Source organism: Salvelinus sp. IW2-2015, linkage group LG4q.1:29, assembly GCF_002910315.2.
Source record: "Salvelinus sp. IW2-2015 linkage group LG4q.1:29, ASM291031v2, whole genome shotgun sequence".
Lineage (NCBI taxonomy): Eukaryota > Metazoa > Chordata > Actinopteri > Salmoniformes > Salmonidae > Salvelinus > Salvelinus sp. IW2-2015.
In genome coordinates, this window is record NC_036842.1 from 72,705,817 (window position 1) to 72,777,905 (window position 72,089).

The window sequence follows — 72,089 nt, forward strand, 5'->3', positions numbered from 1 at the left end:
TTAGGCTATCAAATTAAGCTCTGCATTGAAAACAGAATCATGACACGGGATCAACCATTCGATCCATCAAATCAGTAAATAGTTTTGAACTAAGTATTTAAAGGGTAAAAAAACAAACATAACACAAGTCCAAAGCTGTTAGGGGCCTTGTCCATTTGGGTCCAGTTTTTCCTCCTCACTCAGCCCAGTGTCCATTGTTTTCGATCCAGACCCCATGGCCTCTCCTCTCTCTGTATCGGCGGCTTTTCTCCGACGCACAACCACCACAGCTGCTATGACCACCACGACTACAAGCCCAGCCAGCACTCCACACACAGCAATTACCATTGTGTTGGAGTCATTGTCTGGTTCTGGTTCCGGTGATGTGTTGGGGTCGGTTCCTCTGCATTTGACTATGTCCTCTGGTTTCTCTCTTATCAGAGTCAGAGAGGTCACCTGTTTAGAAATGCATGTGTCTATGTTGTCCTCTAGCCAGATGATGTCCTTGTTGCCATCATCATCATTGCCCTCAGTGTATTCATCATCATCAAAACTGCCTGCGTAGTCGTAACCGTCAATATAGTCTGGGCTGCCCAGAACCACGCACCAGAATTCCCCTCTGTCCCCCTCGTTGAGGTCAGACAGTTGGAGAGAGGAATCCTGCTCAGAGAAAACCACTCTGCCCCTCAGATCAGCAGGAATGGCAATAGTTTTATCATTCGAGTCCAGAATCAGTTGTTCTTCTTCCAGTGGTCTTCTGTAATACCACTGCACACGGTGAGACTCCTCTTTGCCTTGGGAACATTGTAGAACAGCATCCCCTCCATCAGAAAACTGTCTCTCAGTGAGTTCTCCACTGGGGCAAAGAACCAAGGCATACTCAGAAACAAGTAGTGAGGCAGAGAAACATTTATATTCCCCAGAGTAGTTGGCAGAAAGTACATGAACAACCAATGAGAACTTCTCATCATCATCATCACCACTGACCAACATGTCAGACTTTACTGACTCAGAGTTAACATTGCCCATTGGTGTCTCCCATTTCTGATCATGGCTCTTCGCCTCAGAAGAACAGGTGAGAAGCACTTTCTCTCCCACAGATGTGAAGACAGTCTTGGGGTTGACATAGTCAATGTTGGGGATGTACATGTTCTGAAAGCTGAGGCATCTCTGTCTATCCATCACCAGGCAGTAAAAGTGATGACTGTCCTTCAGCATGCTACCAGAAACATTGAGAAAAACGCCTCTGTCCTTCACCTCGATGACCCCCTGTAGCTCCTCCTGTAGGGGTACCAGAGACACACTGGTGTCCAGGAAAAGGGTAGCCTTATATTTGGGGAACACCTCATGGTACCATCGAATGGTCTTCCCCTCCAGACTTGTGGCAGTGATGTTACAGTTCAGTTCTGCCCCTCCGTCTGGCCGCTCAGAAATCTCAACAGAGCTGATTTCCAGGTTACACACAGACAGCACGTGTTCATGCTTGTTGGCCAGCGCCTTGTCCTTCCAGCATTCCCTCCTGTACATGCCTGAGTCGGACTGTCTGAGCTGGCTGATCTGGAGGCCCAGCAGCTGGAGCTGGTAGGTGAGTTTGATGCGGCCCTCGAAGTCTGTGGGAGGCGAAAGGGGTGCCGTCTCATCCGAAGAATTAACCAGTAGCTGGTCTCCCTCAAGAGCTGATCTGAAAACAGTGATGTAGTCGACTCCAAAGCAGTATCCCATTTCTATGACACCTCCCTCTGTTCTGAAGATGGCCCCTGGTACCGCTGGCGCCTCACAGTAGGCTGTGTTGACTATAAAGAACAGTAGAAATTCCCTAACAGTGGTCATTCTGTTCTGTACTTTACTCCTTGTCCATGTGGTAGTCACACTCTGGGGATGTGCTCTCCAACTATGCCAACTCAGAGTAACCTTTTATGGGTTGTCAATGAGATCCTCCCCCTTAGCCCATATCTCAGCGTGCCTCATCTCCCCCCCACTCCCACCCCCACCCTCCACACCCAGTCATGCACACACACAAAGAAAACACACACACACACCACACACACACACACACACACACCACACACACACACACACACACACCCACACACACACCACACACACCACACCACACACACACACAACACACAACACCACACACACACACACACACACATACATAACCTAACACTTTCTCTTTCATTATTTTAGCTAGGGTGGACCTGAGTATGGAAAAAGTGTCAGGTGTAGGTGTAAAGTCATCAGAGTCATTATTCTTTCATTCTCTACTCTGTGAAGAGCGCTAAGAAGACAGCAATAAGTGTGTGGAAAGAAATATGAATTAAAAGTCATGTTCCCTGATGTCACTTTGCAGTGTCTATGCATGGTTGGACTGGTTTGACTCAGTCATGGGTGCAGTTTATTACCATGCCAAAGGCCTCTGAGGGTGGATCCAAGTGTGTGTGTGTGTCTCCTTGCGTGCGTGCAGGCATGAGTGCATGTATGCAAGTGCATATGTGCATTGTTATGTTCCTCGCCATTGTGCAACGAGCTGGAAGTTGCAACTTGCTCTGTATTTGGCACGATTTGATCAGTTTGTTGTTTGATGATAGTCATTTAGTGTACATGGTGTAATACAACCAACGCCAAATCCAAAGCCAAAATACTTTGGTAGGTTATGGATGGGCAGAATAGCATGCAGAAACATCATTCTGCTGCACCACATTCTACATGTGGCTACATTGTACAGTGTGGCTTTGATTTTAGGTAACCGTTTCATTTCAGACCGGGCACATTGCAAGTTGCAATTTTTTTATTTCTTCACACAATGCATTTTTTCATATCTAATTTTAATCATTTTAGTCGTGACAGGATGGCAGGAAGGGATGGCAGGAAGCTTGGCCCCAGTGATGTACTGGGCCGTACGCACTACCCTCTGTAGTGCCTTGCGGTCGTAGGCCGAGCACTTGCCATACCAGGCAGTGATGCAACCAGTCAGGATGTTCTTGATGGTGAAACTGTAGAACATTTTGAGGATCTGAGAACCCATGCCAAATCTTTTCAGTCTCCTGGATGGGAATAGGCTTTGTCATGCCCTCTTCACGACTGTCTTGGTGTGTTTGGACCATGATAATTTGTTGGTGATGTGGACACCAAGGAACTTGAAGCTCTCATCCTGCTCCACTACAGCCCCGTCGATGAGAATGTGGGAGTGCTCGGTTCTCCTTTTCCTGTAGTCCACAATCATCTCCTTTGTCTTGATCACGTTGAGGGAGAGGTTGTTATCCTGGCATCACACGGCCAGGTCTCTGACCTCCTCCCTATAGGATGTCTCATTTTTGTTGGTGATCAGGCCTACCACTGTTGTGTTGTCGGCAAACTTAATGATGGTGTTGGAGTCTTGCCTAGCCATGCAGTCATGGGTGAACAGGGAGTACAGGAGGGGACTGAGCACGCACCCCTGAGGGGCCCCCATGTTGAGGATCAGCGTGGCAGATGTGTTGTTACCCACCCTTACCACCTGGGGGCAGCCCGTCAGGAAGTCCAGGATCCAGTTGTAGAGGGAGGTGTTTAGTCCCAGGGTCCTTATCTTAGTGATGAGCTTTGAGGGCACTATGGTGTTTTTACGCTGAACGCCCTGACCAAGCCAAAATAGAGACATAAAAAGGATCTCTAAGGTCAGGGCGTGACAATATTTGTGTATTCTTATTCCATTCCGTTCCTTATTCCATTAGGTATGTGTTGTGGAATTGTTAGATATTACTTGTTAGATATTGCTGAACTGTCGGAACTGGAAACACAAGCATTTTGCTACACTCGCAATCTGCTAGCCATGTATATGTCACCAATAAAATGAAGTTGGTCTTATCGAGTGTCTGAAGTAAATCCTTTGCGTCCGACTTGTTAAAGAAAAAATCTTTGTCCAGTACGAGGTGCGTAATCGCTGTCCTGATATCCAGAAGCTTTTTTCGGTCATGAGAAATGGTGGCAGAAACATTATGTACAAAATAAGTTACAAATAACTGGAAAAAACACACACAATAGTACAGTTGGTTAAGAGCCCGTAAAACGGCAGCCATCCCTCCTGCACCATTCCTGCTTGGACTCGAGGCAGAGCCACAAATTTAATGACTTAAGACTCAACTTGATAGAAAATAAAATAAATTGAGACTTGACTTGGAGCCTCAAGACTCGGGACTCGACTTTGGCTTGAGACTGATGACTTTAACTTATCTGGACAGGTTTTGTCATGTTTTGTCACTCATTTTGTGGCACAGAGTCTACATGGATTACTCTACACGAGGCAAGAGACAGTAGCCGCAGCATRGCCCTTGGCTAGTGAAACGGAGCAGCACACTGTCAATCAACACAGGTCGTGTAAGCTAGCGAACAGATTGCTGATTTGCTGTGGTGTACAGCTTTAGGATCGGGTGCAGCACAAACGTCAAATTGTAGGAAGAGAGGATTGCCATAATAAATAAATATGCAGTTCCAAAAATGGTTTGGTGATCAAGAATATTAACTTTGCAAGCTCACTAGCAACGGAGCAAAAATTACTAGCATAGGCTTACTGGTCTTTTGTTGTGTATTAATTGCTCGAAATTGATAATTTATTTATGAAGCTTGCATTTGGAATTTGTTGTTAAAATTAATTATTACTGTGGCGAAAATGCACTATTGGCAAGGCTCTTCACTAGCTCTCTCCAAACTCCCGCCAGTGGAGAATGCTTTTTTTCTCTTGTTGAAATGTTTACTGTTGCTTTAAATACATAGGCCAGTGGCGGTCGGTGCCATTTAAGACAATAATTTTTTTTCATGAGCATGGCCTTATTTCTATTAAAGCGTATTGGATGACTGTCATTCACATTCCATTCACCCAGTTCAATGTAACAGCGATAGGTTTAAGCTACTACAGTACAAGGATTCTCAAATTTTCTCTATACCCATCATGAGGTTTCTACAACAGCCTATGAAATAAAGTTTACKACATTTGAGGTAACAGACAGTGACACATGGACAGACAGACTGACACATTCAATACTGCCTTGCAGTTGCAAACGAGAGTTTCTATTGTACAAATTCAGCTATGTTAATACCAGTTTCGTTACGTTTGCTTCCGATTAAGAAACATTTTTCAACAGAATCGGCGGAATGAATACGTGTAGACATAGTTCACTTTCATAGCAGCCACCTTGTATTCCTTCTCGAATCTATGCACTCTCCTCCTCTCACCTTTTCCCTTCGCTTATGGACTTCAATGCTCAACCCATCAGCTGTATGTGACCAGGCGAAAAAACCTTTCCAAGACAAACCATATAATAACTGCTACACACAGCCTACATCGTTGTCATAATATTATCTAAAGTAACGTAATAGTAAACATAGCTATTAGAACTAATGCATTAGTAAACCCGCTACAATCATGCAGTAACGTTAAAGTGTACCGTCAGTAAGCAGTTTATCACTTATACCGGCAGGCCCCGGTGGCAAAATTTGTAAAACCAAAAGCTTACCTTGACTTGGAAGAGTTCCAGTGTTGTGTTGGATAGTCATAGCCAGCTAGCTAACATAGCAACCCTCTTTTTGAGCAGGGTGTTTGAGTAGGCTAAATTAGCTAGCTGCATTTGCTAGCTAAGTAAGTCAAACTGAAAGTGAATAAAAATGAAGAAATCTCTCTCTCTCTTGCTTCTCCTTCATTTTGGAAGAAATTAATTTACTACTCACCACATTTTATGCACTGCAGTGCTAGCTAGCTGTAGCTTATGCTTTCAGTACCACATTTATTCTCTGATCAGCTGGGCTAGACAATCTGGACCCTCTCTTCCTAAAATTCCTAAAATCCGCTGCCATTGTTGCAACCCCTATTACTAGTCTGTTCAACCTCTCTTTCGTATCATCTAAGATTCCTAAAGATTGGAAAGCGGCCGTGGTCATCCCCCTCTTCAAAGGGGGAGAAACTCGAGAACCAAACTGTTACAGACCTATATCCATCCTGCCCTGCCATTCTAAAGTCTTCGAAAGCCAAGTGAACAAGCAGATCACCAACCATTTCGGATCCCACCGTACCTTCTCCGCTATGCAATCTAGTTTCCGAGTTGGTCACGGGTGCACCTCAGCCACGCTCAAGGTTCTAAATGATATCCTAACCACCATCGATAAATGACAGGACTGTGCAGCTGTCTTCATCGACCTGGCCAAGGCTTGCGACTCTGTCAATCACCGTATTCTTATCGGCAGACTCAACAGCCTTGGTTTCTCAAATGATTGCCTCGTCTGGTTCACCAACTACTTCTCAGATAAAGTTCAGTGTGTCAAATCGGAAGGCCTGTTGTCCGGACCTCTGGCAGTCTCTATGGGGGTTCAACAGGGTTCAATTCTCGGCCCGACGCTTTCTCTGCGGGTGATTCTTTGATCCACCTCTACGCAGACAACACCATTCTTTTTTATTTTTTTWAATTAAAATAAATAAATAATTTTACCCCCTTTTCGTGGTATCCAATTGCTAGTAATTACTATCTTGTCTCATCGCTACAACTCCCGTACGGGCTCGGGAGAGACGAAGGTCGAAAGCCATGCGTCCTCCGAAACACAACCCAACCAAACCGCACTGCTTCTTAACACAGCGCGCCTCCAACCCGGAAGCCAGCCGCACCAATGTGCCGGAGGAAACACCGTGCACCTGGCTCCCTTGGTTAGCGCGCACTGCGCCCGGCCCGCCACAGGAGTCGCTGGTGCGCGATGAGACAAGGATATCCCTACCGGCCAAACCCTCCCTAACCCGGACGACGCTAGGCCAATTGTGCATTGCCCCACGGACCTCCCGGTCACGGCCGGCTGCGACAGAGCCTGGGCGCGAACCCAGAGTCTCTGGGCGCCACCCGGGAGGCCAGACAACACCATTCTGTATACATCTGGCCCTTCTTTAGACACTGTGTTAACAAATTTCCAAACGAGCTTCAACGCCATACAACACTCCTTCCGTGGCCTCCAACTGCTCTTAAATGCTAGTAAAACTTAATGCATTCAACCGATCGCTGCGCGCACCCGCCCTCCTGACTAGCATCACTACTCTGGACGGTTCTGACTTAGAATATGTGGACAACTATAAATACCTAGGTGTCTGGCTAGACTGTAAACTCTCCTTCCAGATTCACATTAAGCATCTCCAATCCAAAATTAAATCTAGAATCGGCTTCCTATTTTGCAACAAAGCCTCCTTCACTCATGCTGCCAAACATACCCTCGTAAAACTGACTATCCTACCGATCCTTGACTTCGGGATGTCATTTACAAAATAGCCTCCAACACTCCACTCAGCAAAGTGGATGCAGTCTATCACAGTGCCAACCGTTTTGTCACCAACGCCCCATATACTACTCACCACTGCGACCTGTATGCTCTCGTTGGCTGGTCCTCGCTACATATTCGTCGCCAAACCCACTGGCTCCAGGTCATCTATAAGTCTTTGCTAGGTAAAGCTCCGCCTTATCTCAGCTCACTGGTCACCATAGCAACACCCACCCGTAGCATGCGCTCCAGCAGGTATATTTCACTGGTCATCCCCAAAGCCATAACCTCATTGGTCGCCTTTCTTTCCAGTTCTCTGCTGCCAATGACCGGAACGAATTGCAAAAATCACTGAAGTTGGGGACTTATCTCCCTCACTAACTTTAAGCGTCAGCTGTCAGAGCAGCTTACCGATAGCTGCAGCTGTACACAGCCCATCTGTAAATAGCCCATCCAACCAACTACCTACCTCATCCCCATATTTGTTTTTGTTTTCTGCTCTTTTGCACACCAGTATTTCTACTTGCACATCCTCATCTGCACGTATATCACTCCAGTGTAAATTGCTAATTTGTAATTCCTTCCACACTATTGGCCTATTTATTGCCTTACCTCCTTACTTAATTTGCACACACTGTACACAGATTGTTCTGTTGTGTTATTGACTTTCTTTATCCAATGTGTAACTCTGTGTTGTTGTTTTTGTCACACTGCTTTGCTTTATTTTGGCCAGGTCGCAGTTGTAAACTTGTTCTCGACTGGCCTACCTGGTTGAATAAAGGTGAAATAATATATWTTTTTTTAAATCATTTGATTGGGCGGACAACATGTCAGTTCATGCTGCAAGAGCTCTGATTGGAGGACTCCCTCAGGAAGTTGTCATAATTACTGTGTAAGTCTATGGAAGGGGGTGAGAACCATGATCCTCCTAGGTTTTGTATTGAAGTCAATGTACCCAGAGGAGGACGGAAGCTAGGTGTCCTCTGGCTACACCATGATGCTACCCTACAGAGCACTGTTGAGGCTACTGTAGACCTTCATTGCAAAACAGTGTTTTTTAATCAATTATTTGGTGACATCAATATATTTACTATAGTTTTTTCTAAAAAGGATAACTTTTTTAATGTTTTACAAGGCCCTATGTAGTAKATCTATATTCCATATAATATTACAATAATTTGCTAGCGTTTCATCATTCCATCACCATACTGTCACCGTTCACGTTTGATAGGCTTACGATACATTTTAATTTAGCCAACCATTCCTTTCCCTGCTCTGAGTGGGCGCGATGTTTATAGTGCATATGAACGTTCACAAGACTCAGGAGGTAGAAGTTCTGTTTATTTAATTTAAAGTATGGCTTCCTTCGTTCATATTTCTTGGGTTATGTCGGAGTTCCCTGTTTCTGTCCTATAGTCTCTGTCATTATGGTTGTGCATGATAGGAGCAACATAGAAAAAAACAACCTAGATTACCCACCCTAGTCACACCCGACCTAACCAACATAGAGAATAAAAAGGCTCTCTATGGTCAGGGCGTGACATGCGTCCCCAAAAATTGTCCAACCTCAGTCTTACTCCCTGACCTCTACAAAAACTAAGGGGTGCTGATTACATGAGCTACATACAATAGTACTGCTGATTAGGTAGATCAGATCTAATTATGCCATAGTACCTGCCTGGCTGCCTGCATTCAAGCCATTATCCCCAGGTGCCTTTAAATATTATGCAGACTTACAATAATGAGCTCCAATTTCCTCTCAGTCACCAGATTGGGAAGCTACATACATTTCCTGAACTGGGCTGGCAGAACAGCCTGTGGAGCTGGTGATCAAGCAGTGTGATTAAGCCCCAACTGTGAGAAACTTTCCCTCTCTGTTCACTCCAGTTTAGCTCTGTGCTGATTACAGTGATCAGTGTCTGTCCCATATGTTGCTGCTTCTGAGATGCATCGACTGCTATTTGATTTGAAATATACATTTGCCAAAATACCCTAATTACTGGAAGTGTATGGTGCAAGACCAGAGCTCTGGCGGAGAAATGTAAAGATAAGAAGATCAGAGAAGGATACTGGGAGTTGTTACTGTTCTGCTTCCTGCAAGCAAGTTTAGTCAGAAGCAGAAGGYAAGCACTGCTGCATTACATCTCTTCTGTGATCTATAGGATCTATGTAAACTTAGTTTATTATCCATTTTAAGCTGGAATAATTTTAGTCTGCCTTTCAGTGGCTTGAGGGATGAGTTTAGATTTTTGCATACTGTGTCAGCTGTGCATTACCGTTCTTGTACAATGAGTTGCGCTGTGGTGCATCTGCAGATAGTACCACACAGCCATACACCAAAGAAGAAAAGTTCAAGAAACCTCACACACCCGCTGAACGCTGCTAACAAACTCAGGTACAGTTATGTACTTCTCTTTTGTTTCTGTTTGGAAAGTACAAGGGACATGCATTTTAATTGAATCAATTGTCAGTTTGCAATAGTTTTGTCTTCACAGCATCGTCGGGTGTCATCACAATTGATCCTGCTTGCCTTTAGCAACCTATCATAGCTGTCAAGGCAGCTAGCTAATTTAGCTAACCTTAGCTAGATGACTAACTCAGACATTGACAGACCAATGTTATGACCATATGACTGATGTGATATTTGTACAATTCTTCATTATTACTAAGTTGTTTAGTGCTGAGTTTATGTTCCCTTTGTTTTGATTCACAAAAAATATATGTTTTGTATTTTTTATAGTCAAGAGTCTGTAGCAAGCTATTTTGAAAAAGAAAGGTCATATTACTATCTTTGTTATATCACCCCTAGGTCAGACCTGCATGGTCTGTGACTGTGCACCCATGTTGCGATTAGTCACAACGTCGCTCTGCCGCCACTGTCAGCGGGTTCGACGTCTCCCCCCTCTCAGGGCCTTCTCAAACCCGGGAGGCCCAGCAGAGAACCAGGTGACCGTGGAAGCCCTCTATGACCTTTCTGTGGACATCCAGAAGATCCGCCAGCTCAAGGGCTGGGTCCTGCATCAGAGCCCTGCCTATGTGAGTGAGACGGCCAGCCTGCTGCGGGACATGGGAGCAGAGGGGCCCATGATTGCCCGGGTCCTGGAGCTCTACCCCGAGGCGGTCCTCTGCAGCCCGGAGCAGCAGCAGGCCCAGAGGGAGCTGTGGAGGTCCATCTGCCCCAGAGAGAGAGACCTAGTGGGCATCATTGAGAAGTTTCCCGCCTCCTTCTTTACCTCCAGTCACCACGCCAACCAGAGGGCCAACATCYACTTTTTCCAGAGTTTACACCTAAACAAGCGTATTGTCACCAAGCTGATGGCCAGCGCCCCCCAGAGTTTCAGCTGCCCCGTGGGGCAGAACGAGGAGATGGTCTGCACACTGCAGCAGGCCTATCTGGAGCTGGGGGGCGACGCAGCTAACATGAAGATCTGGCTGCAGAAGCTGCTTAGTCAGAACCCCTTTGTCCTCCTCAAACCCCCGGAGGTGCTGAGGGACAACCTGCTGTTCCTCAGAGACCGGGGTTTCACCACCTCAGAGCTCCTCCGCCTCCTCTCCAAACTCAGGGGGTTTGTTGTCGAGCTCAACCCGGACAGCATGCGCCACACCCTGGCCTACTCGCAGGTGACCCTGGGCTGCTCAGAGGCTGAGCTCCGGGACATGGTCCTCAACTGCCCAGCCTTGCTTTACTACCCTGAGGTCATCCTGGCTGAACGCTTCGATGGCCTGCTCAGAGCTGGAGTCACTATGGCTCAGATTACACAGACTCCGACCATTCTGGAGCTGACCACACAGATTGTAAGTTACCGGATCCAAAGACTGAGGTCATATGGCTATGATGTACGGACAGGCAGCCTACAGGCCCTCAACGGCACTAAGAAGGACTTTGAGATGAGTTCTGGTAAACTGCAGCTGCGACGGGAAAGACCACTCTTCAACCCTGTTGCCCCATTAAAGGGTGATGATTGACCTTGATTTCATGGTCTAAAATGCAGAACATTCTTATATCACCATAGGGAGAACTTGAATCAGGATTTTCTTTCAGCTGAATTGTATTACTGAGGTTAGGAGACAAGCTTGTCTTGAAAGTAGTCTTAAACAGCAGACAATTCCTCCCCAAGTGCATTTAGCCTGGGGATAAGGTTACCTTGTGCATTTAGCCTGGGGATAAGGTTACCTTGTGCATTTAGCCTGGGGATGAGGTTACCTTGTGCATTTAGCCTGGGGATAAGGTTACCTTGAAAGAGGCAACGCTTCATTTTATCTGTGCAATATTTAAATACTATTAGGATAACAATAATATTTGGATATTATGATGCAATGTTGAATACGTGTTAAACAGATGTTTTGCTGTGTGTTGGGAATTGCCTATGTATTGAAGCCAATATGTGTCAAAATAACCCCCTCAAAACATCCTAATAAAACAATTTTATTGATTATTCATGGTTTTGTGTATGAAAGGTATCATTGGAGGTACACTTTTATAAACAGTAATGAGCCATAAACTTGTTTGCTCTACAGCCAGTGTCATTGTGGATAACATAATCTCAGTGTCTTGATGGCAGCATCACTTTTGTCCCCTTAAGCAAGTGTTTTGTACAGGGTTTTTGTTTTATTGGCTGATAAGATTACTCTATTAGTCTTTGAAGTGCTGGAATCAAATTCCAGTTAATTTCTGCCTGACTGGGAAAGCAAAATATGATTTATTTGGTTGGATTTGCAAGAACTTTATTACCTGTGTGTATAGGTCTAACACACACTGTCATGTCTGATTTGTCATGGGTATAGAACTGATATTGATCTGTCAAATGCAGCTGCCAACTTGGCTTGTATTGAGAAAACTGAAGTGGAGTTGCATTCAATATGTGCAGAAACTAATTTGGACAGCTTTTCACCTGCCTTACACCTGCCGTGGTTTTAGATTAGTGCGCAAGGTAAAAATCACTATGCAGCCTTGCTAAGCATATAGGCCTACCCCAAATACTGTACTGTAAGCTTCTTTTAAAGGCCTCGCTGAGAGTTTAAAGCCTGCTGGAGCCCTTGAAACATGTTCAGAGTGCTTTTTAATGGGGAATGAGCAGCACAGCTAACAAAGTCATGACTTTATGCTTCAAGGTTTCCAGCTCACTGCCAACCAACAAACTTTGGCAGCATCTGAACCAGCACCCTATTGCCTATAGAGAACTACTTTTGACCAGAGCCCTAGTGAATAGGGTGCCATTTCAGATGCTTCTATAGTCTGACCAGAGCCCTAGTGAATAGGGTGCCATTTCAGATGCTTCTATAGTCTGACCAGAGCCCTAGTGAATAGGGTGCCATTTCAGATGCTTCTATAGTCTGACCAGAGATCCAGCTTAACAAGACTGCTGTAATCATGGCAATAACAAAAGTATATGTACATGTTAATGAATTTGGGTTCTCCAAAGGGTATTTTTATATGATTTGGGTCTAGTTCCGAGTCATGTACAATTTCAAAACCAGCCGGCTATAAGGATATGTTTGGGGACATATTGCAGTCCCAAAGGTTCACTTTTATTTTCTACAGTTGGTTTCAATGTCAGTGACTTCTCCCTCGTACGTTGTCACACCGAGTTATATTCAGTAACCTCCAAATTTGGTGCCATCATTTTAAAACAGAGTACTACCCACTGACCTCTTTTGGTACAACCTCAACTTGTTTTATGAGCTCAAATACAGTATGTTTTCTGTTAAAAGGTTTGCTTCCATTTGAGTGTAATGAACAAGACCATGCAAAGTGTATAAATGCAAATTCCGTTTTCACTTCTTTCTCCCTCTCTCTTCCTTGTTCCCTCTCAATGATGATCCACTGTCACCATGTCCTGTCTGCTGCCCTACGGCAACTATGTCAGTCTGAATTATCTCTTAAAGCAGGAGAGGTTAATAAGAGGCCGTATAAATTGTTATTTTTCATTTCAAATGTGACACCTGGTATTATTAGCCTGGGTTACACATTGTTTTTATGGGGCATAAATCAGGTTAAATATGAAAATAGATGACACCTGCAATTAAAATGTATGATTTTCAGCTGCAGCGATAGCATTGCAGTGTATTAAGGTGGTAAATATTCCATGAACGAGGTCAGTAGGACTTGGAGAATGAATGTGTGCTCAGAAACCACGGCTAAGCATCTTTCTCCTCAGCTGTTATAATACCAGGATATCCCCAGACATAATGTGCGTCCCAAATGACACTTTATTCCCTATGTAGTGCACTACTTTTGACCAGGGCCCATGAGGATTTAGGTGCCATTTGGGACATAACGATAATGTCTCTCAGTAAAGGTGACCCTTCTGGGATACATTTCCATATAGTAATTTCTGTTGTGTTGTGGTATACACAAGTTGTCTGAGTGGATGTGGACAAGAAGTTCTTTGATACACAATTATATAGAGGACATAAGGTCCTAATCTGTCTGACAGTAATCAGTCAGTTTAAGTAAAGTTCTAAGAAACTGGTTCACACACCACATCATATCCACATCCATGACATTGGATAAATGTTGTAGTAAGAGGGAGGGAAAACGGAAATTGGTTTCAGGGGCCGTACCCACTCTTTTCTCTATGTCCTGTCTTATGTCTCCATCTAGAGGATCACTTACTCCAACACTGTATACTGAAAGATGGAGTTGAATGAATTATTACTGATGACAAGTATTCGATTAGCCATGATGACAAATACAATATCACGGCAAGTTGAAGAATTTCTTCATTCTTCAATAGTAAATATTTGCAAGAAATCTAATGGCTCTTCTACACCTTTCAAGAAACATAATTCAGAATAAACATTCAATAATATATATTTCCTGTATCATTTAAAGCACCAGTTGACATGAAACACTTTTGAAATCATCATAATTACAAGTATTAAAACCATTCCAGCCTTTGGGTGGTGACTCCATACCGTAAATTGCCATATGATATGAAATCTTCAGTCTTAAATATCAGAGCATACGTTAGAGCAAGAGTGGCATGGGGTGAGTCATAGCAATGTGGGCACTTCCAGGAACAACCCCCCCCCCATCCCTGGTACCCATGTTGCTATTACACTCTTGCTCTGATGTAGGCTCTGAATCAGAGAGAGCCATTGGTTTGGACCTTGCAGAATATTACTGATGAGGGGAGAGGATAACAGGGGATTTATTATGCATCAGACAAGGAAGGCCACTATATGGGACAGCAGTGGCTCAATCGTCGACTAATTTGATTCATGAGTGTTATGGAACTGTGCTGATGCAGTCACAGACACATGAGATGAGAGGCAGAGTGAGTGGGGCATTTGTAATATACAAATGGATAATAATTTTTATTAGAATTGCACTGGACAACAGAACACAAGGTTCCGATAGGATACCCTTCTTATTGTATGTGGTGTAGTAAACATTGTTTAGTGCATTCATACAGTTCTTCACTACATTTTATGTTAGTTTCACTAGTAGATCTGAATAAACATCATAAAAATAAAACAGGATATACATGAGTAGAAACCGACATCAACATAACATCTCAATCCACAATGCCAGTTAAAAAAGGCACTGAAGGTCTGACAAAGAATAGTCAGAATGTTTGTATTTATTCAGCTCCACAGATCTCCCTCTTGAAAACTTCAAATTTAAATGTAACCCCATTGTCCTCTTGAATCTCATTTGGTACTCCAGGAAACCTAGTTTGAGGTTAAGGGAAACAAAGGGACAATTTAGACAGATTGATGATGACGCAAAGAGCTTTCTAACACTTGGCCTGACGTGTGTGGAGTGGACCTGGTCAGTCAGAACAGAGAATATATCCACTTATCAAAACAGTCCAAAGTGTAAGCAAACAGTGCTGCATTGCTTAGAGCCAAGAGAGCAGAGAATAAAATATGTTTCCTCACCTCTCTTGTTTTCTAAAAATGCTTCGGTCAAACTGCGGGGAGAAGACATCACAGTGGAAGTCAGCCATGATGTCAAATAAAATAAAATGTTATTTGTCACATACACATGGTTAGCAGATGTTAATGCGAGTGTAGCGAAATGCTTGTGCTTCTAGTTCCAACAATGCAGTAATAACCAACGAGTAATCTAACCTAACAATTCCACAACTACTACCTTATACACACAAGCGTAAAGGGATAAAGAATATGTACATAAAGATATATGAATGAGTGATGGTACAGAACGGCATAGGCAAGATGCAGTAGATGGTATCGAGTACAGTATATACATATGAGATGAGTAATGTAGGGTATGTAAACATAAAAGTGGCATAGTTTAAAGTGACTAGTGATACATGTATTACATAAAGATGGCAAGATGCAGTAGATGATATAGAGTACAGTATATACATTATATATTAAGTGGCATTGTTTAAAGTGGCTAGTGATACATTTTTGATACATTTCCATCAATTTCCATTATTAAAGTGGCTGGAGTTGAGTCAGTATGTTGGCAGCAGCCACTCAATGTTAGTGGTGGCTGTTTAACAGTCTGATGGCCTCGAGATAGAAGCTGTTTTTCAGTCTCTCGATCCCTGCTTTGATGCACCTGTACTGACCTCGCCTTCTGGATGATAGCGGGGTGAACAGGCAGTGGCTCGGGTGGTTGTTGTCCTTGATGATCTTTATGGCCTTCCTGTGACATCGGGTGGTGTAGGTGTACTGGAGGGCAGGTAGTTTGCCCCCAGTGATGCGTTGTGCAGACCTCACTACCCTCTGGAGAGCCTTACGGTTGTGGGCGGAGCAGTTGCCGTACCAGGCGGTGATACAGCCCGACAGGAGGCTCTCGATTGTGCATCTGTAGAAGTCTGTGAGTGCTTTTGGTGACAAGCCGAATTTCTTCAGCCTCCTGGTCGCCGAGGAACTTAAAACTTACTACCCTCTCCACTACTGTTCCGTCGATGTGGATAGGGGGGTGCTCCCTCTGCTGTTTCCTGAAGTCCACAATCATCTCCTTTGTTTTGTTGATGTTGAGTGTGAGGTTATTTTCCTGACACCACACTCCGAGGGCCCTCACCTCCTCCCTGTAGGGCATCTCGTCGTTGTTGGTAATCAAGCCTACCACTGTAGTGTCGTCCTCAAACTTGATGATTGAGTTGGAGGCGTGCATGGCCACGCAGTCGTGGGTGAACAGGGAGTACAGGAGAGGGCTCAGAACGCACCCTTGTGGGGCCCCAGTGTTGAGGATCAGCGGGGTGGAGATGTTGTTACCTACCCTCACCACCTGGGGGCGGCCCGTCAGAAAGTCCAGTACCCAGTTGCACAGGGCGGGGTCGAGACCCAGGGTCTCGAGCTTGATGACGAGTTTGGAGGGTACTATGGTGTTAATGCTGAGCTGTAGTCGATGAACAGCATTCCACATAGGTATTCCTCTTGTCCAGATGGGTTAGGGCAGTGTGCAGTGTGGTTGCGATTGCGTCGTCTGTGGACCTATTGGGCGGGTAAGCAAATTGGAGTGGGTCTAGGTGTGTCAGGTAGGGTGGAGGTGATATGGTCCTTGACTAGTCTCTCAAAGCACTTCATGATGACGGAAGTGAGTGCTACGGGGCGGTAGTCGTTTAGCTCAGTTACCTTAGCTTTCTTGGGAACAGGAACAAATGGTGGCCCTCTTGAAGCATGTGGGAACAGCAGACTGGGCTAAGGATTGATTGAATATGTCCGTAAACACACCAGCCAGCTGGTCTGCGCATGCTCTGAGGACGCGGCTGGGGATGCCGTCTGGGCCTGCAGCCTTGCGAGGTTAACGCGTTAAATGTTTTATTCACTTCGGCTGCAGTGAAGGAGAGTCCGCAGGTTTAGGTAGCAGGCCGTGTCAGTGGCACTGTACTGTCCTCAAAGTGAGCAAAGAAGTTATTAGTCTGTCTGGGAGCAAGACATCCTGGTCCGCGACGGGGCTGGATTCTTTTTGTCAGTGAGGTAGACAAGGTCACACCAGGGATGCATCAGGACCTCCTGATTACAAGGGAAAGTAATGACCTAATTTAGTAGATGGACTGTCCTAGTATAATGAACAACTTAATCCATTTTGATCCACTAAAAATTCCTAACCCATATATTGGATTTAAAGTCCTGGGCCCATTTTAATAATGCATCTCAGAGTAGTGCTGATCTAAGATCGGTCCCCCATCCATGTAATCTATTCATTATGATCTAAAAATGATAAACTTATTCAGATCAAGAATTCCTACTCTGAGAGGTTTTATGAATAAGGGCCCAGATCATACTGTACAACAAACTTCCCACCAGCCACAATGAGATACAACAGTTACCTGATAGACCTGTGGGCCACCCACCACCCAGATGGTCTCCACCAGGTAACAGAGGGGTTGAATAATGCTAACATCACACTGTTGCGTCAAAAAACAGAACACTCAAAACATGAGCACAATGGCAGCTTGTAACGGCGGTCCTCCTCCTCTTCTACCGAAAGGAGGAGTATTTATCGAACCAAGGCGCAGTGGAGTTTGAACACATATTTATTAAACAAAAACAATAACGATCGTGAAGCTAAATAAACGATGTGCACACACAGGCTACACGTTAACATAGACACGAACTTGTACTAAAACTAACAAAACAACAAACGGTGTAGACAGACCTATACGACGAACTTACATAAAACAAGAAGAACGCACGAATAGGACAAAATGACTACACAAAACCGAAACAAACCGTAACAGTCCGTATGGTGCAAACAATTACACAGACACGGAAGACAATCACCCACAACGAACACTGTGACAACGCCTACCTAAATATGACTCTTAATTAGAGGAACGCCAAAACACCTGCCTCTAATTAAGAGCCATACCAGGCAACCCAAAAACCAACACAGAAACAGATAACATAGACTGCCCACCAAAACACATGCCCTGACCTAAAACACATACAAAACAACATAAAACAGGTCAGGACCGTTACAGAACCCCCCCTCAAGGTGCGAACGCCGGGCGCACCAGCACAAAGTCCAGGGGAGGGTCTGGGTGGGCAGTGACCACGGTGGTGGCTCCGGCTCTGGACGCTGTCCCCACACCACCATAGTCCATCCTAGCTTCCATCTCCCTCTAAGAATGTCCACCCTCTTTTACCCCCACAAAATCTTCTTAGTATCATCACTAATAGAGACAGCACCGAGACAGAGAGATAGATCAAGACAGAGGGATAGATAGAATATAGAGGTAGATCAAGATAGAGAGGGAGATAATGATAGAGGGGCAACTCCGGACTGAAAGGCAGCTCCGGAAGAGAGACAGCTCGGACTGAGGGGCAGTTCTGGTTAAATAGCCGTTTCTGGCTGAAGGGCAGCTCATGGCTGACTGACGGCTCTCGACGCTTCATGGCTGGCTGGACGGCTCTCGACGCTCATGGCAGGCTGACGGCTCTCGACGCTCATGGCTGGCTGAGCGGCTCTCGACGCTCATGGCTGGCTGACGGCTCTCGACGCTCATGCTGGCTGAACGGCTCTCGACGCTCTGGCTGGCTGACGGCGTCTCGACGCTCATGGAGCTGACCGGCTCTCGACGCTCATGGCAGGCTGACGGCTCTCGACGCTCATGGCAGGCTGACGGCTCTCGACGCTCATGGCAGGCTGACGGCTCTCGACGCTCATGGCTCTCTGACGGCTCTGGCTGCTCATGGCTCGCTGACGGCTCTGGCTGCTCAATGGCTTCGCTGACGGCTCTGGCAGCTCATGGCTCGCTGGCGGCTCTGGCAGATCCTGTCTGGCTGGCGGCTCTGGCAGATCCTGTCTGGTTGGCGGCTCTGGCAGATCCCTGTCTGGTTGGCGGCTCTGGCAGATCCTGTCTGGTTGGCGGCTCTGGCAGATCTGTCTGGTTGGCGGCGTCTGGCACGATCCTGTCTGGGTTGGCGCTCTGCGCAGATCCCTGTCCTGACGGACGGCTCTTAGCGGCTCCTGTCTGGCGGCGCGCTCTAGCGGCTCCCTGTCTGGCGGACGGCTCTGTAGGCTTCGGCAGACGGGCGGCTTTGCAGGCCTCACGGCAGACGGGCGGCTTTGCAGGCCTCATTGCAGACGGATGGCTCAGACGGCGCTGGGGAGACGGATGGCTCAGATGGCCGCTGGGGAAGACGGATGGCCTCAGATGGCGCTGGTGAGACGGATGGCTCAGATGGCGCTGGTGAGACGGATGGCTCAATGGGGCGGCTGGGCGAGACGGATGGCTCAGATGGCGCTGGTGAGACGGATGGCTCTGGCCGGATACTGCGCACTGTAGACCTGGTGCGTGGTTGCGCGGAAACTGGAGGCACCTGGCTAAGGATAAGCACCTTCCTACTAGTGCGGCGGAGCAGGGACAGGGCACACTGCATTCTCAAAGCCACTCTAGACCTGATGGCGAGGTACCGCACTGGTGACACGGCCTGAGGACAAGCACATCAGGATTAGTAGGGGGAGAAGATACAGTGTGTTCAGGGCTCTGGAGACGCACAGGTGGCTTGTGCGTGGTGCCGGAACTGGAAGGCACCGGCTAGATACACGCACTACAGGGAGAGTGGATGGAGAGGAACAGGGCTCAGGAGACGCACTGGTAGCCTAGTGCGTAATGTAGGCACTGTAGGTACTCGTACTAGGCTGGGGCGGGGAGGTGGCGTTGGAAATACCGAACCGTGCAGGCGTACTGGCTCTCTGAGCATTGAGCCTGCCCAACCTTACCTGGTTGAATGCTCCCGGTTGCCCGACCAGTGCGGGGAGAGTGGAATAACCCGCACCGGGCTATGTAGGCGAACCGGGGAACCATGCTAAGGCAGGTGCCATGTATGCCGGCCCGAGGAGACGCACTGGAGACCAGACGCGTTGAGCCGGCCCCATGACACCTGGCTCAATAACCCAATCTAGCCCTACCAGTGCGGGGAGGTGGAATAACCCGCACTGGGCTATGCACTCGTACAGGAGACCGTGCCGCTCTACTGCGTAACACGGCGCCTGCCCGTACTCCGCTCTCCACAGGTAAGCCTGGGAAGTGGGGCGCAGGTCTCCTACCTGCCCTTGGCCCACAACCCCTTAGCCCCCCCAATAAATTTGGGGAGTTACTCACGGGCTTTTCGGCTTCCGTGCAAGACGCGTCCGCCTCATAATTCCCGTAGCCTCTGCTCTCCTCATGCTTCCAGCTGTTCAATGGGAGGCGATCCCTACCAGCCAGGATCTCCTCCCATGTGTAGCAACCCTTTCCGTCCAAATATTCGTCCCATGTCCATTGCTCCTTCTTTCTGTCCCTTACTCCGTTTACTCCGCTGCTTGGCTCTGGAATGGTGGTTGATTCTGTAACGGCGGTCCTCCTCCTCTTTACCGAAAAGGAGGAGTATTTATCGAACCAAGGCGCAGTGGAGTTTGGAACACATATTTATTAAACAAAAAACAATAAACGATCGTGAAGCTAAATAAAACGATGTGCACACACAGGCTACAAACGTAACATAGAACACGAATTGTACTAAACTAACAAAACAACAAACGGTGTAGACAGACCTATATCGACGAACTTAAATAAAAACAAGAAGAACGCACGAATAGGACAAAATGACTACACAAAACCGAAACAAACCGTAACAGTCCCGTATGGTGCAAACAATTACACAGACACGGAAGACAATCACCCACAACGAAAACTGTGACAACGCCTACTAAATATGACTCTTAATTAGAGGAACGCCAAACACCTGCCTCTAATTAAGAGCCATACCAGGCAACCCAAAAACCACAACAGAAACAGATAACATAGACTGCCCACCCAAAACACATGCCCTGACCTAAACACATACAAAAACAACATAAAACAGGTCAGGACCGTACACAGCTCTTCCTTTAACCTGTCTCACTCCCCCGTTCCGCTAGCGGAACTCCTCCCACATTCCACTGAAAAGGCAGAGCGCGAAATTCAAAAAAAATGTTTTTAGAAATATTTAAACTTTCACACATTAACAAGTCCAATACAGCATATGAAAGGTACACATCTTGTGAATTAAGCCAACATGTCCGATTTTAAAATGTTTTTACAGGGAAGACAAAAATATGTAAAATCTATTAGCTAACCACGTCAGCAAAAGAGAGCACTTTTCTAACTCCATCAGTTTTTTACTCCGTCACTAGCTATCACTAATTCGACCAAATAAAGATATATATAGCCACTAACCAAGAAACAACTTCATAAGATGACAGTCTGATAACATATTTATTTGTATAGCATATGTTTTTTTTGAAAAATGTGCATATTTATGGTAATAAATCATAAATTACATTTCAGATAACAATCAGAAATGCACCGAAAGCAGCCATAACATTTACAGACACCAACGTCAAATAACTAATTACTCATCATAAAACATATCTGATAAATACATACTGTGCAGCAATTGAAAGACAGGATTCTTGTGATTCCAGACAATATTTCAGATTTATTAAATGTTTATAGCGAAAACAAAATGTAGCGCTAAATTAGCATAGCCACGCCAGCCAGAACCAGCTGGGCGCCCACGACCAGTTCACATGCACGACCGATATATGAAATAACATTATAAATTGGTCTTACTTTGGCTGATCTTTCATCAGAATGTTGATCAAGATGTCCTTAGTCCAGATGAGTCGTTCATTCCATTCAGAATGGTACCTTTCCACTTCATTTAGCATGGGTACTAGTCGAGTGGCACGGATCTTCTCAAGTTAAACAAAGTCACACAACGGAACACGGCAAATACTCCCGAAAAAAATTCAAATAATCTGATTAAACTATATTGAAAAACATACATTACGATGATATGGTCTCATTTATCAAATCAAATCCGAGCCGGAGATAGTTGACATCCGAAACGGCAGCAAAACAAAACACAATCTCTCTTCAAAGTCGCGCACTTCAGACTTCCGGAAATGGACGGTCACGTCAAAGAAATAGGTCTTATTTCACGTCAGAACAAGATAAACACAAAATTTCTCCTCTGACGTCCTCTTGACACACAGAGGAAGGCGTATGAGGTGTGTTTCGGGTCATAGGTGGCATGACCATGTATAGGCAGAGCGTTGAAGCGAGCATAGACATCTTGCATTCTACTTCCTGGTCAGGGAAAGTGCTGCCAAATGACTTCTGTTGGACTCAGAGAAAAAATTCWAACGTTTTTAGAAACTAGAGGTTGTTTTCTATCCAATAGTAGTAAAAATATGCATATTGTACTAGCAAGAATTGAGTACGAGGCCGTTTAAAAATCATACGATTTTCACCAAAAGTGAAAATAGCACCCCTGGTCCCCAACAGAACACTCAAAACATGAGCACAATGGCAGCTCTTCCTTTAAAGAACTCCAGGCCTCAAGAGGGCAGATAACCAAAAAACACGGGTGGAACTAAAAAATTGAGCCAGGATTTCTGGAGGGACTACTTTTACATGCGCACCTGGCAGATAAGCATGGGTATAAAATGTTTGGGCTTAGCTTTGCTTGGGTCCTCAACATACAAACAGCCTATTGTTCAACCCTAAAGACGCAACTGGTATGTAATGTTTGGAATTATTTATTATGTTGCATCCAGTGCTTAGCACAATTTACATGTTTAACTCTGGTAGGAGTGGTGACTTCTTTTGTTGTGGATATTTTCTGACTGCAGAAGTAATTGCTTGAAGTGCTAGATTAAATTGTTTAAACTTTTACTTTATTCAAAGCCATGCTTTGTTGCTGTGTCATGCATTGTTTGTGTAAAATAATGCATGTTTATTCTCTTTATCTTCCTATTTCCGATTCCCTAATCCTTATTCCTCTGTCATTCAACTACTCTATTCAACAAATCAACTGTTTCAACATATTCYACAAATGGCATCAAAACCATAATAAAACACTAAAAAGGAATTGAGTTGTCCCTTTGCATCCTTCACGTGTTGAGCAAGCCGTTTTAAAGTTTGGGCAGAGCTGAAATAATTATAACACCTAGACAACTTGACATTCACGCAAACGTGTAATTTGTAATGCTGGCTTTTAAATAGCCTACATTTGAAACAGTTACATTATAAAACATCGCCTAATACAAAATCCATAAGGGAAAAGGAATAATGAGTTCTCTCACGGTAAATGCCATTGCAACTGTTCATTTTGTCCTATTCCCATGTTGCACGCAGCGGCGATGAGCCGCAGAGGTTTCCTCTGTACTTTGTCCGCACACATCACCGATACAATCGAAGGTATAACTGTCTGGTTTACAGACAGTTGCAACGTGGTCTCAGAGCATTTCGTATTATTCAGTAAGTAAATCTGAGAACCTATAGTATAATATGTTACATTTCGTATAGTATGTATTAATTTGTGGATATCCATCAACCATTTCGTATGATATGTTACGAGTTACATGTTACGAATTGCATTAAGTACAAATGGCTAGGATTAGGGTAAGGGTTAGCTAACATGCAAAGTAACTAAAAAGTAGTAAGTAGTTGCTAATTAGCTCAAATGCAAAAGTTGTCCATGATGAGATTCGAACACACAACCTTTACTTAATTTGGTTGCTGGCCGTATGCTTATATGCCTAACCAACCATTCCAGACATTGTATTTGATATCTTCACGGTTGTCTGATCCCTCCTGATGACCCAGTTGGACATGACAGGTCCACCAGGAGGGATCAGCCAATGAAGTTGGAAGTCCCACCCAGTTGACTTAATTTTTATGGTGGAAGCCCTCAGTGGCGCTGCCAATGCTAATAGTCTTTTGGTTACACATCTGGAACAGCTTTTCTGGATGCAACGTGACCAAAGGGGCTCCATGTTTACCACTGATTACAGCATAGATACATTGCAGCAATTGGAAGCTTTTAGTTTTGATTCATTTAATTTGCATCACTTTCACTTTGCATTCCTCATTGCGCTTTACAACAAACAATATTTGCATATCCATGACATAAAACAAACCATTAGCCTACAATAAATATTACTTTGAGCCGGTGTTACACTTTGCACCTTTTATTACAGCACTATACAGAACAGTCAGTCTTTATACAAAAATAACAATTGGTTTACAACTTCACCAGAAAAAAGAATAAAACAAAAAACATGCAACACCACTTTTACTGTATACATTTTGAGTTGAATTACTCACACGCTTATACAGAAACGTTTACATCATTCCCTTAAAAAGGTTTTACAGAGGTTATGCTGCCTTGAAAATGTTTATTGGAACCTCATATTTCTGAACTTCTGACAGCATTATACCTCATAGAATAATAAGTGTTTCCTGACCAGTTGACCTGACGATTCCAAGTTGGGTCATCAGTCATCATCAGCTTAAGGCTGATGCCATTCTCCATGCCTAGGACTGCACATAACATGCCCTCAGGCTCAAACAGTCACCACCCAGTGTTCTTTCACCAAATATAACGTGTGCCTCCATGTTCTATACATACATGTATCCCCAAAGGGACCACATATTTTTCCATAGACATTTTGGGGCAAGAGGACAAACGTGTGCGTATCATCTTTTATTAGGCGTGTATTCCCAGCACCACAAAGAAGACAGTTTGGTGGTGTGCATGTTAAAGAGTATTGGGAGTCATCTTGTGAAAGGGCTTCTGTCCTGACACCATCACCTCTATCTATTAACACTGGGAACAGTGCGACTGTGTTTGCGATTCTCCACAGAGGTTGAATGTCACAGACCGCGATGCTGTGATCAGTTCTCTGGGCATCATGTGATTTGATGTTCCCCATAGTTCAATGTGGGATGTTAGCAGCCTCCTTTCCTCTGCTCTATCTCTTCCTACTGCTGCTCACACCACTGAGGTAGATGTGCTCCTGTAGAGTTGAAGAGTCAGGGGAGGAGGATGCAGTGCTTCAAGTGCTGGTGGAGCCTACTGGAGATCAACAGGGTAGCTGGTACCCCATCTCCTCTACCCTTCACATCCGGGACTAGTTGCTGGTCTGCCTCTGGGCCTTGTTGCTACCCCCCGGTGTGAGGTCCTCATTGCTACGCTTCACGGCAGCATGTCCTCTGCCTGAAAAAAAATACATGATATTGTTCCCTATTAAATTGGTTATGGGTGTCTGCTTTGACTCTTGTAACTTCCACCCACGGCCCACATCTGAGATGGATGAAGTCACAGTTCAATCTTGATGTAGATGAGATGGGCAGATAACATGCAAGTTAAAGGACAAGTTCAATTTGGTAAAAAAAAAGTYAATTTGTCCTTTAACCCTACTCTTTAGAAAATGCAGGTTTTGCTGTGGTAAGGACAGCCAAGGAACCGAGGAGGATGGAGAGGGTCTTTACCTGCTTTACCTTTACCTGCCTCATGCTGGATTTCTTCAGGGGAGGTCCCCACACCATTTCCACCATTGTTAGGATTGGCAGGCACTGTCGCGAGCAGCCCTGTGAAGTGGGGACAAAAGAGTTGTGCAGTCAGTCTACCACACCCCCATAGAGAACAATTGATAATGATAATATAAAAGACAAAGTCACTATCGGCAAAGAATCTCAGAATAGGCGTACTGATCTACGATCTCCCTCATTCATTATGATTGTCATGACGTTGGCAGTGGGGGTAGGTTTATGACCGTCATAAATACCTCTTTCCCCCCTCCCCCGTTCCTCTTCCCTACTGATGTGACATAAGAAAACCCCTTGGTTAACATAGAGATTCTGGGGACATCAGAAAGTGGGGGGAAATGAACTATATTCTGGTAATCCGACCAACTGAACATATGCGGTGGTACTTAAGGTATATTATGTCAGTTCGGTTGCCCTCTGACACATRCTCATCAATGATAGAATGACAAACTCTACTGTAGAAAGTCTAAACGTCAGAGGTATCGGATTCACATGGAATTGTTGTTTAATTGAAATGTTTGAATATGACATTATTTGTGAAGAGGTGAAATGTAATTTTAGCTTCCAAATGAGAGATCTGTGCTTTCAGAAGTTTTCCTCTGCTCACAGTGGCCCGCCCCTGTGAAGAGGCATGGGTTAAACTTTTCAGACACACCCCTCTCCCTCCACTATATAAATCCATTGACAAGAATATAACTTCCTGTTCCGGGTACACCAGGATGACGGTCCTGTGTCAGAATGGTTCAGACAATAACTACAGAACTAGGCCAACATCAGCATGGACTTTGATTGTGAATGGTATGAACTTTGAACTCGTATTCACTACAGAAGTGATATCTCCTAACCGTTGAGTTAGCAACAGCTAAACGCAGGTTAGGAAGGACAGTCCGAGTATCCCGTCTACTACATACAACGTTACTACAACGTATCCCGTGACAACCAGAGACATTCTTCAAAGGACAGAGGACTCGGATTGGCGACACGGTCCATCTACCACCACCCTACTGAAGCGCAGCTCAGAGTAAATATGTATTGCATTTTCTTTTTCAAATGGGCGGTAATTTAGAATGCATCAGATACTGTATTTACGACAGCACAGCTCGCCTATGTTCCAGTCTCCCGCTCTTTCACTAAAATCCCGCCCCTTTCCTTTGTGTAACAAGCTGTCATATCTATAACGCCCGCTAGGGACGTTTTTCTGTATGACGTAATTTGTGATCAAGTTATGATTTAATTGTGTATGTGTGTTTCTGTGTGATTAGTTAGGTATTTAGTAAATAAATAATTAAACCCAATTTTGTATTGCTGATTCAACTTGTTAGCCAGGATTCTTGCAGATAACAAAGGACTTACAACTTTCAGATGAGACTGAATAAAATGACGATTAATGTGACTGCTATTTAGTAAAATATTACTAAATCTTRAAGAGTTTATTCAAAAGATAACAGCTCTATAAATATTCTTTCGTGGTGTCCCTCTTTAGTTAATTAATATTTACATGATTAGTTCAATCAGGTAATATTAATTACGGAGAAATTATTTTATAGAATAGCATGTCATAGCAATRAATCTGGCATAGTCAAAGACACGACATGATTAAAAAGGCAAAACTGATCCTAGAMCAGTATGCCTATTCTGAGAAACTTTGAATAGCTGAATAGTTTATCATTGAAATCATTTGAATAAGTACCAGAAAATGGCTGATTTTAAGTGGATTTTCAGGCTATTAGCTGTAGTTTCAGCAGGTTGTGCTCGGTGCTCACCCAGACCGCGGTAGCAGGAGAGCTGTTGGTAGATCTGCGTCATCCTCTGGATGTTGATGCGGCTGGCCTCGGTGTGGTGCACTATGGGCTTGGGGTAATGCATGCCGATCACGCACTTGGCTGCCTTCTGCACGCTCTCCGGCGCGTTCCAGGGGTCGAAGATGTACTTGGCTGGGAAGGCCTTCAGTATGGGCAGATAGCGCCTGGAAGAACCAAACAGAAATTACATTGTTTAAAAAAAAAAGAACCACAGTGACACACTTCTTCTGCAATGAACAATCGAGAAACAAATGTACATTTCTAGTGGGTACAGCATGGACATTTAACCAAGACTCTATGAAGTGTATGACATGACCTCTAGCAGTTTGTCATGGTATTCTGCATGTCCTACATGTCACAAGCATGGTGAAATAAAGCACTGAGGTCTATTACTTTGAGAGTACTTCAAAGGGAAAATAACTTGTGTACCACACTGGCTAAATATAGTGGAGGGGTGGACAACCGGGTGTAGGGAGACAACCGGGTGTAGGGAGGGTCTAACATCAAGGCGGTGACCCGTTCCTGTAGGTTCATGCTCTACAACATTCGCAGAGTACGACCCTGCCTCACACAGGAAGCGGCGCAGGTCCTAATCCAGGCACTTGTCATCTCCCATCTGGATTACTGCAACTCGCTGTTGGCTGGGCTCCCTGCCTGTGCCATTAAACCCCTACAACTCATCCAGAAACGCTGCAGCCCGTCTGGTGTTCAACCTTCCCAAGTTCTCTCACGTCACCCCGCTCCTCCGCTCTCTCCACTGGCTTCCAGTTGAAGCTCGCATCCGCTACAAGACCATGGTGCTTGCCTACGGAGCTGTGAGGGGAACGGCACCTCCGTACCTTCAGGCTCTGATCAGGCCCTACACCCAAACAAGGCACTGCGTTCATCCACCTCTGGCCTGCTCGCCTCCCTACCTCTGAGGAAGTACAGTTCCCGCTCAGCCCAGTCAAAACTGTTCGCTGCTCTGGCACCCCAATGGTGGAACAAACCTCACGACGCCAGGTCAGCGGAGTCAATCACCACCTTCCGGAGACACCTGAAACCCCACCTCTTTAAGGAATACCTAGGATAGGATAAAGTATCCTTGTAACCCCCCCCCTTAAAAGAGTTAGATCCACTATTTGTAAAGTGGTTGTTCCACTGGATATCATAAGGTGAATGCACCAATTTGTAAGTCGCTCTGGATAAGAGCGTCTGCTAAATGACTTAAATGTAAATGTAAATGTCTTCTCACCGTATGTAGTCTCCGTTTGGGTCCGTCCTCCTGCCGAAGCCCACAGGGCAGTAGCAGTGGAAAAACTGCTGGAAGAAGGAGCTGCACGAGAGCCACATCCAGCTGCCTGCATTCACACTCCAGTCTGCATCCAGGAGCAGCTCCTCAAATACCTGACAGGTAAATAAACACACAGGTCAGATATCACAGTCATACATTTTCTACCTACTTGTCATTTCGTCTCCCCACTCCCTCTAACATCCCCTTCCTCCAGTATCTACCTTCATGCCCTCCTCCCAGCTGATCCACAGGTCTCCTCTAGTGAGAAAGCAGGCCACAGCATGTCTGGCCAGGTGGTGGATCCAGCCCTCCTGCCTCAGCTGGGTCATGATGGCGTCAATCCAGGGGAACCCTGTCCTCCCCTCGGCCCACTTGGCCAGTGCTTCCGGGTTGCYGTCCCAGGGGATCTGCACACACACCGGATTGCCCTCCATTTTGTCGAAGCGGGGGTTGTTGGTGGCTGTGGTGTAGAAGAACTCGCGCCACAACAGCTGGCCATAGAGCGAGAGGGGCGGAGAGCTGTTTTTCTTCACCTTCCTGTAGAGGTCAGTGAGTTTGAAGTAAAAGAGGCGACAGGAGAGGCAGCCGAAGCGGAGGTAGGGGCTGAGGCCTGTGGGGCTGGCCAGCAGGGAGTTGGCGTTCATCCGGGGACGCTCAAAGTTGGCCACCCATGCCTGGAACACAGAAGGTTCGTTTTTGGGTCACAGTGCAACACACTGACAAGGAGTTCAGAAAATAAAGTCAACAAGGTATTTTTTTTTGGAGGGGGGTTGAATTGACTGAATTGAAATGGAATTGACCCCAACCCTAGTACTGTATGTGTCCACCACACTGGTTCAGTAGTGCTGGGATATAAAGAAGGGACTACTCCTCACCTTTCTCTCCAGGTGRCTCTCCAGGCGAGTGAGGGCCTCCGTCTCTCCCCCCGGCCATACTGCTGTAGCCAGGCCTTCGGTCTCAAAGCCAAGCTCCTCCAGGGAGGGTACGGCAAACTTGTCGTCGTGGTCATCACTGATGGGCGTGGCACACTTCCTCATGACCTCAGCAGTGATGGTCTCAGCGGGCGATTCCACGGCATCCATGTGACTGATGAGCGCCTGGAAACGCTTGTAGGTGAGAGGGGACTGGCCTCCGTTTAGCTCGATGATCCTACAGAGACACATGGACAGACATGGAGGTATTTAGTGCATCACGTAACACTAGCATCATGGTATTATTCATGAATATGTTGCTAATACATCATGTTTGCGTATTTGCACAACTTGATCACTTGGGTTGTATTCTCACAATATTTACTGTGTGTYTGTCTGTGTGTTTTCTTGTGGGGACCAGAAGTCCCCACAAGAATAGTAAATGAACAATAACTTGACCAACTGGGGACATTTTGTTAGTCCCCACGAGGTCAAATGCTATTTCTAGGGGGGTTAAGGTTAGGATTAGTGTTAGGGTTAGAATTACGTTAAGGGTAGTTTTAGGGTTAGGAGATAGAGATAGAGTTAGGTTTTGGGTTAAGGTATGGGGTTCTGGAAAATATAATTTTGAATGGGACTGAATTGTGTGTCCCCACAAGATTAGCTGTACAAGACTGTGTGCCACTCACTTGTCCAGGTCGTAGAGCGTGTGGGAGACTTTGACAGTAACCTCCACACCGGCCTCGCTGGCCAACTTCTGGATGGCGGCGTCACGTTCCTTGCCAAAGGGCTCAGAGTCGTACTCATAAGACAGCTGTCTGGTCTGCCATTCCTGGGAAGCAGAGAGAGAGGGGAACAAGGTCAGTCAACATGATAAATAGGGGACCTTTACCGTTGTAAATATAGAGATAGTGGATGTCACAGAAAGGTCCTCATAGAAAATAACATGGATTCCAATGGAATTCAAATACTTTCACATATACACTGAATATACAAAATATTAATAAACACCCCCCCACCCCCACTGTATCAGCATATCTGATAAAGTGGACTTACGGTTCAGTTACTGTGACAGTGTTTCTATGGGGCATACTGTATTTCTATGTGACATAGCCTAATGTATTTCTATGAGTTATAGGCTACATGAATATTACCGTAAGTGTATGTATGGTACAGTAGTGTAATGGGTTTACTACAGTAAAGTAAGTATGACTGTATGACTATACCTGGAACAGCCTAGGGAAGACATCAGTAGGCTGGCCCCGGATGACAAACAGACGGGAGTTGAGCTTGCGGAGGCTGGCGTCTAGGTCCTCCAGACATTGTAGTAAGAACCTGGAATCCGAGGGGATGATCAATCAAGTGATTGTATATCAGAGAGGAAATAGTTTTAGGCATTGATTTAGTTAAATACAGTAAATTAATGGGTACTGCAGTGAATTGGGTACTTGTCTTCAGGAAAACAACAGGTCATGGTATTTCAGTTGAATGATGATCCAAAAGCCACATTAGTGACTGAACAAATGATCCATGTTTCATATGATCCATCATGTGAGGCATGTTGTATCATAGGTCTTCATGTCAAAAGCCTTGGCTTCTTCAAAATGATAATAGCTTGAGCCGGAAAGATCAGAGGGCTAGTGGAGAGGAAGTACAAACATGCGATGCTACTTCTCTCAGTTCGTCACATTATTCAGAATGACTTAGCATCTTAGCCTATCGAACAATGTCCTCCTGAACAACAAGTCAATCAGTTAGGCTAGAAGATGTTAGATAAATATTCCCTCAATCAGTTTCCCTCATAAACACTCAAACAAACAGGTGACAATATAGGCTAGGCTAATGATGAAAGAAAACATTTCACCACCAAAATGATTCATGCCCTCGCATTTAACCTACATACATAGGCCTTCTCCTCTGTCTGCTGGTATAGAACTGGCCTAATTGGCCTACCATTTAAAACACCAAGTGGAAACATCCAGTGGACAATCTTGACCGAATGGAACTTACATTCCATTACCTTAACAATAAGGTCACTAACATCCCAGCCTTGTAGTACACTTCAGCCCACAGCAAAGTAGTTCAACAAAATTACAGCTGCTTGCCTCCCTCAACAGGCAAATCACAGCTAGTGCAACAAGGCCTCATAAGAATGGGAGTATACATTCCTGATTAAGCGAACACAAAGTCTGTATCAACATTTAAAGAACATCTCTGGCTAACAGTAGTTCTCCGCTGAGGTAAACTAGTATACTTTGTGATAAGCCTGGGCCCCTGGGGCAGGACTTCTGGACTGACCCTCTACAACAATCCTCGGCTCGACCTTCTCCATTCTGCTGTGATATTGTCCTCAAACTACATAGGCAGTGTTGATGACAACACAGTGGTCCTCTATAGCTCAGTTGGTAGAGCATGGCACTTGCAATGCAAAGATAGTGGGTTTGATTCCCAGGACAACCTGTTCGTAAAATGGATGCACGCATGACTATGTTGCTTTGGTTAAAAGTGTCTGCTAAGTGGCATATATTAGTGTCGTCATTGTGTTATGCAGCCAATAAATTTGCCTATTGTTTGATATGACAACATGGATATCAACCAAGTTAACATTTACATTTACATTTAAGTCATTTAGCAGACGCTCTTATCCAGAGCGACTTACAAATTGGAAAGTTCATACATATTCATTAAGAGAGGGCGACTGACATTCTGTTCTGTGTTAGGTGACTAACTTCCCCTAGGGTGGCATCCCATCACCCGGCCTATACCCTCAACTGAGAATGGTGTCCTCCTGTTGTGTTTTTCAATTCACACTTCAGTAAATGCTGTCTGGGGCTTGTCACCAGCTGTACTCTACTTGGAACTCTTATGAAACATGTAGAGTGGTTAGCAGCAGCACTGCAGGGAGGTTTTAAAATGTGATATCTGAAAGGGTAGTGTAGCCTATGACTTATGACAACTAGTGGCCCTACAAGAAATGTCATCTTCATGCATACACTTGAAAAGTGGGGTAATGCAAGGTGACCACAAAGCAAACATAGCACAATATCAAAAGGTTGCAAACTGAATTTGAATGAATGCAAGCCTCTGTGTCCAATGGTGAGATGTTACCAGACTACAAAATAGATGCTGTGGGGCTCAGGGACAGCGTTATGGACGGGTTTGTGGACCTGGCCTGCCCAACCTCCTTGCCAGTCAAAATAAAATATTTGTATATTATTTATTTGCAGAGCCGGTGCCAGAACGAATCAGATGGACACTCATTTGATTTCTATAGGCAGGCCRGTTTTTTTTTCACAGGACCTCCTGTGTGCAATGGGTGTTCTAGTAAAGACCATAGGCAACTCGTGAGTTTCAAGTTTGGGGAAGCTTACAATTTATCCTACCAATCTACGTGGCAGGTATGATAATTTTTTATATGCGCATTTTCGTGGTAAACAGTTTCATTTTAATAATAATGTTTTAGTTTCTCAAAATAATTGACACATGGTTAATCATAAAAATGCAAGATCACCAGCCTTTGCCATATGGACACATTGGTACACCGTGATCCATGGGCGACTAAAGAAATGAGCACATGGAAGTCAGAGATAGCCTATAGGGCAAATGCAGCAGTAGGCCTATAACTTCCATCGTCAATTAAGTAAAATACATAGGCCTAAAGCCGACAAATACATTTATTTTTTGGGGGAAATATCCTGATGGAAATTCAGGTTCTTTCAATCGCATGAATCACTACTCCGCCTGTCTGCCTCCCTTTCTATCTGACTTGACATATCATATCATTAGTGAAGTGCAACATTGTATCAACTCAGAAGGTTGGCAAGCTTGTTCCCTCAACCTTAGCAGGACAGAGAAACCACATAGATGCTCATTGTTCACATGGAGCATTACAAACAAAATATGATTTTATTTTACAAAACCCCTAAATGATGGTTATGACATAAACCAAAACTTGTTTGTCACAAGTGTAGCAGGTTGTGAACTCTGCAAACAACGTTTCCACTCCGAGGATGAGAACAATAAATGACTAATACAGAAATTAATGTAACCAAATGACAGGGATTAACGGTACATTTACTAGGCCTAATGGTTACTAGGTCTAATGGGGAATTGATAAAAATAAACAATCAAAGGGCAAACAATTCACACAATGAAACAAGGAATGTGCAAGAATTGGCAGGAGACAAAGGAGCACATTCTGGAGAGCTGGGTGCATGCATTCTGGAGAGCTGGGTGCATGCATTCTGGAGAGCTGGGTGCATGCATTCTGGAGAGCTGGGTGCATGGATTCTGGAGAGCTGGGTGCATGCATTCTGGAGAGCTGAGTGCATGCATTCTGGAGAGCTGAGTGCATGCATTCTGGAGAGCTGCAGTGCATGCATTCTGTGCAGAGCTGAGTGCATGCATTCTGGAGAGCTGAGTGCATGCATTCTGGAGAGCTGAGTGCATGCATTCTGGAGAGCTGAGTGCATGCATTCTGGAGAAAGACACCCATATCTTTGACACACACCCCTCCCATTCTTGTCTCAACATTTGAAATTATACTCAAGACATTATCTCCACACATTTTAGATGATTTTCACTGACAGCCTCAACTCAATAATCAGTTAGGCCTATTGCCACACGCTCTGCCCAAATTGCTGGCTTCCCAAATAGGCATAAGCACTTGTGATTTGAAACAATCCACAGCAAAAAAAATTAAGAAGCTAATGATCCTCTGTGGCTAAGCCAAGCTCTATGGTAAAGTATTTTGAATGATTTTATTTAGACTGGAGTAATTATATAATTTTGCCAAAACATCAATTTACTTTAGGGGAAGCCAGCATCCCAACAGTGCACCTGCCAACTTACCATTCTAATTCACAATTGGCTGAAACCAGAGTTCTGTATACAATGACGAGATGCTCATGTCTCTGCTTAACAATGTGAGTCATTGTCCCAACGGCGGGAATACAGGTGACAATCTTAGGTCTGCATATTATGACCATAGAAACACATTGGGCTAATTCAGGATAGATTTTGGCGAAAGTGAGCTCTCTCGCTTCGCCTCTTCCTCTCTGCTGAAACTAGCGAGCGAAACAGTGTCGCTCGGGTCTTACTACAAGCATTTCGCTACACCTGCAATAACATCTGCTAAATATGTGTATGCAACCAATACAATTTGATTTTACTATATGTATCTGATGCTGTCTGGACAGAAAAACGCATGACATGCTATAATCTTTTTGTCCAGACAGCATCAGATACATGGTCTACACCTACGGCGACAGAGGGGCGTCGTTTCGTTCGCTCTGATGATTTATCTGAGATTGATGGGTCTCTTTCTGTTGGCGCACATCTAGGTCAAAGAAAAAAAGCCAGGTTGATGATAACGTTGTTTTGCGTCACCCACCCAGAATGAGTAGACGCTCGAGCAGGGACGATGACTACTACTTTACTAGTAAATAATGAGTTATTAGCCCAGGTATAGATAATGTGTAGTCAGCAATGTGGGAGTGGTTGCTTTCTACAAGAGCACAAAATGTGGACATTTCTAGACCTCTTTGAAAAGTGTCAGATAAAAAATATTTTTTTGTTGTCTTAAAGGGCCAATGTTGTATTTGTTGCTAAGTAGCCAATAGGCAGTAGCATAATGCGTCTGATTCTCTGTAATAATGGTATGGGAATAATGCATTTTGTTTTGTAAAGTGGTTTCTTGCATCAAACACAACATTTACATAAGTATTCAGACCCTTTGCTATGAGACTCGAATTTGATCTCATGTGCATCCTGTTTCCATTGATCATCCTTGAGATGTTTCTACAACTTGATTGGGTTCCACCTGTGGTAAATTCAATTGATTGGACATGATTTGGAAAGGCACACACCTGTCTATATAAGGTCCCACAGATGACAATGACTGTCAGAGCAAAAACCAAGCCATGAGGTTGAAGGAATTGTCCGTAGATTGTGTCGAGGCACACATCTGGGGAAGGGTACCAAAAAATGTCTGCAGCTTTGAAGGTCTCCAAGAACACAGTGGTCTCCATCATTCTTAAATGGAAGACGTTTGGAACCACCAACCACTCTTCTTATAGCTGGCCACCTGGCCAAACTGCAATTGGTGGAGAAGGGCCTTGGTCAGGGAGGTGACCAAGAACCCGACGGTCACTCTGACAGAGCTCTAGAGTTCCTCTGTGGAGAAGGGAGAACCTTCCAGAAGGCCAACCATCTCTGCAGCACTCTACCAATCAGGCCTTTATGGTAGAGTGGCCAGAAAGAAGTCACTCGTTAGTAAAAAGCACATGACAGCCCACTTGGAGTTTGCCAAAAGGCACCTAAAGACTCTTAGACCAAGAGAAACAAGATTTTCTGGTCTGATAAAACCAAGATTGAGCTCTTTGGCCTGAATGCCAAGTGTCACGTCTGGAGGAAACCTGCCACCATCCCTACGGTGAAGCATTGTGGTGACAGCATCCTGCTATGGGGATGTTTTTCAGCAGCAGGGACTGGGAGACTAGTCAGGATAAAGGCAAAGATGAACAGCACAAAGTACAGAGAGATCCTTGATGAAAACCTGCTCCAGAGCGCTCAGGATCTCAGGCTGGGGCGAAGTTTAACCTTCCAACAGGACAATGACCTTAAGCACACAGCCAAGACAATGCAGGAGTGGCTTCAGGACATGTCTTTGAATGTCATTGAGTGGCCGAGCCAGAGCCCGGACTTGAACCGGACCGGACAGCTCTGAAGAGACCTGAAAAAAGCTGTGCAGCAACACTCTCCATCCAACCTGACAGAGCTTGAGAGGATCTGCAGAGAAGAATTGGAGAAACTCCCCAACTACAGGTCTGCCAAGCTTGTAGCGTCATACCCAAGAAGACTCGAGGGTGTAATCGCTGCCAAGGTACATCAACAATGTACTGAGTAAAGGGTCTGAATACTTCTGTGATATTTGCGTTTATTTTAAATTAATTAGGAAAACTTGTAGAAACCAGTTTTTGCTTTGTCATTATGGGGTATGGTGCGTAGATTTATTTTCACTATTTATCTAGCACTCTTGGTGCTTCTAATGATGTTTAGGCTACTGATGTTTTCATAATTTAACCACGCATCTTGCTGACAGTGCATCTTGGAGGTTGGGGTATTATTATTTTTTTGTCGTGATAAAAATAAGCTCTTTCCGCATTCCGTCACATATCCTTTCTGTTTCATAGTTGTAAAAAAGGCACTCCACATTTTTTTTATTGAACACTTGAATGTGTTTTTACATGCATCTTACAGTTACAGAAACTAATAAATGCTTTTGTATTATTATTTGAAGAAAATGTTTTTCTAATATTACCTAAGTTATTCATAAACACAACCAAATGATTATTTTTGCAATACCATATATGAAATGTATTAATTACATTGTTATAATGTTTTAGTCAGAATAACTGCTCATTAGCTCGAGGTCCAGCGACTCTAATTTAAAAATGTTTTATTGTGCAGCGCATGCACACATAGGAGGTCCCGTGAAAAAACACATACCCCCTTATGGAAATCAAATGCCCGTCCAACTGATTCATTCTGGGGGCGGCCCTGATGATCAGATGAAGCAAACCATTCAGAAAAATATATAGGAACAGAAACAATGTCTATGACTAAAATGTGCATACATTTTAATGAATATTTCTGCCGTTGTTACAATTAGTCTAATAGTAACGGTTTATATCCTCTGGACAGCGCAATCCGACACCAGGTCAAACACACGCTCTCCAGACGAAGCCTCTAAAGGGCTGGCTAGGCTAAATCCTGTCTAAGCTTCAGTTGTTCCATTGACCTGGAGCAGATTACACACACACACACACACACACACACAACTTTATATTGCCTAGGCCTATTTATAAACTGGGTGGTTCAAGCGTTGAATGCTGATTGGCTGACAGACGTGGTATATCGAAACTTATACCACGGGTATGACAAAACATGTATTTTTACTGCTCTAATTAAGTTGGTAATCAGTTTATATATGGCCAATATTCCACGGCTAATGGGTGTTTCCAGGCACTCTGCGTTGCGTCGTGGTTAAGAATAGCCCTTAGCTGTGGTATATTGGCCATATAGCACACCCCTTGGGCCTTATTGCTTAAATATACACTATATACACTACCAGTCAAAGGTTTGGGCACACTTACTCATTCAAGGGTTTTTCTTTATTTTTTACATTGTAGAATAATAGTGAAGACATCAAAACTATGAAATAACACATTAACCACAAGTGTTAAACAAATCTAAATATATTTCCGATTTGAGATTCTTCAACGTAGCCACCCTTTGCCTTGATGACAGCTTTGCACACTCTTGGCATTCTCTCAACCAGCTACATGAGGTAGTCCACTACCTGTAATGCATTTCAATAAACAGGCGTGCCTTGTTAAAAGTTCATTTGTGGAATTTCTTTCCTTCTTAATGCGTTTCATAAGTCGCTCTGGATAAGAGCGTCTGCTAAATGACTTAAATGTAAATGTAATGTAATGTTTCAGCCAATCAGTTGTGTTGTGACAATGTAGAGGTGGTATACAGAAGATAGCCCTATTTGGTAAAAGACCAAGTCCATATTATGGCAAGAACAGCTCAAACAAGCAAAGAGAAACAACAGTACATCATTACTTTAAGACATGAAGGTCAGTCAACGTGAAAAACTTCAAGTTTCTTCAAGTGCAGTCGCAAAAACCATCAAGCACTATGATGAAAATGGGTCTCATGAGGACCGCCACTGGAAAGGAAGACCCTGAGTTACTTCTGCTGCAGAGGATAAGTTCATTAGACTTAACAGCCTCAGAAAATGCAGCCCAGATAAATGTTTCACAGAGTTCAAGTAACAGACACATCTCAACATCAACTGTTCAGAGGAGACTGCGTGAATCAGGCCTTCATGGTCAAATTGCTGCAAAGAAACCACTACTAAAGGACACCAAAAAGAAGAGACTTGCTTGGGCCAACAAACACGTGCAATGGACATTAGACCGGTGGAAATCTGTCCTTTCGTCTGATGCGAGTAGGTGAACGGATGATCTCTGCACGTGTGTTTCCCACCGTGAAGCACGGAGGAGGTTTGATGGTGCTTTGCTGGTGACACGGTCTGTGATTTATTTAGAATTCAAGATTCAATTTKGAATTCATTTGTTTTTCAACAGGACAATGACCCAACACACCTTCGGGCTGTGTAAGGGCTATTTGACCAAGAAGGAGAGTGATGGAGTGCTGCATCAGATGACCTGGCCTCCACAAGCACCTGACCTCAACCCAAGTGAGATGGTTTGGGATGAGTTGGACCGCAGAGTGAAGGAAAAGCAGCCAAGTGCTCAGCATATGTGGGAACTCCTTCAAGGCTGTTGGAAAAGCATTCCAGGTGAAGCTGGTTGACAGAATGCCAAGAGTGTGCAAAGCTGTCGTCAAGGCAAAGGGTGGCTACTTTGAAGAATCTCAAATATAAAGTATATTTTTATTTGACACTTTTTTTTGGTTACTACATGATTCCATGTATTATTTCATAATTTGATATCTTCACTATTATTCTACAATGTAGAAAATAGTAAAAATTAAATAAAACACTTGAATGAGTAGGTGTGTCCAAACTTTTGACTGGTACTGTAGGTCACAGCTGCATAGGTCAGAGCTGCGAGGAGAGCAGAGTGCCATAACCACCCTAATGACACAGTGCCCCGTTTCCCCTACTAAGCCCTGCCTTCCAGGGTAACTTACATCATTGTTACTGCTACGCATGTTCTTAAACCTGCAGAAATGTACTCTCCTGAACACATGTTTCAATGAAGAACACATCACAACGCTCACCATTGTTATGGTCCTAGAAACTGAGTTTCCCCACATACAGGGTATGTTTTCTACATGTCATTCTCCCTTTCGCTTCTCTAAACTGAGTATGTTATTCTCCCCTTCTCGTTATGCTTTAAATTAAAGTTGTCATAAGTGTCCAAACTAAAGCAACATAGTATCTGGGCTAAATGAAAGGGAATTCAAGGTCAAGCAGTTATTGCACCAGTCATTGGTCCCTTGGAATGCCATCGCTTCCAGTTTTGCACATAGTTGTTTAACTCAATTTACTGTAGGCTAATAATTTTCTCAGTATTTTTTTTGTAATAACTTAGTCATTTGCAGTCAATGTACTATAACTGTGTACATAAGTGTGGTGCTTTTAGGGATACCATTCTTTCTTGCCTAGGGGCACACACACTAATGCCATTCATAACCACTAGGCCCTACTTTTAAAATGTACTATAACTGTTTTCATGGACTGCATAACAATATCCTATTCCGTGTGGTGCTTCTAGGGATGCCCTACTTTACTGCCTAGGTGGCACACCAAACACACTAATGTCATTCATAACTAAATATTTCTGAATGCAGGATGTGTGACCTACATCTGCGCTACACACATCTGTGTTTGGTGTGAGTGCAACACATTGTGAGATGGCAAAACAAAAAAAACGTCCTTGCCTCCACCTGCTGATGCCCACGTTGGAGGACCCTGCAAACCAGGGGTCTAGGATGTAAACACAGCGAAGGGTGTCAGCTCCCCGTATAGACTCCTTCAGCGAGGGGTTGTCGTGGAGCCGCAGGCCCTTCCTGAACCAGTGGATCGTGTTGCCGACCATTTCACTTGCTGTCCCTTCTTGTTATGTACACGAGTCTTCTTTGATGCCGCAGAGTTGACCACAAAACGCTCACGAATTAAAACAATATCCTCGCCTGCCCAAAATGTGCTTCGGTTCTGTCGCCTTGCTGGTTTTATAATGTAGAGCTACTAAAGTTATCTAACCTTGTTCCATCAATTTGTCCATTGTGATGAGTTCTCTGTTGCCGCATTGATTTGGTGGCCTCTGATAAATACAGTGTAAGGACAGGTCTCGCTCGCATCAACTTTGTATAGAGCGCATTAAATGTAAGACATTGTTTTATATTTGCTAATTATTTTCAACACGAAAGTAAAAATAACACTTAAAAAGGATGTTCGACCTGCTATCTTGCTTGTTTTCCTATAGCAGTTCGAAAAAAATGAATCCTTGCGTTGTCGTAGCGAGTGAACTAAAATAGGCCTATAGCAATATCTAGCTAGAAAGTTTTGATCAGAAATTAGTGTTCCAATATCATTCGAATGTATTCCAATAAGCAATTGTAATGTTCTTCGTTTTCAGACGGCATTGTCAACCACACGAAATAAATGTTATTTGCCAACATCTCCACCCACAGAGGTACAGGATAGAGATGGACGAATCTGATTGGTCAATGTCACCAGTTATGTAAGGTTCGCTCGCTCACGTTTCTGTGGTGTGCTTACATTGGCTTACTTCTTGCTATTTTGTTTTTTCCCACAAAGGCATAATTTATAGTTACTATCCTAGCAACACAATGTATTATGTTTAATCAGTTATTTACAGCCTACTTTAAACACCATAGTTTGAATATTGAGTTTATTTTGTAGGTTGTTGGCTAAAGTGTTTGCTGCCTGCCCGCGTCATGATTAGTTGCGCACGACCCGGATAAGCACGTGTACCAAGGAAAGGCAAAAAAATATTACACAATGTATAGGTAGGCCTAGTGGGCAGCCCATCACAATCACAAGCCTACGCATGTGATGCATCGCATATAGTCTACTCTTTATTATGTGTTGCCGTGAGACTATGTATGTACCTATATGTATTTATGTTAAAATGCTATCATTTCAAAATTGATTTCAACCAAATAACGCCTATTTTAGRCTAGATATTAGCTCTACCAATGCAGAATTTCAGATGTGATCAAATTTCAATCAAAAACCTCTGCAAGGATCATAAGGTAAACACCATCTCTGAGATTAATCTAATAATCAAACCCTATTGTATTATGGCCTAAAATGTAATTACATTGTCCTGAAGCATGCGGTAAGGGGAACATCATAATTTGGGTGATGGTGAGCGTGATACTGTAGTTAGTAGTTTGTATTCATGAGACAAGGGATTGGTGGGTAGTTGGGTGAGGTAAAAACATGCAGTTTGAATATCTAGACACTAGATGGCAACATGCAATCACTATATAGGTATAGTATAGTGGATGATATAGGCTACGTTTATCAAGGAAAGGTTCAGAGACATGACTGTGTGACCTTTGCATATGTAAAACAAATATGTAAAAATTGTTTTGATTAAGTAGCCTTCCTTATCTGGAAATGTATGGTGGGGATAGATCTTTGACATATTGATTGAGGTTTGTAAACTGAGCACCATGGTGCAGTGTTGCTTCAATGATAAGCAGCCTACAACTACAGTCTAATGTACCAACAAAACAGTGCCCCATATCAGGATGATTTACAGTTAAATTATAAATATTCTATGTCCCAATTATCTCTCCTTCCTCCCAAAGTGTGTGATAGTTTACTTCCCTTTACTGACTAATATGGTGGAACATCCCACTAGCCCAAGCCTCCACCAATCCAATGCTTTTAAATTTGTCTGAAGTAGCCTAGTGAACAAGTGTACACTTTAGGAGAAAGGAAATATTATTGGGATGCGGCCATGGCTATCTATGGCATAGGGCTATCAATCAGCTATGGGACATTTTCTGTTGTTGCACATGTTGACAATATGGTATGTACATGGCTCTCTCGCTTTCTCTATCTCCCTCTCTCTACTCCTCTATCTATCTATATGTCTATCTCCCTCTCTACTCCTCTATCTATCTATATGTCTATTGCCCTCTCTCTACTCCTCTATCTATCTATATGTCTATTGCCCTCTCTCTACTCCTCTATCTATCTATATGTCTATCTCCCTCTCTCTACTCTATATGTCTATATGTCNTATATGTCGATCGCCCTCTCTCTACTCCTCTATCTATATGTCGATCCCCCTCTCTCTACTCCTCTATCTATCTATATGGCTATCTCCCTCTCTCTCAAACACATTCAGTTTGTGGGTGGCCTGTAATACTTTTCAGCCTGTCGAAGGCTCAATCCACACACACACACATCTCTCTCGCTCTCTCCGATTGTGATCAAGCCTTGGTCAATAAAATGATGCATCTTTAATAGTCAATGATGCAGTATAATGTCTGACCTTGGCAAGGAATTCAGATGTCTACTTTTCAATGAGCTCTAGCTATCTCCTTGTAAGGGACCACAGAGAGAGATACATTATGCATGTCATCCATTATTAATGGCTTTGAGTCATGTTACCATTATTGCTGTCAGAAAAGATGCCTAAGGGACTTTGCTATCCATAGCATGACACATTATGTGGATAATCACATTATCCAGTTTATCCAATCCATTACAGTCAGACCATTAGCCTTGAATTTTGAAATCGTGTTCAAGTTACAGCATGTGAAAGGACTGCTTCATTTATGAAGGTATAGTTTCAAATAGTAAGTAAAAAAAAAGAAAAGAAAGGAAATTAGATGAATTTGAAGAGAAAATAATTATATAGATATTTCATATCCACTCCCCATATGGGCTATACATTGAATTGAGTAGCCTAATGTAAATTCAATTGTATGATGAGGTGGTCCTAATTCAAAATTTCTCTCACTGCTCGAGTTATGCCGAGAGTGTATTGGCCGTTTGAAGAACATAGCCCCGCCTCCATCTACCAGGATCTTACTGCGTAAAACACAGACCACTGTAGCTGCTCTATGTGCTATGATGGAAACACTTCGAAGTTTTAGTTTGGATTGAGAAATATCAACTTGATTCGTTTCCACTGAAGGCAACGGGATAAAATATTGACACTTCAAAATACATCGCAGTCGGGCTTTAATTGCGTTCATTTAATTGCATTGGGCGACGTGAGACATTTTGAGCCATTCATTCCAAAGTCCTCTTTACAGTATGAGGTGCAGTTATGGCAAGCAGTAGTAAGAAGTCAGTGGCGAGGACCCTGGAGGATCTGACGCTTGATTCGGGTTATGGTGGCGCAGCAGACTCCTTTAGGTCTTCCAGTGCTTCACTGTGCTGTTCCGAGGCACATATACCTTATGCGCATGGGGGGAATTTTTGGCATTTAACCGACTCCATGCACAGTCGCCACAACAGCCTGGACACGGTCAACACAGTCTTGGTCGAAGACCCCGATATCCTGGATTGCTCCGGCCAGTGCGCTAAACTACCCGAGCTCGAGGACGTGCCATGGAGCCTCGGGGAAGTAGAGAGCGCACTGAACAAGGACGAAGAGTTGAGGCTGGGGGTCGTGTCACAGGAGATCCTGGCTAGGCTCTCGGTCCTCATAAGCCGCGCACTCGTGAGGGTCGCCAAGGAAGCGCAGCGCCTGAGTTTGCGCTATGCCAAATGCACCAAATATGAGATTCAAAGTGCCATAAAGGTTGTCATGTCTTGGACAGTCTCGGTGAACTGCATCACCGCCGCACTCAGTGCCTTGTCTATGTACAACATGAGCACCGAGGACAAGTTCAGCCGCGGAAAGTCACTCAGATGCGGACTCATTTTCAACGTGGGGAAGTTCTTCAGGTGGATGGTGGACAGCCGAGTTGCGGTGAGGATCCACGAGCACGCTGCCATCTACCTGACAGCATGCATGGAGAGTCTTTTCCGAGAGGTGTACGCACGCGCACTGCGCAGCGCGCTCGTGGAGAAAGATAATGGGATCCCTAAGTTCACTGTTGAGTCCCTCGAACAGGCCATCAACAACGATTCGGAGTTATGGGGGTTCCTGCAGCAGTATCAATACCTCATTTGTGGGAAGAATGCAAGTGGTAAGTTGTGTGTACATGACTAGTTCTGTGACGCATCTACTCATTGCGTAATTCTAACGAATTGTTCATAATTGTGCCCAAAACACGGTGAAGTGATTTCTTTTCACCATCTGTAATAAAGTCATTATCAAGTTAGGAGTTTACTTTCTCACACTACAACATTTCTCGATGGACAGGGACAAATAAGGAGAAATAATCATGACTTCACATATCCCCTCTGAATTAGCCCATGTATTTTTTCCTGTGTCTGACATGGCAGGATCATCCTGGGTCATCCTGGGTCCTGGGTAACCTCTTTGTTGAGTTACTGTATTCAATATGTTGATGTATGAGCACAGAGAATGGCCCCTTCTGCCACTGACATCAATGAGCATGGTTTATTTATGATCATGGAAGGGAGTGGGGAGAGGGAGCACCTAACCCCTCTTGGCTATAATCCATCTAGATGACATTCTCAGAGTTCTTCTTCAGTGTTGTGGTACTGTGAATGCATGGTACATTGAAGCAGGCTATAATTCACCGGGGGAATATCTTGTGGATTTTTGTTCATGTCTTTAGCTTCTCATGCTTATAAGGGAATTTACCTCATTGCTGTGCAATACAGCTTTCGAACCTAAAAAAGGGCCATTTAAACGTAAGCTCTTACCTTCAGACATCTTCATTGCTCATCCATACAGCAACACATTTAATCAGTTATAACCTAATGTAATAGCAGACTGTATTACCTCTGTGGTAGATGCATTTAAAGTGCTGCTGTGGCTCCATACTCCAACAGGTTTATGTAATACAGAGCCCCAGGACACATAAGTGTTATCATGCGTTATTTTGAGTGATGTGAATGGGACTGAGTTGAAAACACAGAGGAGAAGTCCCTACTGATGCTGTGTTAAAGAGAGCTAAGGGGCAGGAGAAAGAGGACATGTCAAATGGCTCACACAATGGTCAGAAGGTGGTGGCTCCTAAAGCCAAACAATTTTTACATTGCACATTGTCACACCTATTGCAATGGCGACAAGAGAAGGCCTTAACTGTGGCTTAACTGTAGAAGGTCATGACTTTCACAGCATTCTCATTTCCAATCTGTAACGATTGATCAATTATCTCAGTGCTGGTTGGCCTTTTCACCCCATCCCAACCTCAACCCCTTTATATCGTTCCAGCCATTCTTTCTCTGCCAAGTAGGAGTAGTCTAATTGAGGTGATTTTTCAGTATTATGGTCATGTCGGCTCCTCTCTCAGACTCAAGTGATGCATATCTTAATAGCATCTCTGTTGCAAACCAGAGCTATTTTCTTTCGCTGGTGCTTTTCATAAATATAACTCCAAATACATTGAGGTGTTTAAATCTCCCTGTATGACTCCTCCTCCCGCTCCCCTCTTCATCCATCCTCCCCTCCCTGAAGCCCTGGAGTAGCCCCCTTTGCTGGCAGCGTGGGCTACTTGGTCAGAGAGTGTATTTGTCCTGCAAGTTGGAGGTCAGAACACCTATTTTGCAAGTGTAATTGTTATAGGGCCCGTGTGGCTCAGTTGGTAGAGCATGGCGCTTGCAACGCCAGGGTTGTGGGTTCATTCCCCACGGGGGGACCAGGATGAATATGTATGAACTTTCCAATTTGTAAGTCGCTCTGGATAAGAGCGTCTGCTAAATGACTTAAATGTAAATGTAAATAGGGCTCAGAGTTTCTCCTGACCATGTGATCTGACCAGGGAAAACTCTGGGCCTTATAGGCTAAGGTCCAAGAGGTCCTCGTCAGGTCATGTGGTTAGTAAATACTACTGGAACCTAGTTTTAGTTAACGCCTTACTTTTCAAATGTCAAAGACCAAGAGAGCAGCATGTTATATCTAAAGAAAACAAACTATCCTTCATTGGAAAGAGCTGTTATTATACAATCCTCTACATTCCGCACTTTCCGGTGTGAAGTAAAGGCGTATTAATGTACTGTATGTGGTGAGCATTTCAAGTCATGGAAACCATTGGAACACAACAGGGTCCATTACCTCGACCACACACTGCTTCTGCTTACACAACACTCTTCCTCCTATTCCTTCCCCTGTTCTCACGTATACTGTAGTTACTAGCGGTTCTCCGTTGGCACATCAGGCATATGGTAACCCTGGCTCACCCCTCCCACACACCCGGGGGTTCAATTCAGCAGCTACTGCCTCAGTATTCTGCTCAGGTGTTGGGTTCCCCTCTCTGGCTTTGGTATCCTGTCAAGACAGGAAGCTTGTTCGGTGGTGGAATTGCAGTGGCAGCCCCCGCAAGCTCAATGCAGGGGTTGCTTGTAATTTCCCTTTGTACATGTCACAAAAAATGTATCGAGAAACAGGACACTGATGCCCAGGGGTTTCTACCACCTGAGGATGACTCATAATCACACCTTGGCTGTGAGATGTCATGACTTTAGTGATGCACCTTTTCAAGTCTGGGCAGATGTTATGGAGATAGATGGTAGCTGGGAGGAGGGTCTCACCTCATGTGGTAGAACCCTCTCCCATGGCATTTGACCCTTCACACAGCTCCCACTCCATCAAACGGTGACATCCAAGTACAGAAATGCTTCGCAGAGTACATAGCTCTTTGAGATGCAGGAAAATACAGCACTAGAATGAATAGGCCTTCTGGGAATGGCAATCAAAAATGGACATTTAAGCAACAAAAATCAAAATATATTTTCCTCCATAATTTTATTTTTATTTTGCTGCATGCAGCGCTAGTTAGACACCTGAGGCTTACTTCGTTTAGGCTTAAGTTAATAAGATGTTTTATGTCAGTATGATATGCTGTGTATGGGTGTGTGTCTCTAGAGTCTATGAAGACTGCAGCTGTGAGAGAATGTGTAGGTTGAAGTTCCATTCAGGGGGTTCCATTCAGGCCAGGGCTCCTTTGTGCCTTATCCAGTGTTTCCCTGTGAGGTCGGTGCCTGGCGGCTGGTGCCCACAGTATGACATGTGCTGTGGTAAGCATTGTGGTCCAACAGGAATGAGAGGGGTTTGCTATGGTACCAGACTGTAGCAGACCCTGTAATGTCTGGGGCTGGGATATCTGTGGCAGATAAAAACACACACATACACAAATTCATACACGCACACACATAAAGTGTACACACACACACACACACTGTCTCACACACAGTCACACACACGTTATGTTATTCTATCCTCATGGGGACCTAAAATACATTTCCATTCAAAATCCTATTTTCCCTAACCCCTAAACCTATCCTTAACCCGTAACCCTAAACCTAACTCCTAAACCTAACCACTAACCCCTTACCCTAATTGTAACCCTAACCCCTAAGCTTAAAATAGCCTTTGTCCTCATGTTTTACTATCCTTGTGGGGACTTTTGTGGATTTTAGGTCCCCACAAGGATAGAATAACCAACACACACACACACACACACACACACACACACACACACACACACACACACACACACACATAAGCCCCTTGCAATTACAGAGCAGAACTGGGTTTAATAATGAGGAGCTAGGGCAGGCAATGTTAATGTTAGATGGTGTGTGGCAGTGATTTCACAGACATTTGAGGCGAGGAGGGATTCTTGCCAACTTTACCTCAGATGATCAAGCACTAAGACGTGATCAAAACCAGGCAACTCCCCACCCTGGACCCAAGGTGGAGATAGATTGTGCTTCTAAAGTTTATCTTCAACATTAGGCCTTAGAGGCCTAAAAGGATTTCTGAAAAACATTTAGCCGTCTTCCTTTCCATTCCACTGCTGCGCATGATGACACATGTAGCTGGCAGACTGGCACTAAGTACTGTCACTTTGCACCAGAAAGACAGAAACTGAGCATCAGCACTATTGTATCCAAGAAGAGCTTGGAAATATAATCCTATGAAAAACCTGCAGTGCTGTACCAGCAAGCAAGTGCATGCAATAGGGAAACCACAATAGTTATCCGCCAGGGATTTGAGACGTCGGGGTGAATCCTAACTTCCAAATGTATGTAGCCTCCCATTGATATCACTGCATGACTAAGTAAACATTTTATTTAAGTGGAAGTTAGGATTCAACCCATAGTGAATGGCTCATGGTGTGTGGAAAATCTGGAATTTTTGTAAAGAGGCTTTTGGCATGAGGAAGTTAACAACAGATCAGTACTTCTGAATTTAGCTGGAAGAAGACAGTTTACAAGTTTCAACATGTGGATTAGTCAGACAAAACTGTGCTGTCACACAATCATTCTATATAGCCTTGCTACTAGTGATTACTTATCTTACTGTAGCTTGGAGGCACAATCTAGTTCAGCATGCAGTATTTGGGTTGAACATTTGTTCTGGATGAAAATGTATTAAATCAACTAGCAATAGTTTATATATTATTTTGTTTTTCATTTTATGTAATTGCGCAATTCAAAATGAATATAGCCAACAATAGAATTTGATTTGTAATTTGTTGTCATTTAATACAATGCTGCAAAAGGCTTATTGTCAGTGACAATGTGTGTTTCACCTTGCTGCTGCCTATGGGAAGGAGAATAGCTCAAATTGACTCAGACAGTGTGGCATGTCGGGGCAAGACATGATAGGTGAACTATGAACAATGGTCTCTCTGTCTTTCTCTCTCTTTCGCTCTCTCTCTTCACATTGTCTTTTCCATAGTCAAATAAAGCCTCTAATCTGGTCAAAGATCAACATCAGGGTCTTTCTATAAATAAAGGGGCCAATGTGTGACTTCAGGGTAAAAAAAATAATGGTTTGATATACATTTAAATATACATTTTCTTGCAGCTTCACATGTGTAGTTAGAGGATTAAGAGTCTAGATAGGCACAATGAGACCGTAACTCTTAGCAACAACAAAACATCTACATCATTCAAAATGTCACATGAAATATGGACATTGAATGTTTCTTTGTCATGCCTAGTTGCCAGGTCTGATTGTGCTTTAGTCAACATCTATATTATTTATAGCCATGCTAATCCTTCCAGAAGAATTAAGAAGATAAACAACAGCATTTCTATATATTTGTTAATGGTTGATATAATCATGTAATACAATAATATAATACAATGGGTTCTGTCAACAAAGTCACTGATAATAATAATAACCAAGAATGAAATCATTATAATCAGTAAACTCTTCAAGCAGTGTGTGTGTGTGTGTGTGAAAACTAGACAGCACATTCTTGCTTCCTATGTCCTTGTTTTCTCCACTCCTTGCCTCTCCTTGAAAGTGCATTGGAGACAGTGGGGAGGAACCTTCTCTCCTCTCCCTCAATGTGCTTTGTGAGGAATGGAGGAAACAAAGGGAGAATCTCAATTGCATTTCCTTCATTCCTCACGTCTGATCTTCACCTCTGTTCTCATCCAATGGGTTTTGAGAATGAGACGAGGAGAGAGGATGCAGCAAATCAAGGAAATGCTATTGAGGACAGAGGAAGCAAGTATTTGACAGCTATTAACAAGTTTTGACAGTGCCAGACTGACTGACTGACAAACTGAGCTACCATAAAACCCATGGCGTGTCCAGAAACATCCCCTAGCCCCTACTGCACAGAGTCTAGACACTTGTGGAGATCTGAGCGGGATTGATAGGTAGTGACATGGTGAGAGCTCCACCTTACCCTCTGAAAGTCTTTGTGCAATTTTGGCAGTATTGCTTACACCTGTCCAGTTTTCTCAGATCTCCACAAGTGTCTATGGGTAGGGCTAGCGGTTGTTTCTGGACAGGACCCCACAACCATTCAGGTGTGTGGTGGACCTACAGCAAGACACTGGTTGGATGTTTCATTCCATTGCTATACACACACAGATTTGCACAGGTGTAAGCTGGACACACCCACAACAACCCATTAGGCTGATCAGACAGGTTTGGGTAGCTGGAGACCTGCTGCAAACAGTTAAAGGATATATGCACATGTCTACTATTCACACCCGTGCTTCATTCCAGCTAGTTAGTTGTGCAACCACTGACTAACTATAGTTAAGCCATATCTCTTGTATAGCAATATATAATGTTGTTTTGGCTGTATAGCATCATTTAATAAGATTTTTTATTTATTTATTTAACTAGGCAAGTCAGTTAAGAACAAATTCTTAATTACAATGACGGCCTAGGAACAGTGGGTTAACTGCCTTGTTCAGGGGCAGAACGACAGACCTTGTCAGCTCAGGGATTCGATCTAGCAACATTTCGGTTACTGGCCCAACACTCTAACCACTAGGCTACCTGCCGCCCCTGCCTCCCCAGATTACCAATGGTTAGCTAGGTAGCTAGGAATTATCAGTCAGCTAACCATTTACAGTAACAGCAGTTCATTAATAAGTTAATACACAGTAAATCTTATGCAGAAATGTAGAAATCTTACCTTATCTTGGAACTGTGGCACGGTATGAGCAGAAATGAATGAATAGATTTATAGAATGGAGTTGGAAGGGTGACCTCCTACTTTGAAAGGACAGGAAGAGTTGGCTCTGCACTTGACCAGGCATTCCACATTTAACCCCAACCACATTTGAACAGCAAAATATCAAGTCGTTTTTTGGTTTTATATGCAAAAACAAAAAAACATCCATTTTTGGTGGGGATTTCTATTCAAAAACGAATAGACAGGCAGTTTTCATGTTCCCGATTGCTCAGTTTTAACTTGGAAAACAAAAGACCAAAACATACACAGACAATAATCTTATCTTACGAATCTTGATTTAATGTTGTCCGGGAAGTAGGCTAATTATCTTGAGCGTCATAACAACAGACAAAATGCTCTGTCAATCCTCCAGATCAACATTCATTCCAGCCCTTTGGCTGTTAAACTGCGTGCAGTATCACACTCTTTAACACTCGACTGTCATTCAGAAAATCCTTTCCTGAATCAGCTGATGTTGCGTGATAATGTCCCCGTGAAACTAAACAGCTAGACATCAAACGCGCATCAAACAACTATTATGTGTAATTATTGAAGAACCCCGTTAATGACAGTATCGATTTTTGTTGTATGTATCATGAATGTAAGGAAAGAAAGGTAGTGTTTAAAGTCACCCCATTTTTGTCAAATCTGTGAAGATTACAAGCGTTAGAAAGGGTTTATACATAGATTTTGATTCAACTCATGAAATATATTGAATGTYTCTATGTTCCCCGGTTATATCTTAATGTATTCACATGTAAAAAAGGCTGAAAGCTCCAAACAGTTGTCCACTTGTCACGCCCTGACCTTAGTTCCTTGTTTTGTGTCTCTATTTTGGTTTGGTCAGGGCGTGAGTTGGGGTGGGCATTCTATGTTTTGTTCTATGTTTTGTATTTCTAGGTGTTTGGCCTGGTATGGTTCCCAATCAGAGGCAGCTGTCAATAGTTGTCTCTGATTGAGAACCATACTTAGGTAGCCTGTTTCCCACCTGTGTTTGTGGGTAGTTGTTTTCTGTTTAGTTTTATTGCACCTTGCAGAACTGTTCGTTTGTTGCTTTGTTGTTTTTTGTTCAAGTGTTAGTATTTATTAAAAGTTAATATGGACACTTACCACGCTGCACCTTGGTCCTTTTCTCCTTCTCCCGACGACAATCGTTACACCACTACAAGAAATGCTCACTGGTACCCTAGTTTATAGAAAGACCCATCAACAGAAAGACTTCCAGATTACCAAAAAGATCTTCTTGATTACAACAAATCCACCACCCTATTTCTCACCATTGAAAGAAACAGTGAGGACCTGCACTCCCAATACCCCCTAACAAACTCTGATTCTCTGACTGATCGGCCTCGGCTGGTGCAGTGCTGGTCCGTACTCCGCTTTAGGATTACCACACGCTCAGAAGAGTTTACACATTTACATGCTTCTCCCCACTCAAACACCAGCCATTACATCACTGTTGATGGGTTTGAAAGGTCTCTGATGATCACCTCCTCCACTAGTCTATTGACACTAAGAAGATGGTGAATAGGGCCTGATTGTATGATTACTGAACCTATGGGGTATTACGTAGTAATGGTGTGTGTTTATCTCTACAGAACACCCTTCATATGTGTTATCCGAGGATAGCTGGGGTGATTTTAGTTGTAGATGTTTGCATCGCTTATCCAGTCACTTGAATATGGGAGCTCAAGACTGGTTGAGAGAGTCATAAACAGACCAATAACTACAGAGATTGAAACCAATTGAWTGAAATAAAGATGGCTAGATACCTAATCGACACCACTGACTCTTAAAAAGGTATTGGTTTAGGATCATTTACTTTATTATAATTTTCACTTAAATTATTTAGCAGACACTCTTATCCAGAGTGACTTCCAGTAGTGCGTGCAAACATTTTCATACATTTTTGTACTGGTCCCCCGTAGGAATCGAACCCACAACCCTGGCGTTGCAGCTGAGCCACACAGGATTATAATATATTTTGCCACATTCTGAGGTGTTCTTAACCTTTTAACAGGCGTTTGATGGTATGAAATGCCAATGGGAACACTATAATATACTATTTCCACTAATCCTCAGCTATGGCAATGGGGCTCTGTCTTGTGGCTTTGTGAGATAAAGGTATAGGGACACTATTATTCTAGCCTTGTGTAAACCACTTTGTGTGCTTCCCCTACAGAGGGGAAATAAATTACTATCAGCTGTACAAACACAGAGCCTGATGTAGTTCATATAGAAGATATAAACATCTTCGCTCCAGGCATGTCACCGTCTCAGAGAAACATGTACCTTTTCCCATGTGATTTCTCATTTGTAGTGTTATTGAAGGTAAAGATGGTTCAGGGCACGGGGAACAACATTAAGACAATTTATTCAACATACTGACGATGTCACCGCAGACATGATCCGTGTGTGTGTGTGTTTGTGTATGTTTGAGAAAGAGAACAGCAATCACATAATTATACTTTTTTTGCTGGGTCACTTCCTAGAGCCCAGTGGAACTGCTGATGGAATACTGATTCTGCTCCGAAGGACCACTATCCCATTACCTCCCATGTGAGATCAGAACGGTGACCTCAGGATTGTGTGTGTGCACTTCCTCCCTCTGCCCCTAACAGCTCTCACAGCCATGGCCCTTGCTTCAGTCCAAAAAAAACTCTAACCTCCCTCCACCCTAGTCGGATGGATTCCATAAGATTACTCCTGAAAAGAGAGGATATCTCTATTCTCTCTCTTCTCTGAGTCTCCTTTCTCAGTGCATTCATAATGAGGCACCTTTCTGTCATGGCTTTTATTCAGAGTAAGAGAGGTCGTATTCACTACAGTTCTATTTAATTGAATTAGGCAACAAATGGAAGAAAATGGACTGAAACAGGGAGAAACTACCTGAACTTGTCCAATAAGAAACACTCATTTTCTATGGATATTTTTTTGCTACGGTGTTCAGAACCATGAGTTTGGGTGACCTTGTCCTTTCCTGGCTGTCTGGCAGGGGTCTAATAGTGCTGTCAGTCCAGACATTGAGGGCCCCGCTGGGAACCCATTCCTCCCTTCAGCCCTGCCTACTGCAGACTGAGAGACAGACACATGTGCCTGGGCCTTGACAGATATCCCCCTATCCAGCTTCCTTCTCTAGTTTCAGTATGTGTGTGTCTGTGATGGGTGGAGGTGGGTAGATGGGTATGTATGTGTGTGTGGGTGCATGTGTGTGGGTCTGTGGAAGTGTGTGTGAGTCTGTGTAAAGTGAAAGCCTGTCAGAAACCACATTCATACAGGCAGCTCTCTCTCTTCCCCCCTAACTCTTAGACACTGACTGAGTAGCTCCGCTCAGCCTTGTCTAGTACCCACGACATATGGTACGCATTACTCCTCGAAATGCATTACTCCTCGAAATGCATTACTCCTCAAAATGCATTACTCCTAAAAAACATTACTACTCGAAACACATTACTTGTTGAAACGCAGTACTCATAAAAACACATTACTCTTCAAAATGCATTACTCCTCGAAATGCATTACTCCTAAAAAAACATTACTCCTCGAAACGCATTACTCCTAAAAACATATTGCTCCTCGAAACGCATTACCTCTAAAAACATTACTCCTCGAAATGCATTACTCCTCGAAATGCATTACTCCTGAAAGGTATATGTATTTTTGTTTCATTACATTTTTTATTGCAAACAGATGGTGGTTTCTGTGTGACTCTTATTTCATCCTCACTGAGGATCAGTGACACACAGAATAACAGGCTCGTTGTGACAAAACAGATGGAGTGTAGGTAAAGCATGGCCCTTCATTTTGGCACCTTATTCCCTACATAGTACGTCCATGTGTTGGGGGAGAGGGAAGGACACTTACGATTAGATTTATATTTGTCTTAAATAACCGAAATAAAGAAGCTCAAATGGTTTCTCTATCGAGGGAGCATTTTGTAGTTTTACTTAAAGCTAACTGTTTGTTTTGCCATATATATTTGCTTTATGGCTTAGTAACATGGAGTAATGAAGAACACTTCAAAATCTCAGTGCTTTACAGGGTAATGTTCAATAAGGGAAATATTTATAGTGCAGTTGTATCTGGTAACTTGATCTATTCAGCAGAGTCCAGAAATTACAATAATTGGACTCAAGAGAGATTAAAGGGGTACACACAGAGGGAGAGAAAGAGAGAGATAGGTGATAGCACTTGCAACAGTTCGAGATTTCATCAGCTCTAACTCCAGAAGGCTACCACTATTTCACTGTTGTGTGTTGTTCTGTACTAGATGTGTTCAAAGTTAGTTCACCCTAGTGATTTCTGATTAATGGCCAGTCACCACTGGGTGGTAGATAAGTAGATGATGTGGTCGTTGTCTTTATTTTCTCAGTATCAGTCATCAGACAGACACTGAAACTAAATGTACAGTGATTCACAGGGACTGGCAGAGCAGGTGACAGGTTAGCTTGTGACAGGTGTGTCAGGCCTTGTCTCAGCATGTCGCCCTTTGTGAGCCAGACAGGTGTGTGTGAGAGAGTCTGGCACACTTCCTGCACTGTGGAAGTCTCCTGTTCAAAGGAGACACAGATCAAGTAAGGACGTTCACTAAGAACAAGTTACCAACAGGTTTGCATAGCTAGAGACCAGGCTGGAGTTAGAGTGGTGATATGGTATATAAGTATTCTTGAGAGGCAAAAATCTAATTCGGAAACCAGTGAAATAAGTGTAGTCAGTGACTTTGTGTCGTTTGCTACGGTGGAGTTATCAGCCATAACAAGCCTAGGCAGTGCAGTTGCTTATATTATCAAATGAATAATTAGACACACAAACTCCTACATTAAAGCCTTTCTAACTCACATCCCCCAAATGAATGAACACCTTCATCAGATTTCCTGTTCCTGTGTCTGTCTGTGGGCCCATGCAAGTGAAGCTCAGTCACAGAGAAGAAAGCTCTCAGGTCACATGATTCAAATAATGAAGCTCTCTCTCATTAAGTCCCTGACTGTGGGCCGTGGAGCTGAGTGCTGTGTCTGGCTGGCTTGTCTGTGATCACAGAGACAAAAGACAGTGTGTTTGATGAAATTAAACAGCGGCAAGCTAATTACGGTGATGAATGCTAACAAATGTGTCTCTTCCTATCTGGGGTTGTAAGGAAGGAGGTTAGCTAGTCCAGTAGAACTCCAGTGGTTCTGTAACYTTCCTCCTAATGTTTTATGGTAATATTATTATTCTCAGGATGGCAGGGGGCCCGGGGATAAGGGACGAGGGACTGTGTTGAAATGGCAAAACCGCCATATTTTTCTRCCATAGCTTTTTAGTAAATGTCACATTCAGATCTGAAGGCACTGGTTCAATACTCATCTATATTGAAGTTCCCTTTTGGAAAAATAAAGTTATTCTATTCCATTCCATTCTACTTTATTGCTCCCCAGAAGACTATGATAGATGTTAAAACAGTATTCTCTGCCCCTATAACCTTCTGCAAACCTGCAGACCTTATCACCTCCTAGTTGGTCATCTCATTCACAGCTGCAGTCAGTGAGAGACAGACTTTGACTGGTTGGTGCACATCGTATTGCTACCAGATCCAGAGCTGAGCGATAGAGAGATAAATAAGGAGGCACAGAGAGTGAGAGAAAGAAAGAGATAAACAGAGACAGAGAGAGGGGGAAGTGAAGGAGAGAAAGAGAGACAGAGAGAGAAAAAAGAGCACTAAGCCCTGCACCCTGCAGTGAACTCCTGGGGCTGTCTGCAGCGTGCTGGCAGGGTGAATCTGAATCCATCCAATTTGGTCTATTTGCTCTGCTAACGGTGTCTAAAAGTAGGCCAGCCTGTGCCTAAAAGCAGAGCTGCCAAAATGACTGCACAAGCACAGGCCTGCACTTGACAAGGAGGATGACAAGAGGTCTGGCAGGAAGGGCAGGACACAGGGCTGCGATTGAGAAGAGGAAGTCCTTAAATATAAGTCAAAAGGAGACCTGGACAGCCGTACTATTATTACTACAACCAACCAGCCCACATTGTTAAACAAAGCCAAGCTGTGTGGTGTGGTGCTTCATGCTTGTGGTAGCTAGTAAACTGGTTGTGTTCTACTATAGTACACTGTCCTTCTCTCAGCACATCCAAGCTGCAGGCTAAGGTTAAATCTAGACTTGGTTCCCTCTATCGTAATTGCTCCTCTTTCACCCCAGCTGCCAAACTAACACTGATTAGTGTTAGACGTAATTTATAATTTATAGATTGGCAGGTAAGGGTGCCATCGATCGGCTAGATGTTCTTTACCATTTGGCCATCAGATTTACCACCAATGCTCCTTATAGGAGGCCTCCCTCCCCACTATCTGAGATACCTACTGCAACCCTCGTTCTCCACATACAACACCCGTTCTGCCAGTCACATTCTGTTAAAGGTCCCCAAAGCCCACACATCCCTGGGTCGCTCCTCTTTTCAGTTCGCTGCCACTAGCGACTGGAACGAGCTGCAAAAAACACTCAAACTGGACAGTTTTATCTCTATCTCTACATTCAAAGACTCAATCATAGACACTTACTGACACTTGTGGCTGCTTCACGTGATGCATTGTTGTCTCTACCTTTTTGCCCTTCGTGCTGTACCATGCTTGTGCTGCTGCCATGTTGTGTTGCTACAGTGTTGTTGTCATGTTGTGTTGCTACCATGCTGTGTTGTCATGTGTTGATACCATGCTGTGTTGTCATGTGTTGCTACCATGCTGTGTTGTTGTCTTAGGTCTCTCTTTATGTAGTGTTGTGGTGTCTCTCTTGTCGTGATGTGTGTTTTGTCCTACTTTTTTTTTATCCCAGCCATCGTCCTCACAGGAGGCCTTTTGTCTCTTGATAGGCTGTCATTGTAAATACGAATCTGTTCTTAAATGACTTGCCTACTTAAATAAAGGTTAAATGAAAAAAAAAAAAAAAAAAACAAAGCTCAGAGAACAGAGCAAAAAAGACCAACGGAAATGTATGGCTATAGGCTAATACTAGCACCATTTGGTCTTATGCTTATTTTGTTATGTAATCTTTTCATCACATTGTGCTATAGGCTGCAGATGGATGGTGATGCATTGTGACACCCTGTACAGGGATGTACACAGTCATAGCCATAGCCACAGGGCAGTGTCCTGTGATAATGGGGTGTAAGGGCATTCTGATAGACCCTTGGCCCCCTCTGCTCTCTCTATCTCTCAGCACCTCCAGCTGTGTGATAACCAAAACAGAGGCAGAGGGTCGTCAGGACGGACGATTGATGCTGACCCCTGTGCTCTCCACTCTCCCCGGGGGTCCCGAGTTGTCACGTGGACCTCAATACACCCGCAGAGGCTACCACAGGCTATAGGGGGGTGTTGAGTAACCAGCCGTGTGCCCCCAGGAAGTGAACAGATCCATACTTGATTAAACGATTTAACATTCCACAGCATCAGATTCAGAGAACTCTTTTGTTGTTCTGAAAACCCCTCCCACCCCTCTGAATAGAACGGTCCAATGCAAAGCATTGATTTTCAGACCAGTTTCTGCTCTAATGGATAGAACGATGGGCTTCATTTTGCTGTGATGGGAGCCTGTCAAGCCCTCTGGCCATAGTCGATAGTGATGGGCCAACTATCAGCAGCAAAGCTAGAGACTAGAGAAAACTAGAGAAAGACAAACGGATAAAGAGAGACAGCTCTTATTGCCCAGAGGGATAGGCTAAGGTGGCTGTGAAGCCAATATTCCAACTGACCCACCTCACCCAGCCACAGGGGAGGGCAAATCTGTCATGCTGTTTATAGCAAGATGTTCTTTGCTTCTCATCCTATAGGAATCATAGTGAGAGAGCCAGATAGCGTTTTCTTGAGTAATAAGGGAAGAGAAAGGGAAATGGGATATCTAGTCAGTTGCACAACTGAATTCCTTCAACCGAAATGTGTCTTCCGCATTTAAACTAAGCCCTCTGAATCAGAGAGGTGCGGGGGGCTGCCTTAATCGACGTCCACATCATCGGCACCCGGGGAGCATTTGTTGTTGAGGTTAACTGCCTTGCTCAAGGGCAGAACGGCAGATTTTTCCACCTTGTACATTGTAACATACATTGTAACGATCAGTAGCATGTTTCCTATACCCAAGAGGAATTAAATAGATGTATCTGATGTTGCTGTAACATGTTTTTTTAAAGGACAGTGGGTGCAATTCAATGCATGATAAAATCCTTCGCATGTCAGTGCTGGCAGGCTGAAGAAATATGAAAGCGTACTGTCCTGTCTTTTATCACAATGTGTATATACAGTTGAAGTCAGAAGTTTACATAGACCTTAGCCAAACACATTTAAACTCAGTTTTTCACAATTCCTGACATTTAATCCTAGTAAAAATTCCCTGTCTTAGGTCAGTTAGGATCACCATTTTATTTTAAGAATGGGAAATGTCAGAATAATAGTAGAGAGAATTATTTATTTCAGCTTTTATTTCTTTCATCACATTCCCAGTGGGTCAGGAGTTTACATACACTCAATTAGTATTTGGTAGCATTGCCTTCCTTGGGTCAAACATTTCAGGAAGCCTTCCACAAGCTTCCCACAATAAGTTGGGTGAATTTTGGCCCATTCCTCCTGACAGAGCTGGTGTAACTGAGTCAGGTTTGTAGGCCTCCTCACTCACACACACTTTTTCAGTTCTGCCCACAAATGTTCTATAGTATTGAGGTCAGAGCTTTGTGATGGCCACTCCAATACCTTGACTTTGTTGTCCTTAAGCCATTTTGCCAAAACTTGGAAGTATGCTTGGGGTCATTGTCCATTTGGAAGACCCATTTGCGACCAAGCTTTAACTTCTTGACTGATGTCTTGAGATGTTGCTTCAATAGATCCACATAATTTTCCGTCCTCATGATGCCATCTATTTTGTAAGTGCACCAGTCCCCCCTGCAGCAAAGCACCCCCACAACATGATGCTGCCACTCCCGGTTTCACGGTTGGGATGGTGTTCTTCGGCTTGCCAGCTTCCTACRCCCTTTTTCCTCCAAACATAACGATGGTCATTATGGCCAAACAGTTCTATTTTTGTTTCATCAGACCAGAGGACATTTCTCCAAAAAGTACAAACTTTATCCCCATGTGCAGTTGCAAACCGTAGTCTGGCTTTTTTATGCTGGTTTTGTAGCAGTGGCTTCTTCCTTGCTGATCGGCCTTTCAGGTTATGTCGATATAGGACTCGTTTTACTGTGGATATAGATACTTTTGTACCTGTTTCCTCCAGCATCTTCACAGGGTCCTTTGCTGTTGTTCTGGGATTGATTTGCACTTTTCGCACCAAAGTACGTTCATCTCTAGGAGACAGAATTATATATACCGCTCCTTCCTGAGCGGTATAATGGCTGCGTGGTCCCATGGTGTTTATACTTGCGTACTATTGTTTGTACAGATGAATGTGGTACCTTCAGGCATTTGGAAATTGCTTCCAAGGATGAACTAGACTTGTGGAGGTCAACATTTTTTTTTCTGAGGTCTTGGCTGATTTCTTTTGATTTTCCCATGATGTCAAGCAAAGAGGCACTGAGTTTGAAGGTAGGCCTTGAAACACATCCACAGATACACCTCCTATTGACTCAAATTATGTCAATTAGCCTATCAGAAGCTTCTAAAGCCATGACATAATTTTCTGGAATTTTCCAAGCTGTTTAAAGGCACAGTCAACTTAGTGTATGTAAACTTCTGACCCACTGGAATTGTGACACAGTGAGTTATAAGTGAAATAATCTGTCTTTAATTTTTTTTTGAAAAATTGCTTGTGTCAGGCACAAAGTAGATGTCCTAACCAACTTGCCAAAACTATAGTTCGTTAACAAGAAATTTGTGGAGTGGTTATAAAACAAGTTTTAAGGACTCCAACCTAAGTGTATGTAAACTTCCGACTTCAACTGTATATTGGATTCTTGATGTGAGGGATAACTGAATTGCCTGTGCTCCAGACATTGTTTAGGGCAGCCATGAAGGTTAAGAGTATGATTGTGTAGGGAGATTTATATGCCACCATAGAAGGTTATTGTGTATATAATCTAACTGCGTAGACCATGAGCTGTGCAAATTGTGTTAGGATTTGAATKATTTCCTCGGGTTCTGTTTCAGACTCCCACAAATAAATCACTTCTTATCACAGGAGCTTTGCCTCTCAAGGCCTGATTGTCAATGGAGAAAAATGTGAAAGTAGCGGAGGATGATTTTGATCTGTTCAGGGACCTCATACAAATAAATCACGCTACATCAGTCACTCTAGCTAGCAAAGTCACATTCACCATCCATTCTCATCAGAAATAGTGACAGTTGAAAAGCAACTCAGACAGGAACTACAGAAACTTGAAGTTAATGCATTACATAATGGGTTCAGAAGTCCAAGTGGTAGGGTTACACTTGTAGCTCTACTTATGAATGCATTCATAAAGCCTTCATAACAGCTATGTAAGACCTAACATTCATCATAGGCAGGCATAAACATTATGAACAATGGCATAAGAGAGCAGTCAGGCTTTCTAAGTAATTAGTTTCCTTCTGGGTGTGATAATGAGATATTGTCAACTAATGTGGTAGTTATTAGATATTTCTTCTGGCATCTCAGAATCTCAGGAGTACATTTGATGGCTGGAGGCCTGTATGAAACCCTCCCCAGCCTAGCCATCCCGTCCTAGATGATAGGGTTTGATGAAGTGAAAGTCAGTCAGAGTGACAGGGACCGTGTCCTGGGATGCTTGGCCAAGCTTCGTTCACTTCTGGTGCACTCACCCATCACTATTGCTCAACCGTGCCTAGTCAGAGAAAAACCTCACAAGCTAAAAGTTTATTCAGCGGTACGTAGGTATGTACAAACGTACTATCTCTGCAACACCGATCTCTACCTGTGGTAGAAGAATGATGGGCGTTATTCTTTATTTGAAAATGCAGTACATGTTTTTGTTTTGCCTTTGGGGTATATAACTATCAGTGTGTTTTCAGCTGTAACTATCCGGTGTGTCCGTGTTGTAGAGATGCATTAGAACTGAAATAAAAGAGACTGCCACAGTATATGAACTGAATCAATTCAGTCTTGTCAAAGACCTCTCTAGAATCTGGTAGATATACATTTTGTTTTTTCATAGCTGCTGCTCAGTGTTCTACTGTTAGACCTGTCATGGTTCTGAACATGGAATAATCTCTTTCTTGGAAACACTGTAGAGAACATGAGAAATATGAGACTACAGTCATTTTTTATTGCCATCCATTATGTTGTGCCTTCTGTGCATTACATTGATCTTTATTTCCCTGCCCGGTCCTGTCTTTCCCCATCCAAGAATAAACCACTCATAAGTCTTTATTGCCTTAAGAGGCAYGGGGTTTACCTACATTACATTTTGAATGACGATGAATGCATACGAGCATTGACTGTATAGGATATCTCTCTGAAATCATGTCTCATATGGGCTGCTCTCTTTTCTCAGAAATTGTATCTCCTCACCCAAGTGGAAGGCATCATAAGGCATCATGGGAAAATGACTCAAGATACTCTATGCTCAGTAGGACCATTAAGCTCTTTACTTTCCACTGAATTCACTCTGTGCGACTGGCTGAGCCTCAATGGCGTTCAAGCGCCATTAAGGGTCCATTAAGTTATGCTTTATTTGAAAATTAAATCCACTTCATTAGCCTTGGGAAGGAAAATAAGTGCTTTGCCTTATTTTAGATAGTGCCGCGGTTACCGACGAAGCTAATGGCATTATATGAAGCTAGCTATTAGGAATGCTATGCAGTTCCTTGAAAGAATTGTGTTTGGTGACAGTCTCAGAAGGTATAAGTAGTTCAACAGCAAGGGTATATTGCCATATGGAATATGCCCCAGTCAGTCACCTTCTAGGCTGTGAACACTAGTAACGCTAAACCCATGCTTTAAATACATCACAGTCACTTGAAACTATCTCAGGAATCCCCCTCAAACACCCCAAAAAATTATATCATCACCCCTCGCCACATTCAAAACAAACACACTTGGGCAGCCCACTCCAACCCTTTGTGTGCCTCAGGGTTTTGATTCATTGACATGTTTTTTAAAATCGTTGTTAGCAATACTCAGCAAACCCCCACAGATTTATAGCATCATTAAATAGGCTTTTGATTTTGAAGTGGATGTCTCCATTGCTCATAATGATGGGTCTTTAAAAGAGTATTATAGCCCATTTCTGGGATTGGGAAGACTGGGAAGACCCAAAACCACTGTGATGTCATAATGGAATGCCATCCAAGAGGGAAGGATATCTGGCATTCCCAGGAATGGTTGCTCCTTTATAATTCTGTCAGTGATGTAAAATACTTAGATTGCTCAGTTACTAAACTCTTCCCCACACTTTTACTGCTCTGAAAAAGAACAGTATTCCAAAGCATCAGTTATTTTATGTGTTCAGTGCTGCTAATGAGTACAGTGCTCTTAGGGTATGACTTTATGCATGATTTATTTATTTTTTACCTTTATTTAACTAGGCAAGTCAGTTAAGAACAAATTCTTATTTTCAATGACGGCCTAGGAACAGTGGGTTAACTGCCTTGTTCAGGGGCAGAATGACAGATTTTTACCTTGTCAGCTCAGGGATTCGATCTTGCAACCTTTCGGTTACTAGTCCAACGCCTCTGGACCTATTGGGATCTGGGATGGGAGAGGGGACCAACATGTTTGGTGGCTTGGTTTGTGGGTTTGTTGGCATTGGGGGTTTTCAGGCCCTTGGTATAATGAGGGAAAGATGGCACTGAGCCTTATAAAGCAAAGAGCCATTATGAGAACAACATTCCCTTACCTACAAGCAAGAACCCCCCCAAGAACATGCACTGTGTGATGACAGCAGTCCATTCTCTGATGCCAGGCATATACGCTGTAGCTCGATGTGAAACAACAGAGGTGTGTATTTATTGAGTTTGACTGGATTTGTTGAAGTTGTACTCTCGTAAATTGTTCAAACACGGGTTAATATGGGGATTTTCATGTTCTTTATAGGTTCGGAATAATAAAAAGACTTGGGTTTCATGGCTGGTATTTAGACAGTCAAACAATATATACGAAAGTTTTGTAATATTTTTTTTTTTACTGTTTGTGTATGATTATGTGACATTTTAGTGATTTGTTTTGTGTTTGTTCAGGACTTGTCAATAATATAGATTTAGGCTATACAGACAGAAACATATTTCATAATGACCTTATATCACAAGTTCAATTTTATGCTGATGTAGACATAAAAGCTTGCGGAGATGGAACGAAAGATAGAGATAGAAAGTGAAAAATAGTGATGGATATATATATATAAACTGAGCAAAAAAAGAAAAGTCCCTTTTTCAGGACCCTGTCTTTCAAAGATAATTCGTAAAAATCCAAATAACTTCACAGATCTTCATTGTAAAGGGTTTAAACACTGTTTCCCATGCTTGTTCAATGAACCATAAACAATTAATGAACATGCACCTGTAAAATGGTCGTTAAGACACTAACAGCTTACAGACGGTAGGCAATTAAGGTCACAGTTATGAAAACGTAGGACACTAAAGAGGCCTTTCTACTGACTCTGAAAAACACCAAAAGAAAGATGCCCAGGGCCCTGCTCATCTGCTTAAAGGTGCCTTAGGCATGCTGCAAGGAGGCATGAGGACTGCAGATGTGGCCAGAGCAATAAATTGCAATGTCCATACTGTGAGATACCTAAGACAGCGCTACAGGGAGACAGGACGGACAGCTGATCGTCCTCGCAGTGGCAGACCACGTGTAACAACACCTGCACAGGATCGGTACATCCAAACATCACACCTGCGGGACAGGTACAGGACGGCAACAACAACTGCCCGAGTTACACCAGGAACGCACAATCCCTCCATCAGTGCTCAGACTTTCCGCAATAGACTGAGAGAGGCTGGACTGAGGGCTTGTAGGCCTGTTGTAAGGCAGGTCCTCACCAGACATCACCGGCAACAATGTCGCCTATGGGCACAAACCCACCGTCGCTGGACCAGACAGGACTCTTCACTGACGCGTCACAGTTTTGTCTCACCAGGGGTGATGGTCGTATTCGCGTTTATCATTGAAGGAATGAGCGTTACACCGATGCCTGTACACTGGAGCGGGATCAATTTGGAGGTGGAGGGTCCGTCATGATCTGGGGCGGTGTGTCACAGCATCATCGGCCTGAGCTTGTTGTCATTGCAGGCAATCTCAATGCTGTGCGTTACAGGGAAGACATCCTCCTCCCTCATATGGTACCCTTCCTGCAGGCTCATCCTGACATGACACTCCAGTATGACAATGCCACCAGCCATACTGCTCGTTCTATGCGTGATTTCCTGCCAGACAGGAATGTCAGTGTTCTGCCATGGCCAGCGAAGAGCCCTGGTCTCAATCCCATTGAGCACGTTTGGGACCTGTTGGATCGGAGGGTGAGGGCTAGGGCCATTCCCCCGAGAAATGTCCTGGAACTTGCAGGTGCCTTGGTGGAAGAGAGGGGTAACATCTCACAGCAAGAACTGGCACATCTGGTGCAGTCCATGAGGAGGAGATGCARTGCAGTACTTAATGCGGCTGGTGGCCACACCAGATACTGACTGTCTTTCAAAGCACTCCATGGCTACAGATAGAGATGACACGGTATGAAAATTTCATATCACGGTTATGGTGACCAAAATTATCACGGTTTTCAGTATTATCGCGGTATTGTTAAAATGTGCTGGAAATGTTCAAAAAGTACTGATACACACACTGGAATCATTTCACCAAGTTTTATATGAAAACCAACAAACAACAAATAAAATTAGCAGCACTATGCACTTTTTGTGTGCATAAACATTAAAATAATAACCTTAACATTAAAGAATGCACCATATGGCCATGAGAGGTAAGTTTCCCTAGTGCAGGTTTAAATGAACACAACCTTAAGTAAGCAAATCAAATAAACAAACAGCAAATAAAATTAGCAGCATTCACTTTGTAGTGAGGCACGGCAACCTTCATCAGCCTCAGAAAGCCAAGCCTCTCAACAATATGAAATGGCATCATGTCCTTTGCAATGTAATATGAAAGGGCTGCAGTGAGGTCTTGAGCATGTTTTGATGTGGGTGCATAAGCAGACTGCCTTTTAAATTCTTGCTCGAGTGTCTGTCACAACTGTAGACGAGGAGGGACTAGTAGCATCACTGGGTTTGCCTGCTGCACACCCACTCTGTAAACAAGGGAATAGCAAATGTATTATTATTATTATTGGTGTTGTTACATTATATTTATTATTATTATTATTCTCCAACACACACACACACACACACACACACACACACACACACAGTCTATCTTCTGTGTTGCATTTGTGTATATGCAATGACCCCATGCACAATATACATAAATACAAATTAGTCTTAAACCTCTCTAGGGTACGTGAGACGGTAGCGTCCCACCTCTTCAACAGCCAGTGAAACTGCAGGGCGCCAAATTCAAAACAACAGAAATCCCATAATTAAAATTCCTCAAACATACATGTATTTTACACCAATTTAGAGATACACTTGTTGTAAATCCAGCCACAGTGTCCGATTTCAAAAAGGCTTTACGACGAAAGCATACCAAACGATTATGTTAGGTGAGTGCCTATTCACAGAATAACACAGCCATTTTTCCAGCCAAAGAGAGGATTCACAAAAAGCAGAAATATAGATAAAATGAATAACTAACCTTTGATGATCTTCATCAGATGACACTCATAGGACTTCATGTTACACAATACATGAATGTTTTGTTCGGTAAAATTCATATTTATATCCAAAAATCTGAGTTTACATTGGCGCCTTACGTTCAGAWGTTCCAAAACATCCTTTGATTTTGCAGAGAGCCACATCAATTTACAGGAATACTCATAATAAACATTGCTAAAAGATACAACTGTTYTGCATGGAATTTTAGATGCACTTCTCCTTAATGCAACCGCTGTGTCAGATTTGAAGCTTTACGAAAAAAGCTAACCATGCAATAATCTGAGTCGGCGCTCAGAGCCCAATCAAGACACAAATATATGCGCCATATTATGCAGTCAACAGAAGTCAGAAGTAACATTATAAACATTCACTTACCTTTGATGATCTTCATCAGAATGCACTCCCAGGAATCCCAGTTCCACAATAAATGTTTGTTTTGTTCGATAATGTCCATCATTTATATTCAAATTCCTTCTTGTTGTTCTAGCGTTCAGTACACTCTCCAAACTCACGACGCGCGGGCAGGTCCAGCGGAAAGTACGGACTAAAAGTTWAAAAAGTTATGGTTTTTGAGGATATGGCTCAGATTAAGGAACATTCCTCCATTCCACTTGGCAGTGTTCAAAACTACACGGTTTCTGGCAGGGGGTATGCGATACCATATCCTCAATTCACGGGGTTGCATTCCCTTTAGACCCGGAGGTCTGTCTACTGGGCAACTTTACTAACACCAATCTTAGGCAAAGCCATACTATAAAGCTAACAGAAATATTGCTAGCGATTGCCAAGAAATGTATTGCCTTGAAATGGAAATTGGATTCCTCCCTGCCAGTTGCAATGTGGCTATCAGAAGTTAATAGTTGTATCCCACTGGAGAAAATTACTTACTGCTTGAGGAATAAGTTAAAGACATTTTACAGAATTTGGCAACCTTTTATTGACTATATGAAGAATCTCCCCCCACATCACATTGAATGAATCTCTATATTATCCTTATATAATGTTTCACACGTAATGTATAATATGTAGCATACGGCAGGTGACCGACCATATGATCCAATGTCTCATTATTATWWTTTTTTTTATTGTATGTRTGTATATATAATTATAATTTGTTTTATTTTTTKTTTCTTTGTTACGCTCGTCTGTTACTGTCACTTTGTCCTATTGTTGTCTAATATCTTTTCACTTTTGTCTTGAGTGTTGTTAATTGGAAAATGCAAAAAAAAAAAAAAAYTTATGTTTTTAACATAATTCTTCAATAATGTTCCAACCGGAGTATTCCATTGTCTTCAGAAGTGCGATGGAACAGAGCTCGCTCTCACATGAACGCACATGTTCAGGTCATGTTAGACCTGACTCATTCCTCTCTGCTTCGGCCCCACTTCACAGTAGAAGCATCAGACAAGGTTCTAAAGACTGTTGACATCTAGTGGAAGCCTTAGGAAGTGCAACTTTACCAATATCCCACTGTATCTTCAATAGGAGCTGAGTTGAAAATTGACCAAACTCAGATTTCCCACTTCCTGGTTGGATTTTTTCTCAGGTTTTTGCCTGCCATATGAGTTCTGTTATACTCACAGACATCATTCAAACAGTTTTAGAAACTTCAAAGTGTTTTCTATCCYAATCTACTAATAATATGCATATTCAAGCTTTTATGGCTTTGTAGCAGGCCGTTTACTCTGGACATGCTTTTCATCCGGACTTGAAAATACTGCCCCCTACCCCAAAGAGTGATAGTAATTGCAATGAGCCCAACAATTGACATAAATGCAGGAGTCTTGTATAGGAGTCTATAGTGTTTCTCCTGTTGGAACACTTTTACAACCAAGTGGACGACTGCCGGATTTTAAATGAACAAAATATGTTGGTTGGGTGACTAAACTACATAACGTGTTATCGTGTGCAATGAGCGAATAGAGTCTGCAGACACATGACGCATACAGCAGCAGAACAACATGTAGTGTTTTTACAAGAGTAGGTAACACTGAAAGCTTTAGTTCACATTATTGACAAGCTATTAGCAAGTTACAGACAAACCATGACATGTTCCCCCATTCCGAAGTCCCCACATCATGCATTGAGGTAAAAGTTAACTTACCTTGCATTCGCTATAAAGTAGTAGGTGGTGGTCCCGAAGATGACTCAAGATATTTGAAGTATTGCCCCCTTTCGCAGCATTTTCTTTCTGCATGTTCTGCAGACAGAGTGACCATCTTTGATTAAGTTTCCCTCAGCACTCTTGTAAAACCGAAAATATGACCACAAAATCTCCGGAGCGCTGTCACTGCCTTCCGCCATGTTTTCACACAAAACAAAACCCACGTTGCGTGCTTTTGATCAAACACGTTTTTAATGATGATACAAATTTGAAATGGTAATACTAATCGTCAGGAATTTTACTGTGGTTTATCGTGAAACCGGTAACCGTTTCATCCCTAGCTACAGACGTGAGTGCTACGGGTCGGTAGTCATTTAGACAGGTTAACTTAGTGTTCTTGGGCACACTAACAGTTATTGTGCTGACATTGCTTCCAGAGACAGTTTGGAACTTGGTAGTGAGTGCTGCAATCGAGGACAGACGATTTTTACACGCTTCAGCACTCGGCGGCCCTTTTCTGTGAGCATGTGTGGCCTACCACTTCGTGGCTGAGCCTTTGTTGCTCCTAGAGGTTTCCACTTCACAATAACAGCACTTACAGTTGACTGGGGCAGCTTTAGCAGGGCAGAAATTTGATGAACTGACTTGTTGGAAAGGTGGCATCCTATGACGGTGCCACTTTGAAAGTCACTGAGCTCTGCAGTAAGGCTAATCTACTGCCAATGTTTGTCTATGGAGATTGCATGGCTMTTTGCTCGATTTTATACACCTCTCAGCAACAGGTGTGGTTGAAATAGCCTAATTCACTAATTTGAAGGGGTGTCCACATATGTTTTTTATATATAGTATACATACCTCAAAAAACAAAGAGAAAAGGTTGATCCACTGTCAACAATTCAGCTTTTATTTGAAGGTCTTACCACTCAAATGGCTTTTATGTCCAAAGGGCAGTCCATGTGTATTGCAGTGGGGCTGATCAATGTCACATGTGAGGACATGAGTGGTACAGGCAGTACACTAACTAACTCTATCCTAGGGCAGTATGGGCATGGCCTAATATGGCATTGGTAGACAGTGGCCATTCAGCACTCTCTGTTCAGTACAATGGGACAGAGTGAGGTACAGAACAACAACAATAACAGAATCATGGCGACTACAATAGAGGATCCCAGCCCTCCCACAACTTCTACTGATGCAGAGGGTGAGCTACCATTACTCATTTCAATAAGAATAACAAGCTTCAGCGTTTATGGTCCGCTCACACTGCCCCCCCAAAAAAGCCAGAAGAAGCAATTTCATTGGTTCTAGCCAGCAGAATATGGGGTGTGTCTGTGCAAGGTTGCGGTTCATTGGTTTACTTTCTGGCATCGATTTTTTACGCAAGTAGTGTGAAGGGACCCTAATGTTAAAAAAATGCATATTCATGCTTTTGAATGGAGTACTTTCTGGCAGTGAATGGAGTACTTTCTGGCAGTGAATGGAGTACTTTCTGTACCTTTGTACTTGTTTTTAATTTGACCAGATAAAAGTACTTACACTAATACTACTACAGAGCTGCCAACTCTCACACATTGGCTGTGACAAACACTCTTCTCACGCACTCACGGCCCACCTCTTACATCTAACTCATTGAAAACGACTGCTTTTATTTTTCTAATTTGTCCGTTGTTTTGAACTCAAAGCATCTGTGCCTGCAAGTTGTGTTTCTTACATTGGATAAAAGTAGCGACTCAGAGCTAGAAAATGGTACATCATACACTACAGTTGAGGAACAATGGGAAAGTAATTCTGCTTTGAAAGTTGATAAACTTGTAACCCCACTTTTGAGAAAATGGTCTTTGAATATTTTRGTAAATCTACTGGATAGCTCTTCTTTATCTACACCTATTCAGCATCGTTCACACCCTCTTAAGCCCCACCCATCTCTTTAATGATTCACATGTGAGGCCATGTGCTAAACAGAGTACTCTAGTGTACTAAACAACCAAAGATTTCAAGACTGAAGGCTGGTTTATACTACGTCTATCGACATGTCTGTATACAGTTGTCGCAGTGACATCATGAACATTATATTATTGTCCGACATCAAACTTGTCGTTGCCGTTTATGTAAAAGTATAAACACAAAAACGACAGGCTGCAGGACATCAGCAGCCTGGTAGTCCAAAATAGCATAACTGGTGTATTTTAACACCAATAAACCTATCCGTTTAAAAATGTATTTAGTACATATTGATCTAGCAAACCAGGCAACTAAAATCWACTTTCTAAACAATGTTTTGGTTTGTTTCTAGCTTGTTAGCTAGCTAGCTAACCTTAAATTACCTGGCTAGCCAGTTCATATAATAACCATATCATATACTGTAGTTGACAATGTCTTAACTTTAGCTAATTTGTATTCATTATTACAGGAAAATAAACTCACAACAAGATCATTATTTACAAGTTAATGGCGAGCTAATTACAGAAAATAGCTTATGTTTGTGAGTGTGAAGAATTAAAAGCAGGGCATTCTACCGGAGAATTTTAGAACCTGGACACTGTCTTGTTGGCCTAACGTTATATCCTAATTTGACTTTGATGCAGGTCATGTTCTTTTTCACATTACCATCTCTCACTATATCAAATAAAATCTAAGTTTATTTGTCACATGCACAGGATACAGAAGGTGTAAACGGTACAGTGAAATGGTTACTTGCATAGTGGAGTGTTCTGTTTAGACATGTAGCTAGCTAAACAATTAACCATAATCCCTACTCATAACATTACTACCCTCATAACGTTACTACCCTGCAACGTTACTACCCTACAGGTAGCTAAAGCTAACCAACTAGGTTCAATGTTAGCTAGCTAGCTAACATTAGGTTTTAACTAGCAATGCAAATGGCTCTGAGATACAAATAATATTTCTACACAGATCATAAATGTAACATTAGCTAGCGAACCAGCCAGCTAACGTTAGCTAGCTAGCTAACAGTATGCTTTAACTTGCAATGAAAACAACTTTCTGACAATATCTGAAACGTATAATATCTAAAAATGTAGCTAGCTAGACTCTCTTACCCCTATACATGGATGAATGCTTCTCCCTCTGTCACAGATACCATGGTTGCCCTTAGTTTGAAGATGTAGTCCAGAGACAGGTGTTTTATACAACAGCCTTCTGTATTCTCTTTTCAACTCCCTCCGATTTGCAATCAAACGCCAGAATTTTCTCTATCTCCTTAGCTATTATACTCTGCTTCCACCAGGCCTTCCACTGATTTCAAAATTCGGTACTCCAGAAAGTGGAGAGCCTAAACTCTTTTACAGTTATTCATGATATCTTWWWAAAAAAAAGGCGCTTTAGAAAGGAAGCTTTAGGAAGCTTTAAAAAGGCGCTTTAGAATCCTGAATATATTTTATTTTCACCCTGGTCATAGGCCTAAGCCATGTCAAAATACGTAGAGTTTGAGGAAATTAGCTTTAAAACAGTAACATTTTCCCAGTCCCCCTTCTAAGGATTGTGACAGGGGGGCAATGAAATTCTCGCTCAAAGCTTTCTTCAAAAGTTGCCAGCCCTGCTACTACCTCCCACCTGTGTTAACGACCTGCAGCAACCTACCTCATGCCCGTCTTTTATCAGACAGCCCTCCCCTCTTTCCCTCC

At 43.2% G+C, this 72,089-nt stretch overlaps 3 protein-coding genes across 3 annotated transcripts in view; 2 read left to right on the top strand and 1 right to left on the bottom strand.

The window, feature by feature from the left end:
• Positions 1 to 9,552: 9,552 nt before the first annotated feature.
• On the top strand, positions 9,553 to 13,026 carry LOC111962507 (mitochondrial transcription termination factor 2). Its single transcript, XM_023985647.2, has 2 exons — positions 9,553 to 9,643; positions 10,058 to 13,026. The coding sequence occupies exon 2, from the start codon at positions 10,069 to 10,071 to the stop codon at positions 11,212 to 11,214; it is 1,146 nt and encodes a 381-aa protein (XP_023841415.1). The 5' UTR covers positions 9,553 to 9,643; positions 10,058 to 10,068; the 3' UTR covers positions 11,215 to 13,026.
• Positions 13,027 to 24,165: 11,139 nt separating this feature from the next.
• Positions 24,166 to 40,778, bottom strand: LOC111962508 (cryptochrome-1). Its single transcript, XM_023985648.1, has 9 exons — positions 40,007 to 40,778; positions 30,754 to 30,862; positions 30,217 to 30,359; positions 29,492 to 29,765; positions 28,838 to 29,290; positions 28,578 to 28,729; positions 27,305 to 27,507; positions 25,485 to 25,583; positions 24,166 to 25,209 (listed from the first exon to the last, which is right to left on the bottom strand). Exons 1-9 carry the CDS (start codon positions 40,162 to 40,164, stop codon positions 25,124 to 25,126), a joined length of 1,677 nt encoding a protein of 558 aa, XP_023841416.1. The 5' UTR covers positions 40,165 to 40,778; the 3' UTR covers positions 24,166 to 25,123.
• Positions 40,779 to 42,802: 2,024 nt separating this feature from the next.
• The window catches only part of LOC111962509 (ankyrin repeat and BTB/POZ domain-containing protein 3-B-like), a 111,370-nt gene continuing 82,083 nt past the window's right edge, over positions 42,803 to 72,089 (top strand). The window contains 1 exon segment of the mRNA XM_023985649.2: positions 42,803 to 44,251. Within this exon segment, the coding sequence (XP_023841417.1) occupies positions 43,384 to 44,251 (868 nt within the window). The 5' untranslated portion in view covers positions 42,803 to 43,383.